The following is a 72,089-nucleotide window of genomic DNA, read 5'->3' as shown; positions in this document are numbered from 1 at the left end:
ACACACAAACACACATACTTGTTTATTTAGAAATTCATGTCTAGATTTCTATAATATACTGATGTAAAAATTCAATATTTTTGTCAGTCTAATAAAATAAGCTCATATTTTTTGAGAGTCATCATTGAGATTTGATGCTACAGGTTATTCATATTTATTACTGTATATTTTCTTATTATATAAATATACACAAAATATTTACCCATTCTAATATTAAGAAATCTTTGAGATTTTCCAATTTTGAACTTTACAAAAAATGCTGACAGACCAGTCTGCAAAAAAAAAAAGAATTAAGTGCTTCTTGGAGAAATGACTGATTCTAAGGTTGGAGCAGAAAAAATACAAGATAATTTTGGAGTAACTCCTGTGTCAGAGAGCCAGAAGTTACTTAAAACAAAACAGTGCAATGACGAGGTATGCAAAAAAAAAAAAAAAAAAAAAACAGGTGAAAGAGCTCCCAATGGCCAAAGTTGAAAAATTTTGAGATAAATTACATAAAGATTTATTGGATTTAACCAAAAGCATAAAATAAATTTTGATTGCTCCATACTTGTATAAATGAATGATTGAAAATACATATGTAACTATTACAAGCAGAAGGATTCCAAAAATTTTGTGTACATCATTCTCAAAGAAGTGAAGCTTAGTTCTGCACTGGTTACATTTCAGCAGTGCAAGATGAATTTCTCCCAGAGAGTCGTCGTCGGCAGCCGTCCGTCTCGAGAGACGATGGTGTAGCTTCTTAAGAGTCTATCTGCACCGCCAAGAATGGTTGTGCAGTCCGACTCGGGAGTGACATGGTATCTGTCTCCTCCCGTGTTGAATCGACATCTTGCGATGACGCTGGAGTGTCCTCTCCAGTGAAGCTGAAGCTACAGAGCCTGGGCAGGGTGATATGGAGGGTCTGCTGTTGCCCATGCAGCAGACACCCCCTCTCTTCGCAGCTGAAGGGTCCAAGGGAAAGACGGAGTCAATACAGCTTGGCTTCAGGTGCGCCGCAGGAGTTGCCGGTGTTGACTACAACGTCAAACCGCCTTAGGGACTCCGGCTCCGGATTTTCTGTCGGGGTTTACTCCCTTAGCCTTTCCCCTGAAGAGGTATGCCGCAAGGCAGCGGAGGTTTTTTGGAGTCAGAGTTTTCCTTCTCTGATGTGCCCTGACTGGAAGATCGAACCAGCGACACTTAGCTCGCAGGCCGACGCTCAATCCACTGAGCCAAACCAGCCAGGACTAGCACATAGTAAACACTCAGTAAACAGTTAATATTGATATACTAAGGCAAATAACATATGGCTGCAGGTCTCAAGGTGCTCACTACCTGGTCAGGAAAATAGACTTGTAAAAACATTTGTAGTATATGTGTCTCATAATAAATATGTAAAAGCAGTGCTAACGTAAAGAAGGTCTACATCAGAGGTGATGTCATACCACAGCATGTATACCCTTGATGGACGCTGACAAAATTTTTCTTTAGCTCTGTGGAACTTCCTCCCTAAAATCAATAATCATAATAAAAGACAAACCATTAGGAAGATAACAAACCAATGTTATTTGAAGGATCATTTACAAATGACTTGATCATTAGTATTCAAAACAAAGAAAGTTGGAGAAATTCTTAAAACCAGGAGGAACATATGAAGACATAATGACTAAAAATCAGGCAATATCTGAGGTGGCAGATTGGGAGGGGAAGATCCTGGAACAGAAAAATAAACTTAGGCCAAAAGTATGGAAGTCTATGTAAAGCATGGATGCTAGTTAATAATAATGTATAAATATCAATTTACTTGTTGCAACAGATAAACCTTTCTAATGTAAGATGTTAACAGGGAAAACTAGTTGTAGGTTTATAAGGGAACTCTACTATCTTGACAATATCTTTATGAATCTAAAACATTTTAAAACCATTTTCCTTCAATCTGCAATACCATTTGTGTATTATATCAAAGTGTTCATATATTTGTTTATGTGCTTCTGAGATTTGTCTGTGCCTGTTAGAGGTCAAAAACATAATTTCTTAATTGTTATGGTTTTTAATTAAGATTTGATATTGAGTTGGACAAATTCTCTCACTTTGTACTTCTTATACAGGGGGACTTGTGTGTCACGGACCTTTGCATATTCACATAAATGTGTGAGAGCCCGTATGCCAGGTCCATTAAAAGCATGTTTCAGTTTTAATTTGAATTTCATTGAATCTGTAGTTGAGTTGGTAGAGAATTCATATATTTTTAATATATTTCCAGCTGAGAACTTGGTGGATCTCTTTGTTTTTTTAGGAGGCATCGATGTATAATTTTGTTGTTTATTTATTTTTACATACTTTCTATTGTGGTTGCTGTTATAAAATGTTATTATTTCAAGTTAAGTTTTAAAATATGTTTTAATGTATATAAAAATGAAATATTTATGTTGATTGTATCCCCAGAAAATTTCTAGCACTTTTTCATATATAGTGAAAATATATGTTTTTCCATTTATTCTGTTTATATGGTGGATTACATTGATTATTTTTGTTAATGTTTAAGCAGCCTTGCCTTCTTGTAGGAAGTCACCAGATTAAGGTTTTTCTTGAACTGTACTATTTATGATTGGAGCGCAAGGACTGCGCGCAGGACTTGGAGGGCGGCGCGAGGGTCGGGGCTCAGTGAGGTGGCGCACCTGCCAGGTACCGGGGTGAGAAGAAGGGCACCGAACTAAAATGTGCGCGTGGGGGGTGGGCCGTGGAGGGGTGAGAGGGAGGAGAGGGCACTTGGGTTGGGGTAGGGTCCCAGATTTAGCAAGTAGAAATACGGGGTGCGTAAACTTGAATTTCAGATAGGTAACCAATACGGTTTTTAGCACAAGTAAGTCCTATATATTGCAAGAGCCATACTTTAGTTACTCCTGGAGTCAGGCTGAGCTAGGGAGGTGGGGCAGGGAGCACCTTTAGGAGGTAGGTGGAACTTCAATTCCTGAAGTTCTGTTTTTTAAGATATTTTCATTTTGTTCATGCATCATTTTCCTGATTTTCCTTAGTTGTCTGTTTTCTCTCGAAGTTCATTGAACTTATTTAAGATGGTCGTTTTTATTTTTGTCTCATAATTATTAGGTCTTCATTTCTTTAAGGTTGTTTCTGTGCTGGCTTAGGGGAGGGGCTCTCATGGGTGAAATAATTTTTTAACCATTTTAATGTAGCTGGTTTTGGCTTTGCACTTTCCTGGGATATTATGACTTTTTAACTGGTTTCTGGAGTTCTCTTAAAGCGTTTTTAGACAGTATATTGTTAAGTTCGTGTCTCTGTGGAAGAACAAAGTGTGGGGCTTCCTATTTTTCTAAAGGATTGGGCTGGCCTGGCAGAGGGTCCCTGGATTATTCTTTGGGTGTTCTAGAGGGAACAGGCTATGAGGCAGAAGCCTGTCATTCTTCCAAAGTTGTGTAGTTTTTGTATTTTATGCTGTTTTAGTTTGTAACTAGCCCTATAGAAATAAGGTGATTAAAACAGGGGGAAGTGATAGCAGGGCCCAGGTGTTAGAGTTTAGCCTTAATTGATAGGCTTAAGTAATTGAAGCTGTGACTGGATAGACTTTCTTTATCACCAAACCTTTGCTTCTGGAATTTTGCCTAGAGGGTGGCGGCAGGCAGCAGGACCCCAAATTGCTTTTCGGTAGCATAACTACTATTGAATCAAGATTAAAGCATTTCCATCTCCCTAAAAATTACCCTGTGTCTTGTTGTATCATCCTTTCTCTAGCCCCATAGCCCAAGGCAACCAGTGATCTACTTTCTGTCTCTATAATTTTGCATTTTCTAGAACTTCATGTAGACTTTTATGCTTTGCTTCTTTCACTTAGCGTAATGCTTTTTGAGATTCATTTGTGTTGTTTTGTGTATCAGTATTTTGATCTTTTTTATTGCTGTGGATGTCTGTGACGCGATATTCTAGCGTCCGCATCGTTTAGAGCTGCGAGTCAGAACATGGCGCGTTCCTAGAAGCCGCTTTCGGCATCAGTGGGCGGTGGCGCGTGGACTTGCAAGCGTGGGGCGCGGGACCAACCGACGCCACTGTGTTAAAGCCAGCTGAGGAGCAATTGAAACAGTGGGAAACACAGCCAGGTTTTTATTCAGTGTTGCTGGTAAGTTGCTTAAAAATAGTTATTATTTTTAATAAAATGAGACACTATTCTATTGTTTTAAAAACCTACTTGTGTTGGTGGTTTACTTAGTGAAACTGATCCAAATGTTTGGCTGCCATTGCACTGCCATTTACTAATTCGAGGCATGGCACTTGGAGGACATTTAAGAGATGTTTATTGTTGGGTGAGTATACCCAAGCAGGGTATTGGTAGTATCTGCTTAGAAGGTTACACTGCCAGTTTTCTATTTTAGCCTGTAAATGCTGCCCTCAAGACTGTAAAGGAGGAAAGAGGAAGGACATCTCTAAAATCAGAGAAGGAAAACTCTGACCCCAAAAAACCTCCGCTGCCTTGCGGCATACCTCTTCAGGGGAAAGGCTAAGGGAGTAAACCCCGACAGAAAATCCGGAGCCGGAGTCCCTAAGGCGGTTTGACATTGTAGTCAACACCGGCAACTCCTGCGGCGCACCTGAAGCCAAGCTGTATTGACTTTGTCTTTCCCTTGGACCCTTCAGCTGCGAAGAGAGGGGGGGTCTGCTGCATGGGCAACAGCAGACCTTCCATATCACCCTGCCCAGGCTCTGTAGCTTCAGTTTCACTTGAGAGGACACTCCAGCGTCATCGCAAGATGTCGACTCAACACGGGAGGAGACAGATACCGGTTATAAGCTCATCCGATTGGCGAAGGAAACGAGCGCCAGGGGTCTCCTCTGACGGTGGGAGAGGTCATCGCACCTCACTGGACAGCTACCGTCTCGCCATGGCTCGCCTGCCCCACTGGGTGCGTGGGGATCAGAGAGGCGCCTCTCGAAAAGTGGGCCACAAAACACCCGCACCAGTTAATTCCAAGCAAACAACAAGAAAGAAGCCTCCGGCTCTTCGCCTCGCTAGCTGGAACATCAGGACCATGTGCCCCGGACTTACTGCAGACCTTCCGTGGATCAAGGGTGCCAGGAAAACCGCTGTCATCGATAGGGAACTGGCACGACTAAACATCGACATTGCGGCTCTACAGGAGACCCGGTTGGCCGACAACGGAACTATCAGAGAAACCAACTACACCTTCTACTGGCAAGGGAAGTCTCCGGACCAACCAAGACAGCACGGTGTTGGGTTCGCTGTGAAGAACACGCTTGTTAACTCCATCGAGCCACCCACAGGAGGCACAGAGAGATTACTTACCCTCCGATTGTCAACAACTTTCGGCCCAGTCAGCATTCTTAGCGCGTATGCCCCAACCCTCTGCGCCACCACCGAAGAGAAAGAACAGTTCTACCATGCACTGGACGAAGCGTTATCCAAGATTCCCAGAAGTAACGCTCTCTATCTCCTTGGAGACTTCAACGCAAGAGTAGGAGCCGACCACATGGCCTGGCCCACCTGCCTCGGAAACTTTGGGAGAGGAAAGATCAATGAGAATGGTCAGCGACTGCTTGAGCTTTTGTGTCACCACGGCCTGTGCGTGACAAACACATTCTTCAAGTGCAAAGAGATCCACCAGGTGTCATGGAGGCACCCCCGCTCCCGTCATTGGCACCAGCTTGACCTCGTCATCACCAGAAGAACGGATATTGGCAGCACCCTCCTCACCCGCAGCTACCACAGTGCAGACTGCGACACGGACCATGCCCTCGTGGTAAGCAAGGTGCGCATAATGCCGAAGAGGTTGCACCACTCCAAGATGAAGGGTCGCCCACGCATCAACACCAGTTGTGCCAGCAACCCAGTTAAGACCCAGCAATTCATCAACAAGATGGAAGATGCACTCGGCGAGGGAGTGGCGGCAGATGACATTATCGAATCCAATTGGCCACGTCTCCGCGATGCCATATACAACTCCGCCATTATTGCTTACGGGAAGAAAGAGCGGAAGAACGCTGACTGGTACGAGGCTCACTGGGAAGAAATGGAACCCGTGATCGAGGCTAAGAGGAGGGCCCTGCTGGCTTACAAGGTCACGCCCACTCCCAGTACACTTCAAGCTCTACGGGCTGCCAGGAACAAAGTCCAGAAGACCGCCCGCCACTGTGCCAACACCTATTGGCTAAACCTGTGCAGAAGCATTCAGGAAGCCGCCGATATAGGCAATGCACGAGGAATGTATGAGGGTATCAAGAAGGCAACAGGCCCAATCCCCTCCAAGATCGCCCCCCTTAAGTCCAAGACAGGTGAGGTCATCACTGACCAGGAACAGCAAATGCGGCGGTGGACCGAGCACTACCTCGAGCTGTACGCAACGAGGAACACCGTAACAGACACTGCTCTTAACGCCATCCCAGACCTACCAGTCATGGAGGAGCTAGACACCCCACCTACTGCGGCAGAGCTCGGCAAAGCCATCGACCGCCTCGCTTGCGGGAAAGCACCAGGAAGCGACGGAATCCCTCCAGAAATCCTAAAGAGCGGGAAACCAGTCCTGCTACAGCCGCTCCACCATCTACTCTGTCTCTGCTGGAAGGAGGGTTACATCCCCCAGGATATGAGAGACGCCAACATTATCACCATGTACAAGAACAAAGGAGACCGCAGCGACTGCAACAACTACCGGGGCATCTCTCTCCTCAGCGTCGTCGGCAAAGTATTCGCCCGGGTCGCTCTTGCCCGCCTGCAGACCCTTGCTTCCCGCGTCTACCCAGAGTCCCAGTGTGGCTTCAGAGCTGGCCGATCAACAGTGGACATGATCTTCTCCCTACGCCAGCTGCAGGAGAAGTGTCACGAGCAGCATAAACCACTCTACCTCGCCTTTATTGACCTCACGAAGGCGTTTGATCTGGTCAGTCGAAGCGGACTCTTCAGCTTGCTACGGAAGATTGGCTGTCCACCACATCTGCTTGCTGTGGTCATGTCCTTTCACGACAACATGCACAGCACGGTGTCCTACAACGGCGCAACCTCTGAGGCCTTCCCAGTCAGCAGCGGAGTAAAGCAGGGCTGCGTCCTCGCGCCTACGCTGTTCGGAATCTTCTTCTCCATGCTCCTCCAATACGCCTTTAAGGACTGCAGCGAGGGTGTCTTCATTCACACCAGATCCGATGGCAAGCTCTACAACCTGGCCCGTCTACGAGCCAAGACCAAAGTCAAAGAGGTGCTCATCCGTGAGATGCTCTTCGCCGACGACGCAGCTTTGACATCACACTCCGAAGAGGGACTCCAACAGCTAGTCACTTGCCTTTCCCATGCATGCAAGGAGTTCGAACTAGCCATCAGCCTGACGAAGACGAATGTTATGGCTCAAGGCACGGGGACTCCCCCATGCATCACCATCGACGGATACACCCTGGAGGTTGTCAACGACTTCACTTACCTCGGGTCCACCATCTCGAGCTCTCTGTCAGTCGACTTGGAGGTCAACCGGAGAATCGCCAGGGCAGCCACAGTTATGGCCAGACTGAACCGGCGAGCGTGGAACAATTCCAGCCTCACTGAGAAAACCAGACTGCGCATCTACCAAGCCTGCGTACTCAGCACTCTCCTCTATGGCAGCGAGACGTGGACCACCTACGCAAGGCACGAAAGGAAACTCAACAGCTTCCACATGAGGTGCCTGCGACGCGTCCTGCATGTCGCCTGGCAGGATAAGGTCCCCAACACCGAGGTGCTGAAGCGAGCCAATATGTGCAGTTTGCATGCAGTTCTTAGCGAGAGACGCCTCAGGTGGCTCGGCCATGTCAAAAGAATGGATGCAGGCCGTATCCCCAAAGACCTCCTCTACGGCGAGCTAGCAGAAGGCAAGAGGATGACAGGGCGCCCAAAACTGCGGTTCAAAGACATCTGCAAAAAGGACATGACACAATGCTCCATCAATCTCAACACATGGGAAGTACAAGCAGACGACCGCCTAGCCTGGAGGCTCGCGGTCAGGCAAGGTACGTCACGCGCGGAGGCTGCGCGCAACGAGGAGGCGGTCCAGAAAAGATCGAGGCGGAAGCAGCGTCAGCAGCAGCAACAACAGCCATCTGCCTTCACCTGTAACATGTGTGGCAGGGATTGTCACTCCCGAATCGGACTGCACAGTCATTCTCGGCGGTGCAGATAGACTCTCAAGAAGCTACGCCATCGTCTCTCGAGACGGATGGCTGCCGACGACGACGACTATTTATGATTTTATATAAAGATTATAGGCATCAGAAAACGAGTTGGGTAGAATCTTCATTTTTTCCTTTTCTCTGTAATAGTGTGTGTGTATTTAGAAGTAGAATTACTGAGTTAAATGATCTATAGATACATATGTATGTATGTCTATACATACATACACACAGTCTCCGAGTTATGGCAATTTGACTTATGATTTTTTGACTTTACAATGGTACAAAAAGTAATAGACTTTTAGAAGAAACTATACTTCAAATTCTGAATTTTGGTCTCTTCCTGAGCTAGTGATATGCATACTGATACTCTCTTGTGAAGCTGGGTAGTGGCAGTGAGACACAGCTTTCAGACATCTCGAGGGTGCAAAACTAATACCATGTTAAGTGATTTAGCCTAACTGTAGGCTAGTGTAAGGTAGGCTGGCTAACATTAATGTTTGGTAGGTTAGAGGTAATAAATACATTTCTGACTTAGTATTTTCAAGTTACAATGGGTTTATCATGACATAACAACCGTCATAAGTCATCATAAGTCAAGTAATAATTTATGCTTTTGCTAATTTTATACCAATGAAATTCTTGCAATTGTCAGTTATTTTAATATTTATTAATCTGGTCTGAGTAAAATATTTTATTGTTGTTTTGTTATATGTTATCTGGATTATGTGTTACATTCAACCTCTTTTCACATAGTTAATGGGAATTCAGAATTCTACATCTTGTACTTTATTATCTCCTCTGCATGTTTTTTATTGAGTTTTAAAAATCCTTACTGCTTTGAAGAAATTTTGTATATATTTTGAGTAATAATACTTAGTTAAATAGTTTGAAATGTTTTCCCTCAGGTTGTATTTTATTTTAATGTTACTCATTTTATCTTTTGTTGTTCAAGAGAAAAAAGTTAGGTATAACAAAATATTTCAATCTTTATTTTAATTCTGTGTTTTCATTCTTTAAAACATTTTCTGTTCTGCTCAGATCATAAAGATGGTATCTTATTGTCTACATATCACTTGAGACTTAGTTTCTTTTTTTTTCTACTTCCTTTGTTTCTTTGTCTACTATTTTACCAACATCAAACCATAATTTTATAATAATTATTCCTATCTTGTAGGACAATTTCCTTGTCATATTTTTTTAGTATTCTCATATTTCTTTTTCTTGGCTTTTTACTTGACTTTATAAATGTTTAAGTACTTGTTGATTCAGGTTATTATTATTATTTTTAATTTAGTGAAGGAAATAAGCATATTTAGATTAAAATCCAATTTTCATTTCAGAAACCAAGCACCTTTAGTGACTCGAGATGACTTTGTTTTTTAAAAAGCATGGGTATGCTAGTTTGTGACATGTATTTCATCATGGTATGATTTTGTGATTAGTTCATTCTAAATAAATGTAGTGCTTCATCACACTACTGATGTATCTTCAGTAAAATGCTACTGATGAATTTCAAATGACTAAAATTTGTCCTTGTAAAAGCATCAAAAATCAGCTGCATGAAGAGGTTTGGCCTATAATTTTTAAAGGTATGATGCAGACTGCAGACTTAAAAGTCTTATCTTTAAATTCATAGCAATCCAAGGATATATATATATATATATATATATATATATATATACACATACATACATACATATGCTTTTGTTTTACAGTTTTCTTTGGTCTTTTAAAATTTTTCAGACATCATCTCCCTCACTGACTGTTGTTTCTTGCCTCTGTTGTTGTGAGCTTATTTCTGTGAGCTTTACATCTTGTTTGGTCTCTGGCTACAGCTAAAGTATTTTCCTTCTCTCTGATTTCATTAATTCCTTTGAAGATCTCAGTAATTTATCGCTTAGAATATCATTTACATACCTTTAAGACTTGTGTATTCAGATTTGTTGTTTTATCTAGTTCAAAGGAAAGTTGTCAGTGACTTTCTTTATCATTGAGAATGAATCCAAGGCCCTTAAAATACACAGGAAGGCCATCTATCCATAGTTCTCCTCCCTCTGCCTCAATATTTTCAATTTCTAAGTTTCTCCAATGATCTCACTGTACCCTAGCCACACTGTCCTTGCTGGTCCTCATCCTAGAGTGCTGCTCACAACTCCGCTGCCTGAAACTTCTTTCTGCCTGGCTTAATTCCTTATTTCAATCATGTTACATTCTCATCGGCAGCAGTCCGTCTCGAGAGATGATGGTGTAGCTTCTTAAGAGTCTATCTGCACCGCCGAGAATGGCTGTGCAGTCCGACTCGGGAGTGACACGGTATCTGTCTCCTCCCATGTTGAATCGACATCTTGCGATGACGCTGGAGTGTCCTCTCCAGTGAAGCTGAAGCTACAGAGCATGGGCAGGGTGATATGGAGGGTCTGCTGTTGCCCATGCAGCAGACACCCCCTCTCTTCGCAGCTGAAGGGTCCAAGGGAAAGACGGAATCAATACAGCTTGGCTTCAGGTGCGCCGCAGGAGTTGCCGGTGTTGACTACAATGTCAAACCGCCTTAGGGATTCCGGCTCCGGATTTTCTGTCGGGGTTTACTCCCTTAGCCTTTCTCCTGAAGAGGTATGCCGCAAGGCAGCGGAGGTTTTTTGGAGTCAGAGTTTTCCTTCTCTGATGTGCCCTGACTGGAAGATCGAACCAGCGACACTTAGCTCACAGGCCGACGCTCAATCCACTGAGCCAAGCCAGCCATGTAATCATCTTACATTACAAATGCAATATTCTCTGAACCCATATATAAATAGCACTCTGAGAAGAAGACAATAATATGTCATGATCTACAAAGCCCTATCAATGGATGGAATAATTCCCACATACCTTCAAAAAGTGTCGTGAATATTATCTTACATGGCAAAAGGTACTTTGCAGACAGAATCAAGTTAAGGGTTTTGAGGTGGGGAAAATATTTTGGATGACCTGGCGAGCTCAATGCAATCACAAGTTTCTTATAAAAGAGACACCAGAGGAGACAGATTCGGACAGAAGGAGGTGAGATAGTGGAAACAAGAGCTTGCTGTGAAGCAGAAAGTTTAAGTGAAGCAAGAAAAGGGCCATGAACCAAGGAATGCAGGCTGCTTCTAGGAATTGAAAAGCAAGGAAACTGATTCTTCCCTGAAGCTTCCAGAAGGAATTCAACCTTACTAACACCTTGATTTTAAACTGCTGACCTCCAAAACTGTAAGAGAAGAAATTTTGTGTTGTTTTATGCCCCCAATTTTGTGTTAATCTGTTATAATTGCAATAGGAAACAAATAGTCCTCGTATATCTACTTACCTCTTACTTCTGTAGAGCTTTCTACTGGCCACACTGACCCCTTGGCTTGTCTTCAAGCATTAAGGGCACGTGATCTCCTTCCACCTCACTGGTTTTCCGTTTGCATCATCCTGGTGGAAATACTCTGACTTATCTGCATGGCACGTTCCTGCACATCATTCAAGTCTTTACTCAAGTTACCTTCCAGGAAGACCCTCATGACCACCTTCCTCCCCTGTACCTCCCCCACATATATTTTCTTTTCTTTTTCTATTTCATATTTTATTTTTGCACCTACCACTATGGAAGGCTATTTATTTAACCTTCTTATTAGAATGCAAGCTTTGTGTGGCCACAGAACTCTAGCTGTGTTATTCATTGCAATATCTCAGTACTTTGCACAATTACTGATATATAATAAGTGCTTAATAAGTATTTGAATGAATGGCAAAATGAATGAATGGCAGCACCTTTCTTAACTCATCCTATTTCCATTGACTGGCATTATTTTTCCCAATGAAATTCATAGCTTTTGACATGTAATAAATATGAATTTATAATTATTCACCCTATATCTCTTCCTATACTCTATACTAAATTTCATTTTTTAATTCACTTCCATATGGCCAATATTTCTCATAATTCCTGGCAAATAGAAGGTTTTGTAAGCATTTTTTGGATGCATGCATAAATAAATACGTGAACAAAGTGCTCTATGTCTAAAATTATAATTTAAAACATCCAAATATGAAGTTTAAAATAACTTAAATATTTTAAAACACAATTGGCACTCAGATGAACTATGCCACATTTACTCTTGCACAGCTAGAATCTAGGTGAGTGTATAGATATAGTCATATTCACCAAATGTTTGCTGAATTGATTAATTAATGATGAAGATACTTTACTAAAAATGCATATTAATTTATTCTTATTTAATGCATATGTGAAAAAATTGTTGGTTATCTAAGAAAATGGGGATATTTCTTTGGACAGTCTACTGTGTGATTGTTCCTTATACCATTCAAAGAAAAAGCAAGTGGTGGGCAAGATTGATCTCATGGGTCATGTCTTGTCTATGCTTGAACAATTATTAAATAAGATCTAAAGTAAAGTACATTTATTTACCTAGATTATTAGCAACTATATAGAATTTGTAGTGTAGTTTAAAAGTGGACACTAGTCTTGGATGTTGGAATAGTGGGAGGGGGCAGTGTGTAATGAGAATGGGAACAAAAAGAGTGATTAAATTAATATCTGCTTATAGTGGAAGGGAAGAAAAGGCTAATTCATTCTGAAAGAGAACACATTTAGGAAGGTAAATCTCATCCTATTTTATTTTACTCTATAATATATTTAAGATGTTAATTGTGTCCATTGGTGCTTATTAGTCCCTTATGCAGCAGCAAAACTCTTCAGTTTATTTAGGCTGTTGATCTATTTATTTATCTTTATTCATCAGAGTATAACTTATTATGATGTTTATCAGCTACTGTATTCCTAATAAAAATATTAAGTTGTAATGTCTCACTGCACATTAACTGGAGAAGAGATGAACTTTTAAGATGGACATCATTGCTCGTTGTTTCAGTCTTACCTTTTGCCAGATAAAGAGACAGTATATTGCACCATAGTTGCAGACGTGTGTGTAACTCTTCATGCAGGTCTGAATGAAGATATTAAGAGAGATAAATGCTATACAATAATAAACAAGAAATTCTACTAATCAAATAGGCAACAATTCATATATTTGTGTTTGTATAAAACCTTAGATAATTTTTCAGCTAATTTATATATCGATTTGGAGCTAATATCTAATATTTTGCAGCTAATTTACATACCAATATTTTTTCAGCTAGTTTACTTATTCTTTTACACAAAAGCAGTACATTTTAAATTTGTAAATATGAAAAGTTTATTACCTAGTATATAACAAGGAATGAAAAATTTTGTTCAAAAAAAAAACAAACAAATTTTGAAATCACCCAACCAAATGGTAGTAACTAGTTACTATAACATATATAACTGGCTTGTACAAATTGTGGGAGAGTGATTTTCATATAGGAGACCATTATTACAATAAAAATATTGTGATTAAAATATTAAAAATTATTTCAGAAAGTCTCAAAAACCCCCACAATTTCTCATAAGAGTTGAAACACTTCCCTTGTATAAAAGCAAATACTTATGTACTAACAATAAACTCTTATTTTATTTTCATTCTCAGGGAAACTCTGAAGTTTTAATCAAAAAATCTATTAATAAATTTTAAAATCCAATTTTGTATGTAATTAATGTTATCTATATGTATGTATCATATTGGAGAAATTACAGTTTCTATTTTGTGGAATTATTGTGAAATAACAGCTTTTAAAAATTGATTCCATCAATTTTACTGTGATATATTAAATAACTTTTATACAATTTTGTATAAAATTGTATTATTGAAAATAATTTATTTTTTATTATGATACATTACTTTTACTTTTGTCATAATAATACATTATTTACTCTGAGAAATATTAATTTGAATATATTAAGTAGGTTCTCATCTACATGAACTTTTTTGAGCTATGAAGTTCTCCTGATATACATCCTATGTTGAGTCAAATAAATATCTCATTTTGTCATTCAGTTTCTTTTCTTTCTTTATTTCTTTTTTTTTTTTTTTTTGGTAACAATGTTCTTGATTTTGCAAAGCCATTCTTAAATTCCCCTTATTACCTTATAAAGGCTATAGTATATTGGGACAACAAAGTAAACAGACTTATAAATTGAAAGCAAATAACTATGAGTTAAGGCCTGAGAGAAAATTAATGATTAAAATTTGTTTTCCACATTGTATGAGTAGATCCAAATTCCAGGTTTCATTCCAATGAAGTGTTAATAAAAATGCTCAACTTTCTGATATTCAGGGTTTTGTGACGAGTAAAACACAAGATGTTTAAATTAAGTTACACAAAATTTTGTAGCTAGTAGGTACTCAATACAAAAATAATTGGAATGAATTGGCTTATTCTGTATTTTCTGTTTTTGTATTGTTCTGTTTTTGTTTTCTGTCCTCTTAGTTGTGTTAAAATGACTATAAGATGAATCATCCTCTCATTATCTAATGGCTTCTTTCTGGGAGTGCTCTTTCAGGGTTATATTCTGCTTTTAGCGTTAAGGCAAAATATGTAAAAGACAAAATCCTGATGAAACTGTCGGGAACAACGGTAGTCCTGACTTCCTCTCAGCGGTGTAAGAACAGGCCTTGGGACTGACACACTTTGTAACCTGCGCTGGGCTTAGCACCTTGTGTGAAAAAAGAACACGCTTCTCAGTTTCAGATTGTGCGTGTGCTTCTCTGTTGTGCTTAAGCAGGTGTTTTCTATTGCACTCGGCCAGCTCCACTGCTATATCTGTCCCCTGATGGGAGGGGACAGGTCCCACTGTTAAAGCACAAGAGCTGTGCTTGGCAGTCCTGTTGTCCTGGGTTGCCTGCCGGGAGGAACATGCTGGCCATAGAAAATTAATGTCCACTATTGAAGCTGATCTTGCTCTGCCCCTTCTCTGTTTGAGTAAAGTGTCGTTTTACCTAGTATTTGCACTGAGTTCCTTGATGAGTCAGACACCAAGATGTGGGGGCAACAAAAACCACTTTTTTCGCAGAAACCAAGTGCATATATTAAATAATAAAACATTTTTCACATTTAAAACTAAACTACCTGTATTTATGGACATACATTTTCTGGTTAAAATGTATAATCAATATAATTCCACATAAAGATAAATTAAGTTATTTTTTTTTACTAAATTGTAACATAATTTATGCATGTTAAATTTGAGTTCCCTTACCAGAAGCAACATACTGTATTGATTGTGAGCACTAATTGAACACTATCTTTTTCTTTTGATCTTCATATTTGAATTTCAAATACAATCATTCATAGACACATTTTTGTAAATCTTACATATTTTCACTTTTTCTGTTGTCTTAGTAATGCATTCAATATCACTATATGTATATTCTTCAAACATCTTGATTGGATTAGTAGAATTAGATGTGGATTAGGAATGCTTGAATAGGGAATGTTTGCATGTGTAATGAGTTTATTATTGATTGTTTAATCTTACTTTTCTACTATAGCATAACTACTATTGAATCAAGATTAAAGCATTTCCATCTCCCTAAAAATTATCCTGTGTCTTGTTGTATCATCCTTTCCTCTAGCCCCATAGCCCAAGGCAACCAGTGATCTGCTTTCTGTCTCTATAATTTTGCATTTTCTAGAACTTCATGTAGACTTTTGTGCTTTGCTTCTTTCACTTAGCGTAATGCTTTTTGAGATTCATTTGTGTTGTTTTGTGTATCAGTATTTTGATCTTTTTTATTGCTGTGGATGTCTGTGACGCGATATTCTAGCGTCCGCATCATTTAGAGCTGCGACTCAGAACATGGCGCGTTCCTAGAAGCCGCTTTCGGCATCAGTGGGCGGCGGCACGTGGACTTGCAAGCGTGGGGTGCGGGACCAACCGATGCCACTTCGTGTTGGACAGTGGAAGCTGGAGAGCCGGGCTATTCGGACTGAGCCAATTGGTTTCCATGGATCTCAATAGTGCCAGCACTGTTGTTCTTCAAGTCTTAACTCAGGCCACCAGTCAGGATACTGCTGTGTTAAAGCCAGCTGAGGAGCAGTTGAAACAGTGGGAAACACAGCCAGGTTTTTATTCAGTGTTGCTGGTAAGTTGCTTAAAAATAGTTATTATTTTTAATAAAATGAGACACTATTCTATTGTTTTAAAAACCTACTTGTGTTGGTGGTTTACTTAGTGAAACTGATCCAAATGTTTGACTGCCATTGCACTGCCATTTACTAATTCGAGGCATGGCACTTGGAGGACATTTAAGAGATGTTTATTGTTGGGTGAGTATACCCAAGCAGGGTATTGGTAGTATCTGCTTAGAAGGTTACACTGCCAGTTTTCTATTTTAGCCTGTAAATGCTGCCCTCAAGACTGTAAAGGAGGAAAGAGGAAGGACATCTCTAAAATCAGAGAAGGAAAACTCTGACTCCAAAAAACCTCCGCTGCCTTGTGGCATACCTCTTCAGGGGAAAGGCTAAGGGAGTAAACCCCGACAGAAAATCCGGAGCCGGAGTCCCTAAGGCGGTTTGACATTGTAGTCAACACCGGCAACTCCTGCGGCGCACCTGAAGCCAAGCTGTATTGACTTTGTCTTTCCCTTGGACCCTTCAGCTGCGAAGAGAGGGGGTGTCTGCTGCATGGGCAACAGCAGACCCTCCATATCACCCTGCCCAGGCTCTGTAGCTTCAGTTTCACTCCAGCGTCATCGCAAGATGTCGACTCAACACGGGAGGAGACAGATACCGGTTATAAGCTCATCCGATTGGCGAAGGAAGCGAGCGCCAGGGGTCTCCTCTGACGGTGGGAGAGGTCATCGCACCTCACTGGACAGCTACCGTCTCGCCATGGCTCGCCTGCCCCACTGGGTGCGTGGGGATCAGAGAGGCGCCTCTCGAAAAGTGGGCCACAAAACACCCACACCAGTTAATTCCAAGCAAACAACAAGAAAGAAGCCTCCAGCTCTTCGCCTCGCTAGCTGGAACATCAGGACCGTGTGCCCCGGACTTACTGCAGACCTTCCGTGGATCAAGGGTGCCAGGAAAACCGCTGTCATCGATAGGGAACTGGCACGACTAAACATCGACATTGCGGCTCTACAGGAGACCCTGTTGGCCGACAACGGAACTATCAGAGAAACCAACTACACCTTCTACTGGCAAGGGAAGTCTCCGGACCAACCAAGACAGCACGGTGTTGGGTTCGCTGTGAAGAACACGCTTGTTAACTCCATCGAGCCACCCACAGGAGGCACAGAGAGATTACTTACCCTCCGATTGTCAACAACTTTCGGCCCAGTCAGCATTCTTAGTGTGTATGCCCCAACCCTCTGCGCCACCACCGAAGAGAAAGAACAGTTCTACCATGCACTGGATGAAGCGTTATCCAAGATTCCCAGAAGTAACGCTCTCTATCTCCTTGGAGACTTCAACGCAAGAGTAGGAGCCGACCACATGGCCTGGCCCACCTGCCTTGGAAACTTTGGGAGAGGAAATATCAATGAGAATGGTAAGCGACTGCTTGAGCTTTTGTGTCACCACGGCCTGTGCGTGACAAACACATTCTTCAAGTGCAAAGAGATCCACCAGGTGTCATGGAGGCACCCCCGCTCCCGCCATTGGCACCAGCTTGACCTCGTCATCACCAGAAGAACGGATATTGGCAGCACCCTCCACACCCGCAGCTACCACAGTGCAGACTGCGACACGGACCATGCCCTCGTGGTAAGCAAGGTGCGCATAATGCCGAAGAGGTTGCACCACTCCAAGATGAAGGGTCGCCCACGCATCAACACCAGTTGTGCCAGCAACCCAGTTAAGACCCAGCAATTCATCAACAAGATGGAAGATGTACTCGGCGAGGGAGTGGTGGCAGACGACATTATCGAATCCAATTGGCCACGTCTCCGCGACGCCATATACAACTCCGCCATTATTGCTTATGGGAAGAAAGAGCGGAAGAACGCTGACTGGTACGAGGCTCACTGGGAAGAAATGGAACCCGTGATCGAGGCTAAGAGGAAGGCCCTACTGGCTTACAAGGTCACGCCCACTCCCAGTACACTTCAAGCTCTACAGGCTGCCAGGAACAAAGTCCAGAAGACCGCCCGCCACTGTGCCAACACCTATTGGCTAAACCTGTGCAGAAGCATTCAGGAAGCCGCCGATATAGGCAACGCACGAGGAATGTATGAGGGTATCAAGAAGGCAACAGGCCCAATCCCCTCCAAGATCGCCCCCCTTAAGTCCAAGACAGGTGAGGTCATCACTGACCAGGAACAGCAAATGCGGCGGTGGACCGAGCACTACCTCGAGCTGTACGCGACGAGGAACACCGTAACAGACACTGCTCTTAACGCCATCCCAGACCTACCAGTCATGGAGGAGCTAGACACCCCACCTACTGCGGCAGAGCTCGGCAAAGCCATCGACCGCCTCGCTTGCGGGAAAGCACCAGGAAGCGACGGAATCCCTCCAGAAATCCTAAAGAGCGGGAAACCAGTCCTGCTACAGCCGCTCCACCATCTACTCTGTCTCTGCTGGAAGGAGGGCTACATCCCCCAGGATATGAGAGACGCCAACATTATCACCATGTACAAGAACAAAGGAGACCACAGCGACTGCAACAACTACTGGGGCATCTCTCTCCTCAGCGTCGTCGGCAAAGTATTCGCCCGGGTCGCTCTTGCCCGCCTGCAGACCCTTGCTTCCCGCGTCTACCCAGAGTCCCAGTGTGGCTTCAGAGCTGGCCGCTCAACAGTGGACATGATCTTCTCCCTACGCCAGCTGCAGGAGAAGTGTCACGAGCAGCATAAACCACTCTACCTCGCCTTTATTGACCTCACGAAGGCGTTTGATCTGGTCAGTCGAAGCGGACTCTTCAGCTTGCTACGGAAGATTGGCTGTCCACCACATCTGCTTGCTGTGGTCATGTTCTTTCACGACAACATGCACAGCACGGTGTCCTACAACGGCGCAACCTCTGAGGCCTTCCCAGTCAGCAGCGGAGTAAAGCAGGGCTGCGTCCTCGCGCCTACGCTGTTCGGAATCTTCTTCTCCATGCTCCTCCAATACGCCTTTAAGGACTGCAGCGAGGGTGTCTTCATTCACACCAGATCCGATGGCAAGCTCTACAACCTGGCCCGTCTACGAGCCAAGACCAAAGTCAAAGAGGTGCTCATCCGTGAGATGCTCTTCGCCGACGACGCAGCTTTGACATCACACTCCGAAGAGGGACTCCAGCAGCTAGTCACTTGCCTTTCCCACGCATGCAAGGAGTTCGGACTAGCCATCAGCCTGACGAAGACGAATGTTATGGCTCAAGGCACGGGGACTCCCCCATGCATCACCATCGACGGATACACCCTGGAGGTTGTCAACGACTTCACTTACCTCGGGTCCACCATCTCGAGCTCTCTGTCAGTCGACTTGGAGGTCAACCGGAGAATCGCCAGGGCAGCCACAGTTATGGCCAGACTGAACCGGCGAGCGTGGAACAATTCCAGCCTCACTGAGAAAACCAGACTGCGCATCTACCGAGCCTGCGTACTCAGCACTCTCCTCTATGGCAGCGAGACGTGGACCACCTATGCAAGGCACGAAAGGAAACTCAACAGCTTCCACATGAGGTGCCTGCGACGCGTCCTGCATGTCGCCTGGCAGGATAAGGTCCCCAACACCGAGGTGCTGAAGCGAGCCAACATGAGCAGTTTGCATGCAGTTCTTAGCGAGAGACGCCTCAGGTGGCTCGGCCATGTCAAAAGAATGGATGCAGGCCGTATCCCCAAAGACCTCCTCTACGGCGAGCTAGCAGAAGGCCAGAGGATGACAGGGCGCCCAAAACTGCGGTTCAAAGACATCTGCAAAAAGGACATGACACAATGCTCCATCAATCTCAACACATGGGAAGTTCAAGCAGACGACCGCCTAGCCTGGAGGCTCGCGGTCAGGCAAGGTACGTCACGCACGGAGGCTGCGCGCAACGAGGAGGCGGTCCAGAAAAGATCGAGGCGGAAGCAGCGTCAGCAGCAGCAACAACAGCCATCTGCCTTCACCTGTACCAAGTGCGGCAGGGATTGTCACTCCCGAGTCGGACTGCACAGCCATTCTCGGCGGTGCAGATAGACTCTCGGGAAGCTACGCCATCGTCTCTCGAGACGGACGGCTGCCGACGACGAATCTTACTTTTCTAAGCAGCCTCATTTTTCCAAGACTGGAATAATGTTTTATAAGATAAAAAAAGGAATTTAAAGAACACTTTTATATAATTGATAATGTATCAAAAATAGGTGGGTGAAAAGTATTTTCCGGAGGAAAATTAATAGAAAAAATAAGTTAAATCTATATGAAATATAAAATACCATAATAAATTCTGTATGAATTTAGGATTTATATATCATAATAATAAAATACTGTATGTATATAATATATATTTAGATACACAAGGAAAGATATTGATGTTTGATTCTATAGAATTCTAACTTAAAAAAGAAACAAACAGCATAAATACAACAAATATTTATTTAAAAGCAAAAGCTGAGCTGGTTAAATATTTTCACTTTCAAACACCTAAACATAACACATACACCCAAACACTCACACTAACAAAAAAATAGAGATCTTAAAAATACAACATACAATGTAAAATTTCAAAAAGGCCTGCTACCAGGGTTGCGCATGGGTGTCATCTGGGCATTTTAAACACTATTGCTGCCCGGATGAACCTGCAGAGTACCGAGGCCTCTAAGTGACAACTGCATGCTGCTGCGCTGCCACTCATGAGAACCACTAGTGTGGAGCCAAAACAGTTTGAGTTAGAGGCAAGCAGGATGAATCCCTTTGCAATTTCTGAATTGTGGACTAGGTATTTGTATATTTAAAACTACAATTATTAAAGTAAAAGTATAAAACATTTTACCCAGGAATAGTAACTTACCCAGGAATAATAAACATAAAAAGAGATGTGAACTTCTGGATTGGAAATAAAGTTCATGATCTTGATGTTTATTACTATGTTGTACTTAATTGTTGGGGCTGGTGATGTGTTTTGTGTAAATGTTCAATCTATATGTCATACATTGTAAGAGTTATCAGTTTATCTTAGAATATTCTCTTTATGTGCAGTATTGTAATCTTCACAGGGAGTACTCAATTCTTACACAATTTACACTCCATTCAAAGTTGCCAGATTTCTATTAATGTAAAACAATTTTAGAACACTACTAACAACTCTGATTTAATTTCAACTCATCAACTAGACATGAACTGTTCTAAATAGTATCATCCATTCTCTCAGCCATCACATGGTTTTAATGCATCCGATTTAAATGACTCTAATGACTTGTCATGATTTATCATCCAGAGAATGAATAAATCTATACTTTCCATTATTAAGCTCATTACTCTCATGCATGACTTGACATTATAAATTATCTTGAAAAGAAACATGTTCTGCTCATTTTTCTTTAGCATAATGCATTAAAATATAACTCTCATGTTGAGGGAAATTGTACACACGATTACCAATAAAATTTATATTTTACATCTAACCTTACCATTTAAGATTTTCTTGAAAACTTATTAATATTGTAAGTCAATTTTTAATTGAACAAGTGTCAAAAAGTATCAATATGTAAATGATGAATCAGATTATGGATTTTCATAATTCATAAGTAAATAGTGTGTCAGTATAGAAAAAAATAATTAATACTATCATACTAGAGTTTTTTCAAAAGAATTATGCTATTAAAATATGATATTAAGTTTATTTCAGTTTTGATTGTGTGGTTAAAGCAATATAAACATGGGTATTGTTGGTTTAATATTTTTCAACTTTTTTGCTACTTTACATTAGTTCTTAGCAGAAATATTATACATAGTTAGAATCTTATAATATTTATAAGTTACTTTCAGCAAGGCCACTATTTAATTAACATCAAAGGCAAAAGCTTGCATTGTTTACTAGAAACTTTAAATTTACATTATTTTCTAACTTGTAATAATAAATATCCCTTTCTATGTATGTGTTTGTGTTCTAAAGAAACTATACATTTATAAATTATAGTTCAATAAAAATCACAATAGAGGCAGAACAATGTGTAAAAACACTGAGCCTTTATTTGTCAGCAGGCTTTTGAATCCCACCTACACTATATATTCCTGTGATTGTAGAAAATTAATTAGGCTCTAGACTGGTCATATTTTTCTTCGACAGATTAAGGATTTTTGACTAAATCCATACAGATCCTTACAGATGAACAATTTTACATTATTCAATTTCCTTAAATCAAATATATTCTATGTTTATTCATCCTGAAATATTATAAATTTATGCTGAAAATTGATTTTGTGTCTAAACTTTTTTATCCTTTCTCTGGGTAAAAGTAAGGCATTGTATTCCCACTCCCTGCAGCATTTTATCTGGTATTAAAGATTCTCAGAAAACATGTTGGGAGAATCAAGTACTAGTCACTTAGCATAATTAGGTGTCAGTGTGGTGTTAAAGTTGAGAACATGTTCTGGAGCAAGACTCCCAGGCTTTGAGCTCAGTTCTATTAGCCTCATGACCTTGAACACGTTACTTAATCTCCCTATACTTCAAATTTTCATTTACAGAGTAGAAATAAATCAAAATACCTGTCTCCTAGTTTTTATGGAAGCACTAAGTTATATGTAAAACACTTATGACATTACTTGGCACGTATCAAGCAGTATGAAATTGTTAGCTATTTTTATTTCAATGATTGTCATCATCATTATCACTGAAATCATCACAAATAATTGTAAATTTACTTTGTTCATGAATGTATTCCAAGCAACAGAAAAATAATTTGCATGGAGTAGTTACTCAATAAATTATTGTTTAATGAGTGACTATATAAGTGAGTGCTTGACACTGTCCTTTACCACATATACCATCATTCATTTTCCACAAACCTGTGAGTTGATATTATCCTAATGTAGCGGTGAGAGTGAAGTTGTGAAGTAAAAACTCAACCAAGAAGTATATAGGTATATGCTTACAAGGATTTAATCTTAGTTCAAGAATTCATACACTCATTCCTTTAGTTATAATTGAGTGTCTTCAACCTCTCAGGTACAGAATTCCCCACATTTCCTTGTAAAACAGAGAAATAAAAATAGACTAAAAGAGTTTGGCATGAAGAGTGTCCATTTACTTGAAACGCTATCCATGGTCATAATAGCCAGGTCATCCACGTACTATGCTCCCACACATATTATTTCTGAAGTAATTTTCTGCAAATTTAAAACCACATTTCTTCTTTTATCCTTTCTCCTTTAAAAAGCTTGGTAAATGTCAGAATAAGTATAGTAGGTCTCTGCCTTTGAGACACTGTAATTACATTATCTAATAAGAAAGAGGTTTTGGCTTACGATTTCTTCACTTCTATTCACATCCACACCTTAGCACACTGCAATTCTAGTATTCATTGCTTGGCTCCTAGAAATCATCATTCACACAGAAACGGATCAAGCATGCTTAAAATACTAACTCAGCAAGCCAGCACTGGTAAGTGGAATATTTAAATCTAAGTAAATACAATTTAAAAGAAATATATAAAATAATACCATTATATTTAGATAGAATTACTGCACTGAACTGCACTACCTTAAATAATATATCTTCTAAATAATTTGAGGTGGAACAAAACATCACACTTTTGATGTTACAGAGGTATATCAAATATCCTGAGCCATCTCTATTGATCCGATTATGTGATTTTGGAAAATACATTCTACAGCTGATGAAAATAAATGGATTCAATGTAGTGAGACAATGAATTAGTTGTCAGCTACTATGCAAATGTGTTTTATTTAAAAATATACACTCTGTCCCTGCTGTGTGACTCTGTTGGTTGGAGTACCATCCTATAAAATGAAAGGTTGTGGGTTCAATTCCCACTGAGGGCACATGCCTGAGCTGTGGGTTTGGTCCCCAGTCCAGGATGTGCGAGAGGCAACTGATCAATACTTCTCTCTCATTGATGTTTCTTTTTGTCTCTGTCTTCCTTCTTTTCCCTCTCTCTAAATACAATAAGTATGCCCTTGGGCGATGATTAAAATTACCAAGTAAACAAATGATCAGATAAATAAATAAGCATTCTTAAATTTACAAATAATTAAACATTCAGTTTTTGACTGCAGTTTTTAATATCTTGATTTCTTTAGAAGTGAACAGACAAGCTGGACTGAAATGATACTAAGTCAATAATATATTGAACGCGTGAAATATCAGACTGTTGATGAGAGCAACCAATTTTATTTTATTATTATAACAACCCTATAAGGTAGAAATATATATTAAGTGAACTTTACCTAACTCAGATAGGTAAAATGAATTTCCATTTTTCAGAGGACAGACGGCGGTTTTAGAATTGAATCATTTGCATCTCCAAGGCTTTCTGTCATTTCTCAGCAGGTCTTACAAACTAAAAATATTTGCAAAAATATGTATGTAATTTTGAAAAAAAAGATATATATATATATATATATATATATAACTTAATGTATATTTCATACTTTAGTGGAGGATACTAAGTATTTTATTTGATTAGTAAAGGGATAAAATACGCTTTAATGAGAACAAAAAAATTTTTGACTACAAAATAACTTTCTTCATGTCAATGGTAAAATTCTGAAATAAGTTACCAGGAGAACTTGTGAATTATTATGTGGCAGTGCCTTCAAAAGTAGAGAAATAAATTTATTTTCTGAATTATTTTAGACTTTCTCTGAAAATTAAAAAAAAAAAAAGCCAAAGCCTTATCAGTTTTTAAGTTTTCTTCATGAACCTGAGTTTTCTTCATCCCAATATGGACAGAAGAAAAGTTATATAAATTGAAATATGAAGGAAATTACTCAAGGTTGATAATTATTGAGCTGGCAAAAAAAGTTCACTTTTTTTCTGTAACATTTAGCAGCTCTTAGTTGTCTTTAACTTCATTTGAAACAATTTTGTTAGGTGTCATAGAAGCATACATTAAAAAAAAACATCAAAAATAATGAACATTGTGTAGCTATTTTAATATCGAAGATTGAAGAAAATACACATTTTTAGCATATTATGCTTTATTATTTCAAGAAAGGAAGCCCTGGCTGGTTTAGCTCAGTGGATTGAGTGTCGGCCTGCGAGCTAAGTGTCGCTGGTTCGATCTTCCAGTCAGGGCACATCAGAGAAGGAAAACTCTGACTCCAAAAACCTCCGCTGCCTTGCGGCATACCTCTTCAGGGGAAAGGCTAAGGGAGTAAACCCCGACAGAAAATCCGGAGCCGGAGTCCCTAAGGCGGTTTGACGTTGTAGTCAACACTGGCAACTCCTGCGGCGCACCTGAACCCAAGCTGTATCGACTCCGTCTTTCCCTTGGACCCTTCAGCTGCGAAGAGAGGGGGTGTCTGCTGCATGGGCAACAGCAGACCCTCCATATTACCTTGCCCAGGCTCTGTAGCTTCAGCGTCATCGCAAGATGTCGATTCAACACGGGAGGAGACAGATACCATGTCACTCCCGAGTCGGACTGCACAGCCATTCTCGGCGGTGCAGATGGACTCTTGGGAAGCTACACCATCGTCTCTCGAGACGGACGGCTGCCGACGACGATTTCAAGAAAGGTAAAAAATGCAACTGAAACACAAGAAAAGATTTGTGCTGTGTATGGAGAAGGTGCTGTGACTGATAGAATGCGTAAAAAATGTTTTGCGAAGTTTCATGCTAGAGACTTCTCACTAGACAATGATGCTCCCTCCATGTTTGGGTAGACCAGTTGAAGTTCATAGTGACCAAATTAAGACATTAATTGAAAACAATCAATTTTATATCACACTGTGGGTAGCTGACATACTCAAAATATTCAAATCAATAAAATTATTGGTGAATATAAAAAATGTATCTTTTATTTTATGAAAAAAAACTAAATAAACTTTTTGGCCAATCAAATATTAATAAAAAGAGAATTTGAAACTGGGAAAAAAAGACACAGTGCTCTGGCTGAATAGCTCAGTTGGTTGGAGATTGATCCATACACCAAAAAGTTGCAGGTTTGGTCCTCGGTCAGGGCACATACCTAGATTGCAGTTTTGATCCCTGGTCAGGGTGTGTAAGGGAGCCAACTGATCAATGTTTCTCTCTTAAAACAATCTCTCTCTCTCTCTTTCTCTTTCTCTCTCTCTCTCTCTCTCTCTCTCTCTCTCTCTCTCTCTCTCTCTCTCTCTCTCTCTCTCTCTTTCTCTCTCTCTCTCTGTCTCCCTTCTATCTCTCAAAAGTCAAAACTGTGAGTCAGGTGCTGGTAAGAAGGAAAGTGACAGGTTAATGCCTTCAAACCCGTCTTAAAATCTCAGTGCAGGGAGAGCTGTTTGTAAGGAAGGAGAAGGAAAACAGAACAAAGAGATCCAGGGGAAAGGTCTGAAAAGTTTTCTTCGTGCAAGCCAGCACAATCCATTCTGATAAAAACCTTTAAATTGGTCAAGCAATGATCTGGTGTGTGTCATCCTGGTTTTTGTCATCCTGATTTTACTTCATTCTGGTTTTACCGTTAAGTTCAGCAAATATCCAAGAGCTGAAATGACTGAAGGTTGGAGTCTGTGTCTTTTGAACTCAGTTCCTAGGATTCTTATTTTTAAAATGTTTATCTACAAACTACCTATTAGTCAGAATCATCGTTTACAAAAATTATGTCAAATGAATGGTGAGGTTGGTTAAATTACCCATCTTTGCAATCCCCCACTGTCAATTCTGGCTCCATTTTTATGATTCATTAAGGAGTAGATTCTTTCAATTTATTAAAAAATAGAAGTTTCTGAACATAAGCAAAGCTCTTAGCATTGAACAAAGTCATTTCTGGAGCTTTAGACAATGTCTTGCAAAATTTGCTAAAACAGCAGGTGATTCTTTTAAACATACATTATATATTTAAAAACAATAACAAATATGATTTACCCAAGCTTTAAAGCATCCCTAAAATAGATCTGATCCCATCTGGTATCTATAAAAACAAAGAAGAAAACTAATCTACAGTTCCTTTTCCCATTTTCTCAGTTGGAGAGGTGTGCTGATCTAATGTTTGTTTCAACCACGGAGTCTGTTGGCAAACCTGAGCAATGCTAGTTTCACTTGCTTGTAGATCTCAAGAGAGAACAGTTCTTCTCTGGGTTCCCCTGAACAGATTAAAAATATATGGAGTTGGATCACATTTTCCAGTGGAACCTGCAGGTGAAATACTAACTTTCAGGAAAGAAAGTTATTTGGACATGTAACTTACAGAATAAGCCCTGTCCAAGCAGAATGAGGGGATGTTTAGGCATGTAGAGTAAGTTGTATAACAACTCAAGATCTCTGAGTTGTCATTCTAAGGGCTGGAGAATAGCCTTGTGTAGCTCTGTTTGGTAACTCCCAGCACCTAGATGATTTCCTGACTTCTATTATTCATTCTTATATTTAAAATCAAGTAGGTGGCTCCAACATCTAATAAAAAGTCAATTGTACCTGAGAACCTTGTAGGGAAATAATGATGGGTCAGAAGGTGTCCAGAGGAGCCTGTTGGCCTCCTTATTTAATATTCGAGTCAATAATTTTCTTTATTATTTGCCTATGCATTTTTTTTTTTTTTTACTCTTTTTCTCCATGCCTGTTGCTAGGCACCCAAGGACTTCTGCCTTGGTGAACTTCTGTACCTAGTCTTTTGTTCTTGCTGCAATCTTGTCTGTATAACTACCTACCTTGTTTGCCCTTCAAGAATCTTGACTATTAGTTCTTTCAGGGAAAATGGGGGTAGGATCTCTTCTGTAACTGCCACCTGCTGAAGAGTGGCAATGTTTTCTTTCTGGGCCAAAAGATTATTGTTCTGTCAGAGAGGCAACAAAGCCTGGTGGCAATGGTGTCTGGAGGTGGCATTCTCAGACTACCATGAACTACGTGACTAAGTAAGGTATCAGACCATTTCTCCAAAGGGGTTTTATCAGCTTCAAAGTCAATCTTTATTCCTTAAAGCTTTCTGGTGACATCAAAAGTCTAGGCATGTCTCTCTCAGACGCGACATTCCATCAAAATCTTGGTTAATAAAATTGGCTTTATGTGTCCTGTTATGAATAAGTTAGATTCTTGTTGTATTTATGCAAACAAATAAATAGCCATGAAAGTAACAATATGCATTAAGACTTTGCAAATATTGGAGAGATCAAGAAGGGAGAAGAATAAGAATGTCTCAATATCGCTTATGAAAATATAGTTTATTAAATTGCTTTAAGAAAAAAACTTTCCTTATTTACTGAAACAAAAAGATACAAAAATAACAAATTTCAATAAGAAGTTACAAAATTTATAATTATCTTTAGGTCATTTAGTCACATAATCAATTTTTATTTATCTTAACTATTGACCAGTATTTTCAAGAATCCAGTTATTCCATAAAGTTCAATAAATCTTTGTCCAGTTTAAAGATGTGATTTGAAAAATTATTCTCAGAAATTAGTATTTTCAAATAAGTCAAAATAAAGTAGAAGATGCATTCATTAAGACATCTAAATCTATTCTCTAGATTCTCTGCAATAAAAAGCCAAAGTAAGCAAACTCAGATCAATTAATATTTCAGTGTCTGTTATTTTAGAGATCCAGATATTTAATATTTTTTAAATTTCTTTTTTTATTCTTCTATTAGACTTGTTCCGATTTTTATCTCTTGCTCTCCACTGCCCCCTACCCCACCTCTCCCACAGTCAATCCCCGCCCTAATTTTTACTATTTAACCCAGAAAAACTACAAATTTTAAGTTACCAATGACTTTGGAAAACTATGTTTAGGTATATATAATTATTCCTGAAAAGCTTTATCAAAAGCTCTTTATTTTAGTTATATTTATTTATTAGTTCTTAACAACTTTATGAGATTTTTAAAGTCAGTTATTAGCCAAGCGATTTTCCAGAGAAATTTTGTAACAAATAAATTATACAAACTTATTTCTGCAAGCCCAGGCAAAAACAAAACAAAACATATTTTATGTTGATAACCCTAAAAGGCATTAATTAAACTTATATCTATTCGTATTCTTGGTGATTATTGTATTCCTTTAGTGTGCTCAGAAGTGAGCTGTTTAATTACCTAGCATCCTTGACAACTTTTAAGGAAGCTGTAAAAGAGGTGGGGGTAGATATCAGGCTTAGGTGGAAAGCAGCTGGAGTTTAAGTGACGTTTTTTCCTTCACATTGAAGTGGGACAGTTGCCTATGCTATTTCTTCAGTGGGTGACATTGAGTCCACGATTGTTCCCAGAACTTCAGCAATTTCCAGGCTTCCAGGAGGAGGATTTAGAGTGTTTAAAGGATTCATTTCTTCATTTTTCATCTTCCTGAGTTTTCTAGTTTCTAGTTTTCTCATTTCCCTGCCCTCTGTACCATTAGCATGTTTTCTTTTTTTTTTTTTTCCTTCATTCTGTTTATGTAGAGACGTAAAGGCTTGTACATGTGGGATTCCATCCCATTTCCCTAGACCTCTGACAAAACAGTTCAAGCTGTAATATAGTGCAATAATTTAAAAAACTATTTAGGGATCATTTCCCCCATGAATAAGTACAGATATAGGCAAGACAGTATTGCAATAAAAAAAAAAAAAAAAAGATTGTCTTCTTTGTCATAGGCTTATACCCATAGGTAGGCCATTCACCTGAAATGTGGTTGAAGGGATGGTCTTTTGGGATAGATGCCTCTGCTCCCATGGTTACTAGCCAAAGACAGAATGAAAGAAGATTCAATTTTACAAAATAGTGTTATATTGGTGTTAAAAACACCAAAAAGTAACACAGAAAACCCATAAAAAATTAATACGACCAAAAATCAGAAGTCCAGAAGTCCATATACAACCAGAACAGAGCTAGAACTTAATAGGTCCCTGCATAGGGGCTGGGATTTTTGTGTCACAAAGATTTGTCACGCACCAAACAACACCAAAAGAACCCAGGCAGCAGGGTAAAGGGTTTCTGGTCATGTACACCAGGGACTTACCCAGTCACAATCTTGCCAGCCCACCAAATACCCGTTTCCTTCCCCAGTGGGGTATAGCACACAACTAGCACTGAGAGCGAGTGAGCAATAGTACCCAAGTAAACTTACTAGGCAGCTTCTAGGGACTCCCAAGGTCTCTCCAGGGCTCAGTGAGCCACAGGCAGCCTAGGGAGCTCCCACTAAAGTCCAAGGATTTACCAGGGGCTCCCATTTGCTCCTGACTGGGTTGCCAAGTCTGAAACCAGGAAAAACAACCTGCAGGTTTCCTGACCTGGTCCACAAAATCCAAACTCTTGAGACTGGTGCTGGTAAGAAGGAAAGTGGTTTTATTTCAGGTTCCAGCAACCTGAGAAGACATCAGGCTCATGCCTCAACAACCACCTTAACATCTCAGTCAGTGTAGGCAGAAGTTTTTATAAGGAGAGAGACAAGAAGTAGAACAAAGAGATCAAGGGGAGGAATTTAAAACATCCTCTTTGTGCAGACCAGCACAGTCCATTTTCATAAGGACCTCTAAGTAGGTCAAGCAAGGTCTGGTGTATACCACCCTTGTTTCTTTCATACTAGTTTTAAAGTTGAAGGTCAGCAAATCTCCCAGAGAGACTTTGGCTGAAGGTCAGAGTCTATATCTTTTGAAGTTAGTTCTTAGAATTCTTATGCAAACATGCTGTTTATCTACAAGCTACATATTAGCCAGAGTCAGCATTTATAGAAATATTGTCAAATAAATGGTGGCGTGGGTTACAAATAGAAAGTTCACAAACATAATTTTAATTTTAGCTGTTCAGCCAGCAAAATGTTAATGAAATTAAGTTTTGATCATCCAGGCAAAGAGAAGCATGCACTGGCATACTATGGCAATATAACCAGCTCCAGTTATATTTTACTATTCTCTCTCTTAAAACTGTTCCTGGGCAATGCTCTGCAGAATATTATTTTATTCTATACAAAAATAAATGATGTGTTAGAATGAGATCTATAAGATTGACCTGCACTCAGTTACCACTGGCTTGTGAAAGGTAACAAAGACAAAGATCCTGTCTAAACTGTTTTATTTGCAGTAATTAGATAACCTCTTTGACTTGGCATGCAAACTCTTCCAAAACAGAGTGTCAGCTTGTTAAATCCAGGTACAGATCTGTTCATTAAACACATTATAAATCTAAAGTGAAACATCTGAAATTCTTTCAATTTTCAGCAAGATGATTTTAGTTTATATTTTGAATATTTTTTGTTTCTTATTTTTCAAGAATCTTTTATTATGGTAAAAAATACATAAAATTTACCATTTTAACCATTTTTAGGTATACAGTTCAGTGACATTAAGTGCATTCGCAGTGTTGTGCATCTCTGTGAGTATTCTTGATTATTTTCCTCTGCACTAGGAAATTACTCTTTCAATACGGCTTGCATCAAATGTATTGTGGTTATAATTTCTATGAGGATACACAGTAAAATACTTCTTTACATTCACTGTCTAATAAACAGACTAAACACATTTATTTAAAAATTATTTATTGTATGTTTCCTATTACAATTGAGTCCCCTTGTACCCAACCCTGTCCCTGCAACCACCACACTGTTGTCCATTTAATGATGAGTAAAAATTAGCCAAGCTAGAAAGACAAAAGATTTTTAATTAAGGAAACAAATGGTTTTATACAAAAGTCTTTATAAATATGTACATGTAAGCTTGTATTTCTCCTTTAGTTTCTGAATGGGTTAGATGTCATTATTTTGTAATGTGCATAAAACACAGTGCACAGTGTGTACATTACAGTAGAAACACATGAGATAAAAGGAAGAAAAATAAGAAACTTACTCATTATTGAAATTAAAATACTCATTTTTTCAAAATTATTATTTTTATATGAGGTACTATTAAAACCATTTATAGCTTGAAGCAGCTAGAAGAGCTCGAGACCTTCGCCCATTGTCCTTTATAAGATTATAAAGGGTCTTAAGTCTGAGAGGGAGGGACTGTGATTTTTTATTGTTAAAATAAATAAATAAATAAATAAATAAATAAATAAATAATTTTTAAAAATAATAAGAAGAATATATGAAAGGGTGAGGCAGGAGAGCTTGTATGTACGACCCATGGGCATGACCTGGGGGGGCATTGTTGGGAGAGGGGGGTGCTGGGTGGAGGGGAGCAAAGGAAAATAAAAAGGAACTATTGTAACAATATAATCAATAAAATATACTTAAAAAAATAAAAACATTTATTAGAAGAAAAACTCAGTATTAAAAATTTTGATTACTTATTCTGGGTTTTCCCCTTGATTATTTTCTATGTATTCTATAAATTTATTTGTGTCTTTGTTTTAGAACAACCATGAATTGTGCGATATATGCAAGATTTCCATATAATTTGGGTTCCAATGGCATCTACTAGAGTTCATGATAGTTGAATTTGTTTCTCTTTTTATTGTTGTTCTGTTACAGTTGCCCCAAATTCTCCCCTGTTGCTCTCCCCTGCCCTCCACAGCCCACCCTGCTGGCCATGTCCATGGGTCCTTTATACACATGTTTTGACTAGACCAGTCCCCTTCTTTTCCCCTTCCTCCATCTCCCCTCTGGTCACTGTCAGTCTGGTTATAAAAGCTCTAAGTTTAGCTGATTTTACACACACACAACACACAGACACACACACAATGCTTTAGATTATTTGTTTTTATTGAATTAAACTGAAACAATGACTTGTTATAAATTAAATTATTAAATATGAAATTAACTTTAAGATAAAAAGATTACTGGAATTATATGTTTTTAATGAAAATATGTAATCAGTTTTTGATGGATTATAAAATAAAGCTGACTGGAGGAGAGGGCTTTCAGATTTGACACCAGAAATCAACTTAAGTTTTAACCATAAAAAATGAGTTCTCAGAAATATAAAACTATTATATAAGAAAAAGTGTTCTGGGCCCGAGTATTAAAAGTAAAACTTCCTTTCATAAAAAAAGATAAATCATTGTGGCAGACAGACTCTAAGGTGGATACCATAATATTCACTTCTCCACATTTTAGTGCAATTTTTTTTTTCTTAAATGTGGATAAGACTCATTCGTTTCTACTAACAGAATTGACAAATGTGATGGGGTGTCACTCTTATGATTACATTTTATAAAACTGTCCTGCTAGCAGGCTCACTCTAAGGTCATGGTATTCTGCTCTCTTGAAATTAGCAAGCTGAAAAATAAAATTAGCAAGCTGGAATTTTGTGAACTATGTATTGCTTTAAGCCACTACGTTTTTGATGATTTGTTACACAGTGATAGATAACTAACACAAATAAAACAGGCAAAGATAAAGTAAGAAATATATCCAGAAATATAGGAATATATAGAAGTTCTATACAAAAATGATTTCTTAAAGTGAAAAAATCCAAATAACTGGTTATAACACAGGGCATTGACCCTTAAATATAAAAGAATATAGAAGAAATTTTATTAAGATAACTTTAAAAAACATAATTTAATTTTCATATGAGAGTCCTTGTGACAAATATCCACAATTTTATTCAATTATTTTAATATAGGAAATGCCAAACTCACACATGTGCAGATTTTCTTTCTTTATTTTTTCTCCTTTTATTTTCCATACTCATACACTCACAAATATTTACAAACTACTTTCGACACTAGTTTTGGGGGGATGTTTTTTAGCCTTTACATTCTAGAGATTGTTTTGCTATTACAAAAGTTTGTATTTTAAACTTAAAATTGTAATGGTAAATCTTTAGTGTTTTAGTTTTTTGAAGAAAATTCCTAAGAATTTACAAAAAATAACTTAGCTAAATGGGTTTAATGATTCATGATTTATTTATGCTTTGGTTCTTTATTAGACAATATTATTTAGTATAGAGCTTAGAACAGGGAATATGCTTGGCAATGGATGGATGGATGGATGGATGGATGGATATTAGATGTTTAGATAGATGGAAGGATGGATTGGTGGATGAGTAGAGAGACAGAGATAGATAGGTAGACTCACAGAAAGATAAACAGATTTGCGTATCAATCATTTGAGCAACAGTTATGTGGTACTTTCTTTGCATAGAGGACATCACTATCTAAAGAGGTAGAAATAAAAATTAATAAAAAATTTAATCCTTATTTTATATGATAATCTGTTTTCCATTCTCTCTCTCTCTCTCTCTCTCTCTCTCTCTCTCTCTCTCTCTCTCTCTCCCCCCTTCTCTCTCTCTCAAATGGCATGACACAAATTAACCAGAGAAAATAAAATGTAGTTTTAGGCACACAGGAACTCACATATATTAGAGTCAGATCACCCATATAAATGAGGGGTTCAGAGACAGAAAGTTAAAATGAGGTAAATATGGCATTCTGAACTAAGGATAAGGTGAGGCACTATGGGGCTTCAGAGGGTCATCAAAGATTACAAGAATAGCATAGACTAAAGCTGGGTGCAAGTCTATAAAATCCCTGTGGAGTGCCACAAAAGGCAGTGGGAAGCTAGGAGGACTTCTTGGAGGGGCATGGGTTTCTCCCAGAAGTCTGGTATCATTTACAAGTAGTACACTAGAAAGTAAGTGGATGTCAGGGCTAAACCAATTGTCTTTTAGTTTCTTAACTTTTCCCTGTTACACATCTGCCCAATTGGGTGGGATATAAGTGTAAGCCAAAAAAGTTAAAAGAAAAAGAGCAACAGGAAGTCCATTCTGTTCAATGCATAATCCGTCAGACAAGTGTCTGGCATCCTTTTGTATCCATTTGTCTTTTTCAGATTATGGGGAATTTGCTTGGTAGTTAATAATATCAATCAGGGATAAAGGCAGGTTTAAAAATTGAGTTGGGAAAGGATTAGGAGGTCCATTTTGAGCTGCATATTTATCAGCTCTGTCAGCCCTGTCATTTCCCAAAGATATAGTATCAGTCTCATTAGTATGGGCTGAAAAATGAACAGTAGCAATTATAGAAGGGAGGTGAATAGCTCATAATAGGGCAACAATTATATTCTCATTAGAAGTAGGAGTGCCTGCAGATGTTAAGAATTCACATGATTCCCAAATCGTGTCAACAGCACGACAGACTGCAAAGGCGTATCTAGAATGTGAATAAATAGTGGCCTTTTTCTTGTTGCCAATGTGCAAGCTCTAGTACGAGCTAGGAGCTCAGCAAGCTTGGGCTGATTTTATAGTGGACGAAGGGTATGCCTCAGGTGTTCGGTGTGAGGGAGCTATGGCAGCCAGCACAAAATACAAGTGAGTTTGGGTTGTCTAAAGGGATGTCTGAGAGATCCTCTCGTGGCTTTGAGACCATTTCTGTAGTTGTCATACCATCATGGGGAACAGAGTGAGGCTCTCTCTCAAAGAAGAGTGACAATAAGGTGTCTGGATTTGAAGTGTTACAATGATGTAAGATGATGGAAAGATTGGTCAAAAGGGTATATTTATAGGTGGTCTGTTGCCATGTGCAGAGGTGCTACATTCTATAAGCTTGTAAAATAGCAGGCACAGCATGGGGGATGTAGAGAAGAATGGAGGAAGCAAATGTCAATCAAGGTGGCCATTGAGGCTACCACACAAAGGCGTGGGGCACTCCTGATGCCACGGAGTCTAATTGACATGAGAAATGTGCCATAGGACAGAACTGAGAGACAGTAGGCCCTCCTAGAATGCCTGCAGCAATCTCATTATTTTGATGACCCTGTGTATGAAAAGGTCTGTCAAAATTAGGTAAGCCAAGAGCCAGGGGTGTGGACAAATCTTAAGGCTTCAAAATTGTTTAATGCCTCTGAAGACAGGGAATCGGCTGGGGGATACTCTCTGGGAGAAGAGCCGGGAGTGGTTTAGGAAAGGCTACAAAACCAGGAATCCATTGGTGGCAGGAGTCAGCTGTCTCTGGAAGCTGACTTAACTTTTTGTTGTTGTTATTTTGGGGAGAAGGATAGACAGAATTTATTCAATGTATTCTGTGATTAGCTTTTGAATAGCCTGATATTTCCCGTGTCCTAGGCAGGTAACAGTCATTTTTAGCCACTGGAGTTTAGATTATGGCCTCATTCAGCTAGTGCCTTTAGGAGAAAGTGGGAGATTATAAGAGCTCCCTCTTAGTTTAATTACAGAATAAGAGGTCATCTACACACTGAACAAGAGTTGGAACTTGGCTAGAGTCTAAGCCTGCTTTCAGATCTGAGGAAATATTAAGAGGTGGAGGGTGGGCACAATATTCTTAAGGTATGTGAGTCTGTGTTAATTGTCTCAATTTAAATGTAATCACAAAAAGAGTTAGTTTAAAGACTGAAAAGTAAACTCAGCAAGTCAACTACAGTAAACCAGGCTTCATCCGCTGGAAGTGAGGTAAGAATAGGAGCTGGATTACGGACCACTGGGTGACGAGAAACTCCACAGGAGTTTATAGGGCTCTTTGGTCCTATATAATCCACACATTTGATTCCCATCCTTATCACATCTGTCTTCTCTCTTTACTGGTAAGATAGGAGTATTACAGGATGAAGAATAGAAAACTAAGGACATTCTGCCAGAAAAGGGAGTCAATTATAGATTCATTTCCCCACCCTACACCTCTGGTCTCTGGTCTCTGATCTCTGGAGAAGGTGTTAGGCTAGTGATGGAAGCAGTTTATTATTTTTAGAAAAAATGTGCACTGGCTCTGCACTACCTATCAATTCTACTTCATATATGTGTGTGGCCCAGAGGCTAGTTAAGGCATCTTTTAAAATCTCATCCTCTTCAGTGGAACTTAAATCAAGATGAATTTCCATTAAAGAAAGTAAGAGATCTGGTGCTTGGTCTGAGGGCAGAGAAATAAAAACAGCCTTTTCATTACACTTAAGGAGCATTTTCCTCTCACATGTGTCGAAGAAATAAAGGGGTTCATTTGCCTGCACACGAACAGGAGTTTGCAGCAAAGTAAAAGTTTCTTTTAGAAACAGCCCACTACTGGAGACAGGGGAGCTAATGCTCAAAGTCCTGGCTCCCTGATGGGCCCTCTGGGATGAGTTATATAAGGGGGGGGGGGAATCACTAATCATGGTGAACGAAGGGAGTTAGGGTCATAGTCAGGGTCATGGTCTCTACTAATTGGTTGGCACTAAGGTAGGAGTCATTGTTCTTTGCATTTGGTCCTGATGTCAATCGCAGCGTCCCTTCCTCTGGTTTTGTTGATGATTTGCTGGGCCTGCAGCTGAAACACAATTAAGGCATAGATTTTATTTCTAGTTGGACCAAAAACTGTCTCTGGGGCCAACAGACCTGAGGCTTTGTTCCCAAAATTATCTGATGCTGCTTGAAACCTAAAGCTCCTGAGGACTTAATGATTCAGGGAGGGGTTCCTGCCGGGGAGAACAAGGCAGGTGACTGAGGCGGATGGATAAGGCTGGTTTGAATCAAAAGGAAAGAGGAGATGGGGTGATATTAAAGAAAAGAAGTTTCAACATGGTCATGGGGGAAAAATAAGTTTTGTGAGGGTTCTGGGGTCTAGGGGCATTGTTTCTCAAACTTCCCTTCGTCTTCAGTGCAGGACACTTTCTCTTCCAATGTCCTGGTTTCTTGCAATATCTGCAGTTGTCTGGAGATAAATAGTGAGAACTCTGGGTGGGCTTTGATTTATTCTCATAGTTTTGCTTCTCTAAAGATTCAAGTTGCATAGCAAGAATTGCTGCCTTTAACTATTTTTTCCTCCTCAAAGACTCATGTGGCAGCTTCTGTTATCAGTTAGCAGTTGTCTCGACCATCCACACTATTTTGAATCTGTATGCATATATATATATATATATATATATATATATATATATATATATATATATTATGTATGTATATATGTATGTATTTTTAATCAGGGAGAGCATTTCCTACTATGGCCAATATTAAGACAGTCCTGTGCTCTGGGGCTTCTGAATTTAATGCTCTGTGTCTCTGAAAAGTTTGTATAAAATATTCAGTGAATGCCTTTGGAAGTTCTCCCTCTGAGTGCATTCAATCTTTGACCAATTAACTTTAGGAGGAAAGGTTTCTAGAGTCACTCATATTAAACCTTGACTATCAGCCTGTTATGGCTAAGCCATTTTCAGAACATTTGCAAGTGCCCCGGGGGAGAGTCTGGCTATTCGTTATATGAGGGAAGAACCCTAAGAAAACTGGAATTTATTTATAAAAATTGTGTATTTATTTGTATATGTTTAAACTTAAGTCACCTTCAATGTACTCTCTATTTGATGCCTTACACTTATCAAGAATTTTTTTCTACTGCTCAAAACAGCTTTTGAACTCGTCAATTTTGATGCCTTTTAGGGCTTCTGCCGTTTTTTGTTTCACCTCTTCCATATTGGCAAAATGTTTCCCTTTGAGGACTTTTTCACTCAGGGAAACAAACAAAAAAAGTCATTTGGGGCAAGATTGGGTGAATAGGGAGGGTGGGGCAAAGGGGTCATGCCATTATGGTTACAACTGTTGAACACTCAGCATGGTGTGGACAGGTGCACTCATAAATCACCCATCATGAAATGGGCAAATGTGTTGAAAGAGTCTTCAAAAAAATTCACCGAAGCTAAACACAGCCTGTCACAACAACACCAGCTGGTACACTGGAAAACTCACCTAGTGAGTGAAGCCTGGATTATAAGGGGCCCACCCTTCAGAAGATAATTCTAGGTTTTAGAAGTCCCCCCACCTTGTATGTCTATCTCTGTCAGTGCACTTGGGATAAGGTTGTAGTGGTCTCTATTCTTCAAGATTTAAAATTTTAACTGGAATAAGTGTTATGTTTTATGACAGAGAACATGCGACTATATGTTATATATATATATATATATATATATATATATATAATGTCAATAGCTGTAAAATGAATATTTAGAATCAAAATCAGAAGTTCATTATTCAGTATAATATTGTTCTTGTTACCATTGGCATTTAACTAGATATTAAAAAGGAGATCAGAGGAACTAGACATTAAACTTAATAAACTGGGAAGCATAAATCTGTTTGCTTCACCGGGAAGCTACTGCTTTTTATACTTCAGGGGACCTTGGCATTGTGCTCTTCCAGGGAGATTAACCCTCCTCCCTTTCCCTCTCAGGTACCTGATAGTTGTGGGATACTGGGGAAGGTGATTGACCATAGAGGCCTGTCACTCTAACTATGGGGTATAAACCCATCCAAAGCCTACAAATGCTTGGGAAGTTGATTGGTTCTTTAGAAAAAGCACCTGGCCCATCCCAAGCCCAAGCTAATATAACCCCCATTTATTTGTGGCCTCCCTTGCCCAGGAGCATGCTGTTATGAGGGTCTAGCTACTATTGAGGCCTGCAGCAAGTGGTGTGGACTTCAAAAAGACTGAGCTCTCTCTCTCCCTTTCTGGCTCAGGATCTACACTCACCCCATGCACTCACACATCCTCTCTCCATAGTCAAAGGCGCCTGAACACCACAGCGCAGTGATGGACTGCAGCTGGAAACACGCACTTGGCCAGCTGGATGTTGGACTGGACTGTACCTTAATATAAAGCAGAAACTCTGGACACTGGCTTTTGTACTGGCCTTCCTGAGTACTGCCGGACATTTTCCAGCGTGCGATGGAGGGAGATGGGACACTGGGGAGTCAGGAGGGGAACTCTCTTAAGTTTACAACATCAATAAACCATACCACAGAGCTCCATTCTCATGTGTGGATGTCAGAAACTCCGTTTCCTCTCGACACTGCAAGAACTCTGTTTCTACTGATAAAAGTTTATGTTGTAGTTCATTTTTCCAGTATTTTACTTAATTTCCAAAATTACTGGCAAATGATCTAATGATAGTTACTTAATTTGATAAGACTATAATTTATACTTATAAGATAAAGCAAATGTATTCATTAAATGAGAAACTAAGCAGAGATATTTCTTTTCAATATATTTGAGTAGGACAAAAATTACCCATATCAAGAAGGAGAAACGTTTAAATTCTAAATGTTATTCTTTAAAATGGAGAAATTGTTCACTTTGTGATTTTTTTTTGACACTGTAAAAAAATGATGGTTTCTTTCCACTATCCACTAGTCTCAAGACTCATAACTATCTGAATGCCTAGTTGAGAGTGTATTTATATATAATTCAAAGAAATATAAATTGACATAATATGCTATTTCAGTTATTTAAATATATTTTACTTTTAGTAACAAAGCTATGGATTTGCACTTTATTTTTTAACATTACATAGATTATTCAATTTAGCCAGATACATTTTTTTAAATGCCAACTGAGAGAAAACCAAGAGCACTGAAGAACTGAAGACAAAGAAGTTGGCTAATAGCTATCCTAGATAATCAGTTTGCATTTTATTCTATAAGTTTTCTATGAAGACATTGTCATGGCAACCTCTCTATGGATTTGCTAACCTATTATTTCATTAGAATAAAATCCCATAGAAAGTGTGAAATAAGTTTAGTGTGCATAACTCATTAAACTTGTAAATTTTAGGTCAGGTGTGCGTTGAGATCTGAGAGAACAATGTTTTCTACTATTTCAAAGCACTCAAAGCTTAATCAAAGACAAATTTAAAATGTTCCAAAAGAAGATGATACTTATTGCATAAAAATTATCATTAATCTAAAATGCATTTTTTGCAATTTCACCTAGTAATTAGCAGTATGAGAAAAATTAGGTCCAAGGTTAATGCAGAATCAAAGTTGTATTTCTATTCCCTTTCAGACAATTTATTTAAAATGTTGAATGCAAGGTTTGAATGTTACATCAAGGAAACATCAAGGGCCACTTAAAGGAGCTAATAATTTTAAGGAAATTTTATTCTTTTACCATAAAGCCTCTTCAGTTGACTTTATGAGAATGGCCTCCTCTATTTAGATCTTGCTTTATGCCTCATTAGGTTGAGCGGAAAGAACTAATTGAAACAATTTGTAAGACAGGTTCAAGTTCAAATACCTCTGATTTTATATAATTTATTCTACTTTTAACACTTAATAGTAAAATATCTCAAAGCAACATATTGTTTTATTTTTAATAATTGATTTTTATTGTATTTTTTCTAGTACTATGTATCCCCTTTATTCCCTCTTCAGCCTCAACCCACCCCTCCCCCGGAACAATCATCACACTGTTGTTAAAAAGACTGTAAATCTACTCTGAAATGGTGATCCAAATATTTTTCACAAGTAGAGTTTTCACGTTTTCTAAGCTAGTACACTGAAGCCCGGTAATAGCAAACATATCTGTGTCAAATGTGTTATGGGAAAATGACTGAGTATGTCTTATTATATAATCAGATAGCTATATCTTCAGACATATTTATTAAAGAATTTTAAATAAATTAAAATATTAAAATGATCAGATTCTAAGAGAAGTTCATTTTGAGTAACAATGATCATTTTTAATGTTATTTTATGAAGTAATATAAAATAACTAAATGAGTATAGAATATGAAATATTATATATAAAATGTGCATCAAACACTGTAAAATGACATGTTCATATATTGTAACATTAGTATACATGTGAGGACAATTATAAACGTGGTGTAAATTAATTATGTATTTCAAATTATATTAAAATTTAATTTTGTAATTCAAGAAGGAAATATTGATATAATGACCTTTCTTCTTAGAGATATTAATAAAATTATACAATCCAAATACAGTCATGTGCCACATACCATGTTTCAATCAATGAGAGACTACATATATGGCAGTGATCTCATTGAAATTACAATAGAGATGAAAAATTCCTACCCCCTAGGGAAGTAATAACAATCATAAGGTCATAGCACAACGCATTGCACAGATTGTACCACTGCGCTGCAACTGCCTAAAATAGTACAACTAAAATGCTCTTACAGGTTTGTAGACTAGGAGCTATAGGGGAACAGCATTTGTCATCCTAAAATATGCATCTTTGGCATAAAAATTATTTTAAGCAGTTTAATTTTAAGAAACAGCAGACGTGGGAGAAGCTCTGCAAACCAAGAAGTTACTGTTTGTAAAAGATAAATTTGTTGCAGGAATCTTCATCTGTAAAGACATCTTCCTCAGACTGTACCAGGCACAGGGCAATGACCTTATCTCTAGAAACTAATCAATGTGAAGTCAACAACTTAAATCTGCATAACAACCTTATCCTTGTTTACTGTGCTTTTCCTGGTCACCTCCCATAATTGACTTCCCCATCCTCAACCTCTTCTTTGTCATCAGCTGAAGATGATATTTAACCTGGTACTTCACCCATTTGAGAAAGTTACTTAGCTTTCCTAGATTTCTCAGATGTATATTAGAAGTATACATGTTCTTAAACTTTTGTTTATTTTTATCCTGTTAATCTTTGGTACAAGGACCTCTCATCCAAGATTCCAGAAAGATAAAGAAAAAGAAATTTTTTCTCTCCTACAAAGCAATAGGCTATACCATATAGCCTAGTGTGAATGCCTTATACTGTCCAGGCTCCTGTGAGTGGACTCTAGGAAATTTCTACTACAATTGTTACACAGTGAAAGGGGTTCTTTCACATGGCACCTTGGTATAAAACCCAACAACTAGTATTGAGGAAAACAGGTTTTTATTTACAATATTCCAACCTGGGAAGGGGAGTGAGCACTTCAGCTCAGAGCCCTGTTCTCCCACAGCACCCAGCACTTCCCTTGCTCCCCAAAAGACTATAAACCAAAAACATGCCCAAAAGTTCCCCATCTCTTATCTGTCAGCTGTCTCCTTCAGGATTTGGGGTACGATGTCATCAGCCTCCATATAACAGTCCAGGAAAACATGTTGTGTTGCGCTGGATCACACATGGTTCTCTCTCTGTCCTTTCAAAGCTGCACGGATCTCTGCTTCTGCTTCCTTGCAAACCACGTAAATTTCCCCCCTCAAAGCTGCTTGGTTCTCTGCAAAAATGGCTGCCACCTTATTTTTAAATCTCTGACTGTGGCCTGTGATACAGTGGGTAGGGTAACCTGTTCTGACCATTCACAGAACCTTGTGAAGGCTCTGTATGCTTTTTCCACATCATTCCATAGTCAAGCCCCTCCCCCCCATCTCCTTGGGCCCTTGAAAGAACCAAAGCCATTTCCATAACTAAGATGTTAGCTACCCGCTATTTATAGGCAAAGGCATCTTGAAAGCCACCCCCTTCCTCTATACCCCAATCACAGGCTCTGGGGGTTTTTGAGGACCTGCTCTGTAACACAATGAAATCATCTAATGACACATTTCTCAGAAGGCATCCCCATTATTAAGTGGCACAAGACTGCATGTAAATGTAAAATATGAAATTGCAAATACTGCTAAGTTTCCCTTAGTAATAATAATAGTAATAACTCTGGCTGATAAACATTCTTAAAGTCATTGTGTAATTTATATTTTTTCTTCTTAAATGTACAGTACAATATAGCCTCAGTGCGAAGAAATACATAAAATGCACTCTTTGATGAATAAGAATAGTGCAATTGTAACCAAAAGCAGGGCCATCTGCCTGCTGCAATGAAGGTGCTGGTGAGAAAGGAAAGTGATTTATTTCAGATGCTGGCAATGCGGAAGACAGGGGACTCTCGTCCCAAAGCCCATCTTGCCATCTCTGGTCAAGCCAGCAATTATTATAGGGAGTTGACTGCAATTTGGGAGGGAAAAACTTCCCAGAGTGGAGTGTAGATGTGAGAGTGCTGGTAAAAGAGAGAAACAGGAGTAAGGGGACGGGCCGTGGAAATGTAGGCAGTGTTCTTGCTGGTTTCTGTATGGATATTCATGGACAATATCCTTGGGTTGGCGGCCATCTATTTTTTTTTTTTTTTGTCTGTTGAATTCCTGACCTGGGACCTCCATCAGGCTGCTCCTCAGGTTCACACAGAAACTGTTAACCGCTGAACTGTAAAATACACTTAGATAAGAAACTGTTAACATGCAAGCTGTACTGCTGAGAGAAAAGTCAGGTTAGCATAACAAGCTGGGTTTAATAGTTACTAACAGTGATGAGTAGCTTTATATAAATATAGTGTATTAGTTTCCCGTTACACAATCACCCATGTCATCACTACCTAGGTCAAAAATTAGAAAATCCCATTATCTATAAAAGTTCTTATGCTATTCTTTTGCTTCTAGAGTTAACTAGTATCTTGACTTGTATAATTATTTTGTTGCTTATTTATTGATTTATGATTATTATGAACAATAGAATTTAATTTTACCTGATATTAAGCTACATACATAAAATACAGTTCTATATAAGTTATGCTGTTGCTTAATATGCATCCCAACAAATAAAAACAATAAATAGTTTTTATTATGCAAATCTAGAACGTTATTTTAATGCTCTTTCCTGTATTTTTTAAAAGAATTAAGTGTATTGAATTCTAGAATTCACTAGAAATACCTAAGTTTGGATATATTAAATATTGTAGCAACTTTATATAAAACTTTAAAAGGGACATGTACTGCTATTAATTTATAAAGCTATGTAATAAGCAGTAAAGCCTAGCAATTTTCCTGATAAATCAAGATTCATGCTACAATGCAGTGATTAATGAAAACTAATAAGCAAGCTAAACTACATAACATTTGACTTCCTTATAAAGTACATCAACCAGAAGCACATGTAGCAATACAAATGAGTCCAGAAAAATCAATAAAATATATATATATAAATCCCATGTAGATAGACACCATAGAGGTAGACCATTTCTTAAAAAAAAAAAAGCCCAAGAAACAGAAGATTTTAAATTGAAGAAATCTGTTGTCATAACAGTGAAATTATTTTATTGCATATCAGTAAATTATAATACAAGAAAATGGCTGAATTCAAATAGAATAATTTTTAATATTATAAATGTATAAGTGGAAAACATATTTTTGTCAGTGAATCTCATACAATGTGGAATCCATATCTTCAATTCTTCAAAACTTGTCATCACTTCTATAATATACATGAATCTATTCATGAGGCAATTATCTTTCATAAAATCAAAAATACGCTAATAATTTCTACAAAAGATGAAACAATGTCCCAAAAGTCAATTGATTTTCTTACCATGATGCTCATTTTGGTTCTAGATGGGACACACTCTCCTTTCGATATTGAAGCATAAATAAAAGTTACCAGATATGAACTATTCTTATATGTCAGATGGTAAAACTATGGGTGAATAGAAACAAAAAAAGAAATAATTAGTTATTATATTTATTATATTTATAATATATACCTATCAAAATAAGGCAGAAATGCTTACAGCTATTAAAGTCCTCATTTCTTCTACTTGTCACATGATCATAATTTATTCATTATTATAACTGCTCATTCCCTTTCTTCTGAACTTTTTACCAATTGAGCCTGGTTCCTTGCCTTATTGGGTGACCTAAGTATTTTTCAGAATTGGTCTTGGCCATTTACAAAACTGCTTATCAAGATAGATTTTTATTAAATATTATAACTCCTGAATACAAATAATATACCCAGATTATCTCCTGCATTCCAAACAAATTTATTATCCCCAATGCATAATAGCAATATAATTTCCCCTGGTAGTCAGAACCAAGTACCTTGTCCAGTAATTTGTTTCTTTGCCAATTGGTTGACTGGCATGAGGAGTTCAAAGTGTCCAAATGACAAGCAAATGTTTCACCGGTGCAACATAAAAGGTAACAATGAGAGAAATTATTTCAATTACACCCTTTGATTTCACCTCTTGCCAATCCCAGCTTTGCTACAGACTGTGCTATATATTGGTTACTGAATCTTGGAATAAACCATACCGGAGAGGGCTTTTCCTCAGTAGGGTAAAACATCACCCTCATTCGGACAGTATAACTCAATCTTCAAAGGCCATGTCATATTTCTTCAGGCCAGCTGCTACAGCTTGATTAGGACTATAGGAAAAATCACATAAATTTATGATCATGAGCCCAATCTTGACTTTCATTTACTGCAAAATGAGTTCTTTAGAAATAATGCTGTGTGGCGGAAGTGTTACCGGCAGAAAACAGAAACACATAGCCATGCAAAGTGTCTGTTTGAGAAAAAGTGCTGCCCCATCCATGATGAAGGTTCTCCAATGTGCTCTCTGTACAACTTGGTATCTGGCTGATACCCAAGGAAATGATGTCCTATTGTGTGTTCATTGCTGATATTTGTTTTGGACATGTTCACACTCAACACCAGCCTCGGCCAGAGAAAGTCTGTTTTACTGAGCTCATGAATAACTTCCATCCCGGGCAACAAAGTCCTTTTGTTCTTAAGCTCAATTGACAAAGTTGAAATGTGAAATGGGTGGCTAGGGAAACAGGCTGTCTGACATCCACACAGTGGATTGTTTTATATGTCTGATTTTTAAGCTCTACTTCAGCATTCAGTTGTCTGACCCTCTTTTGAGCAACTTCAATAGTATAAATCTAAATTGTCTGAGAAATGAAAATTTGGTCTCTGTAAGAACTTAAAGCCAGTCCTTGGGGAATTTTCAGTACATTCTCAAAATTATTCTTTTATCATTTATTCAATCTTGCAAATGTACAGAGACTTAAATTCTATATGAGTTTTATCCATTTTCTTTATTAAAAACTAAGCAGGTTGGCAGCTGTGACAGTAACACAATGTGCTATTTTTAGCAAATTGTTTATTACCTAATGTTCATGATTTTGATTTAGAGAGACTACAGACTTTACTTTTAGATTTTACTTTTATTTTCAGGTACCTTAGAACTTATCATGATATTTAGACTTTAAATATCACCTTGGTGTTCAGTGGTGTATCTAGTTAAAATAATACTAATTTTACTGTCTGTGAAAGTCCAGAATTTCTTGGATTTAGAACCAATCAACTGTGTGAAAGTTGATAGTTTTATCTCCGAACACATCTAGGGCTTTTGTGCTATTTTTTGTAATACCTGAGTGCATAGAAATTTTCTTGTAATAAATTTAGAGTATCATGAAATTAATCTTCTGAAATAATTATTTGTTGCTATCAACTGGTGATTAGTGGATTATGTTATTAAATTGTATGTATTTACTAACTTTCTGCTTTTGAAGAAATAATATCAAAAATTTATATATTGCTGCTAAAGCAGAATTATTTTATTATTATATTTTATTGATTATACTATTACAGTTGTCCCAATTTTTCCCCCTCTGTCCCTCTCCACCCAGCAGCCCCCAATCTCTCAGGCAATCCTTACACCATTGTTCATGTCCATGAGTCATGCATATAAGTTCTTTAGCTTTGCCATTTCCTATACAGTACTTTACATCCCCATGGCTATTCTGTAATTACCTATTTGTACTTTTTAATCCCCTCATCTCTTCACTGACTCCCCCACACCCCACCTAGCAACCATCAAATTATTCTCTGTATACATAGTCCTGTCTCTGTTCTTGTTTGCTTAGTTTGGTTTTTAGATTCATTTGTTGATAAATATGTATTTATTACCATTTTATTGTTAATAGTTTTGAAAGACAAAGTTTTCAACAGTGACAATATTTGAACTTATATGTAAATGTGAAGACAACAGCTAGAACTAAAGTATGTAAAAGTTACAGGAATTGCTAAAATACATAGATGAAGAATGAAATCATTGACTAAAGCCACTTGCATTTATTGATATGATGGCAACTGTATTCATTTGTTTATAGTGTTCATGGCTTGCAGGTGTTGGTTAAGTAACTTCCTCAAAGTTATATCTGTAAAGCCTAGATTAAAGCCTAGGCTATCTGACAGTTGAGCCATAATATTAATTAATACATTGGACTGATTTAGCTTCAAGATCCAAAACAAATTCCTACTCCCATTCACAATATAATCTGATAAGCAACAGGGTGAATGGGACCTTGTCTGTACACCAAGTTGCATTCAAGGGAACTAAAATATGACTTAAAGACATGCTTCATTAAATGTTGAGTCATTAATGTAGATTTTCTTAAAAGGTGTAGAGTTCCATGTAATATAATCACATATAGTAGATTTCCCATAAAATCCAAATTCTACATCTTTCCCAAATGGTGTATTTATTGACTCAGTTGTGTCTCTCCAGCTCTGTGCTATCTGTTTTTCTCTGCAGTACTTGCAGCCCTTGTTCATTTTCTTCCTTATTACATCAAGTAGTATTCCTAAAAGGCCTTTCTGATTGTATTTCCAATTTGCTGGCCATCTGTGGTCACATTAAATTGCTAGAAATGAACACATTTGTGGGACCATATTGTTTTCTTGAGAAAGGTCTATTGATCCTCTGGAACAAGCATTTTTTCTTGTTCCAATTCCTTTGCTATGAATAATTCTTAAGGAGAATTTCTGACTAAAATATTCTATAGCCAGTTGTAGATTATATTCTTACATTTTAAATTTATTGCTGATATTTAATTCTTTATTAATCTCCACCATCTTAGTTCTTTCCCCATAGGTAAGAGCTATCTTCAGTAAGACTATGGCCTCCTAAATACTTTCTCTAAATCTCCAGATATATACACGTGTTATTCCAATACCTGTTACAGTGTTAGAATGTGTATGTATGTGAATTTGTACATAACTCCTATAACACCATGGGACTATCTTTAAATTTGTTTGTGACTCTTAAGATACTATTAAAGATCTCTTTCTCTAGATATGTATAAGTCCATTCCTTTTGTATAACAGCAATAGTGTTTTATAGTATGAATGGTATTTATATAAAGTTATTTATTTATATAATTATTTAATTTTTTTAAAGAAAATTGATTCAATTAAAACTTCTGTAAATCACCTAAAGGTAATGTTTTACGGCCAAAATAGTTGTAGTTGAAAAGGTTATATTAATTCACACACACATGAGGTCCATTTATCCTTTCAGACTGCCCATGGAAAAACTTGAAATATTCATGCACATTTAGCTCCCAAGGACAAGGATTAATTTGCCAAGCCTATACAATCTAAATCACTGAAGAAGAAGATGTTTTCCTAATTGTTTTATACTTTCCAATACCCTTCTTCTATTACCAGAAGAGGAAAGAGACCAGCACTCATCTTCCCCAGGCACGTTCTTAAAATAAACTTTTTCTCCAGTGCCATAGGAAAGGGATTTTGGGAACACGTGTATGAGGATTTTAAGTGATAGTGGCAAGATTTATTAGAGTGAAAAGAGATTGCACACCCTCCTTGGAGAGGCAGAGAGCAGGCAGGCTATAGTAGCAGCTGTGTAGACCCAGAAATGGAAGTTACAGAGGCAAAAAGTAGAGTCCTCTGCCACTGCTTGCTGCTCCCTGGGCAGCAAGTCTCATGGGGACCTTCAGACTTTTGGAGAAATGAAGTCAAAAAGGATGTGCTAAAGAGAAAGGCATGGGTGCTTGCTGGGTCCTTTGTTTAGTGCTCATATATTTCCTTTAGTGTAGGAAAGAACAGGCTTTCTTTCAGGCTACTCAATCTCTTCCCTGGCTTTGCCTGGGGCTGTGCCGATCCCCTCCCCTATCTCATCTCTTTCCTGGATTTTCTGTAGGTCTTATTCCTGCCCTTCTCCAATCTGATCCTTTCCCCAGGTTTCCCCAGGCTGGCCACTGCCCACTTTATGGAGCCATTTTGGCTCCTACTGTGCACACCTCAGTTTAATGTCATCACCTGGCTTCTAATGTGCATGCAGCCACCAGAGGGAGTCCGCTTTACAGTATTCCCTTCTCCATTCTGATTAATCTGGTGGAAGGATGCTGATTACTCGCTGAGGGGACTGCCGAGCATTTTTCTGAACACTCCATAGCCTGGAGTGGCTGTGAAACTGTCTTATTCTAGTTAATCTGGCTAGATCAGGTGTCTGGTTCCATGTGCTTCCTTCCTTTATGTTAATATCTAACTAACTGCTTCCTGTGACACTTCCACAATAGAGTTAACATTTCACACTATAATGAAGAATAACACTACTTTTATTTTTTGTCATTTATAGGAATATGTTTTTAAAGTTATTTTTGTGGAATGTTTATCTCCTAATGGTCATGATTTTATTAAAGACTGCAAGTATTAGTTATGAGTATTATAATACAGGAAGCAAAGTTTCTGCTGGTATCAGTTTTTTTTTTCTTTATTATAATTAACAATAGCTATCAGGTTTCCATAGGTCATATCATAGTCTCTAGGTAAATATCTGTTGTTAAATACACATACATCATTTTAAAACTCACAGCACAGTGATTTTTTTTGTGGGTCCTTTTATTGTCCTGTGGGTGCTAAAAATAATAATTTCCTCCCACCTTTTACGTTTTTCTGGCTGAATCAATAGCCAAATTAGCAGAGACAGATTAACAGTAGAAAATCAAAGTGTATACATGTACATGGGGCATTCACATAGACATGATAAACCCATTAAAATTCCAAAGACCGTGAAACAACATTGGACATATGAGCCACATTGAACAAGGGAGCAAAGGGTGGTAATGGCGTGTTCGATTTCAGAAGTAGAAATGGGTGATTTACAGGTAGGTGAGGAAGAGCTGAACAGACATAGCGGGACAATCGGTGATTCAGAAACAACGGGACACTCGGAGTATCTGGCTAACAGGCAATTGCCTAAAGTCCTCGAGTTTACCACACTTAATTCAGATTAGGCTAAGGTAGCATCCAATGGTCTCCTTTCCAAAGCAGTTTTTCTGCTTGATGCTCTTGGACAGGAGAGGAGAAAGGGCCAAAGGTTCTTTCTGCATCTTTTGTTTCTTAATAAACAGCATAAAATCAATATCCCCCAAAACAGCTTCAGGGTGGTAGAATTTTGGTGTCTTCAATCCTATATTACAAATGACTCAACTGAGGTAAAGAGGCTAATTGGACTTTTCTAAGGTCATTTATTTAGATGACAAGTGGTGGACCTGACTGCTGAACTGAACTTTTAAACAGCAAGTTAAATATACTATATGCTAATATATGGAAGACACCTTGATATGTGTTAGTTTACTTCTACTTTGACATTAAAAGCAGGATTTGGAGAAATTGATAAATAAAGATCACAGATTAGTAGAAAAACTTTGGGTTAATAGAACATATTTGTTTTTTTAAACATATTAAAATCAGGATGGTGTTGCTACGGTGTTCTCCCAACAAGAAAAAAGAAAACTCTTAATCTACTATTTCAAATAATTTTAAATAAGTTTTTTGGTAGCAGATTAAATTACATTTATTATAAAGGTAAAATAATTTATACAATAAACATGAATTATGTTATTATAATTATGCCTATATATTTCCTCATTCTGTTTGGATAAATTAAATATAGTTTGGACAGTATCAGCAAAATGGCCTTCAGAATTTCAGAATCATTTATACTCTCTGATTCTATCATCCAATACAGTTCTTTCCGGATTCTACATTAGTTCATTTTTGTTTTTTAATTGCAAACAAACAGAAACCATGGTATTGAATTTCCACATGCTTCAATTTTTATTTTTTTAACTTCAAAGCTTTTTATGATTGGTGTTAATTTTGTGTATGTGTTGTGTGAAGAATAATAAATGCAATTCTATGATTATTTTTTAATCTATACTTCTTCCATATCATAGAGGTGGCTGGTAGTGTCAACTTGATTGGTAAATTGAATACCAACCACTTAAAATGTTTTAAAACAGAAAAGTCAATAAATCTTTATTAAAAGATGCTGCTTGGAAATTATTCTGTTCAGTTTTCACCTTTTGAAATAGATTCAAGACAGGCATAGAGTATGTTATAATATATGTCTGAATTTACGTTGTTTATGATTCGTACCTTTCTGTAAGGATAAAAACAGTTGTACAGGCTCATTTTACTGTCAAAATACTCATGAATCTCTTATCTTCCAAGATCTACAAAACAAGATGTGCACATCCCCATTGTCCCTGATCATTAAACTGAGTGAACCATGCATATCATTGAAATACCTCTGAGGAGAGAAAGAGGTGGCATTAAACCTTGATGCCCTTAGGAGATATAACTTAGCAAGCCTCAAAAATTACTCAGTGACATAACTTATCATAGCAAGGAGAAAATTGCAAAGGAACACATACTGAATCCATGTATAAGAAAATGCAATCATTATATTATTTTTAAAATGTAATCAATTTCTCATCAGAGTCTGAATCTTGCTTTCTATGCATATTAGATTTAGGATGTTTGCAATTGACTCATAAAAATGATGTGATTATTTTAATTGAGAAATGTTTGACTTATTTTTATACTTCTTATTGTTATAAAACAGATATAACATTAAATTGATTATTTTTACCAATTTAAGTATTCAATGCAATGATATCAATTACATTCACAGTTGTTGTGCAACCATTAGATTTGTTTATGTCCAAATTTTTTTTCATCAAACCAAACAGAAATTAGTACCCAATAAGATACATGGGGCATGATTTGTGAAGCCTTCCATGAGACTAATGAAGTAGAAAACAGATCTGGGTAGAATAATTATGGCTTTATAGCAAACATTGGAGAAAATAGACTAGGAGAAAGTAAGATAATTATTGATTTTCTTATGATAATGGAATAACCATTCTATTTTACTTTCTCAAGTTTTGGTAATTATTTTTTAGTAGCTTACTTGAGACAAAATTAATGTATAACATTGTGTAAGTTTAAGACTTGAATGTGTTGATTTGATACACATATATTGCAACAAAATTACCACCAAACCCTTAATGAAAAATCTCCATAATGTAATGTAAATACCATTTATTTTTTGTAGTGAAATAATTTAGATTATATTCTCTCAGCAAGTTTCAAGTATATATTATAGTATAATGAACTATAAACACCATACAATATATTAGAGTCTCTGAACTTAATCATCTTTTATCTGGAAGTTTGGACCCTCTGACCAACATCTCACTATTTCCCCACCCTCCAGTCCCAAGTAACCATAATTTTATTACCACCTTCTACGACTGTAAGTTCAGCTTTTTATTTTAGATTTCACATATAAGTAATACTGTACAGTGTTTGTCTTTCTTTTACCAATTTCACCTCACATAATGCCCTTCAGAGTCACCCATGTTGTTGCAAATGGCAGAATTTCTTTCTTTCTTTTGACCAAATAATATACAGTGTGTCTTTATTTGTTCATCCTTTGACAGACACTTAGGTGTTTTTCCTTTCTGGGCTATGGCGAATAGTGCTGAAATGAACATGACAGTGCAGACATCTCTGTAAGATCCTGTTTGGTTTCCTTTTTTAGTTTTATACAGCTTATTTTTATTTGTTTTTAAGCTTTATACAAGTGGTGTTATATTGTATACAGTGTTCTGACACTTTTTTTTTCAGCTTAACGTTATTTTCAAGACTCATACTTTTATGTGCATGGTCTATTATTGACTTATTCACATGTGTGCGTTTTCTGTTGTGCAGATTTGGATTGGTCCCTGGTTTTCTTTTGGAACTATGAACCATTTTATTTAGGAAAAAAAAATAGCGTAGTGATAGATTTTAACTAGACTAAATTGCTGATTATTTTGCATTATATACATATGTTAAATCATTATATTGTACACCTGAAGCTACTATAAAGTTATCTGTCAATGACATCTCTTTATATCTTTCTCTATATGTCAATAGTGTATCTCTATCTCTCTATAGTGTCTCTTTATATATTGCATATATTATATGTCAAGTATATCTCTATATATCTTTATATCACCATGTTAGTTGCTTCATTCCCACTCCAATAAATTTTATCTCCTGCTTGATCTCATAAATATGTTAGTAAATAAATACTAAAATAGTAAGAGTAAAATAGCTTAATTTATGATGTTGATATTTTCCTGAAAAGTTGTGTATAAATTAACACTAGAGTTTGTCAGTGCTTTAAGGTATCTGAACATAAAAAAATATATATATATTTGACTTGTAAATATCAAGAGCACAATTATAGATTTTATATTTATATGTAATATATATAATATATATTGAGTATTCTATCTGCATAATCACATGGATACCAACAAATATGTACCTTCTTTACTTATTAGACTGTATATTTCAAACAAGTAATCAGTCATTTTTTCTCACAATTCAATAGTATCTGTTGAGTGCACTCTAACAAATGAATAAATACATCAATGCACAAATAAAATCAGGTGACTGCTTGCCTATGCATATGGTTTAAATGAAAAATATTATTTTTCTTCTTCATATTTTGCCTCCAGATTCTCTGTCATAAAACATCCTTGCTTTGAAAATAAAATAAAATAATCAAATGTTAATATATGTTTTACAGGTAGATAAGTTTTCTAGTGACTAAATTATTTTCGTTTATTTCCCAGATCTATAAGTATTCCTAAATAGATGATAGAACCCAAGTGAGCATGCTCTTCTGAAAAATTTAGCAAAGACTATTGAATTTTAATATCTTTTTTATATCATAATATAGGCTGTGTTGTATACTATTTTTATTTTTTTCCCTTCTCAGGAGAAACTAAACAGTATTCTGTTTTTATTTTCTTCTAAGAAATGATAAAAAGTATTATAATGAAATTTATACATTGAATACATTTAATTAATACATATGAATTTCTCCCCATCTCCCCTTAAATCAATTGCTATGTGTCTTTCTTCAAAAGTTAACTTAAGTAAATGAGAACACATGCATCACTTAGAATAAAACATCATTGACTGGTGGCAACTTTCTCAATTTGTTTCACAACACGAGAAACTAATACTAGAAGTGGAAGCCGTGTATGGCTTAGAACAAATCCTTGCCAGGATGGAAAGACTTGAAAGTCTTCCATTTACACAAAAAAAGGACTGTTTAAACTGAAGATGCATTTTTAAACTGAGAATAATTTAGCTAGAGTTGTCAATTTTGAATTCCTCTACCAGAGAGAATTGGGGACTTACACAATTATGAAGTGAGTTTGTAAACAAAAAAAGCCCTACTTCTCTGAATATTGAAATACATTGTGTATTTCTCCACAGTGCTATAGAGCCTTAATATCTCATTATTTAAATTTAATCTGACATAACCTAAAATATGTAAACATCGTCAAGTTATTCTTAAAGACAGAAAGTTATATAATCTTAAACATTTGTCACTTTTTCCCTTCGACACGGTTGATGTGTCACCCCTGCACATTTTAGGTTTGTTCCACCTGAAGGATGTCTTAATAATATCAATTTCAGTACACTCAGCTGCTCCTCCTTTTCTGACAGAGATCTAAAAGTGTTTAAATACCCTGACAGCCTCCTGCCAGGAATTAACTGCAGGTAGAAAGGTAGCCGGAATCAAACAGTAAACAAAAATTCAACCCTCTGAGAGAGTTGCTCCAAGCTGGATAATAAAGACAGCAGGTGTACATACTGGTTTTTCTTCAGGGAAAGAATGTTGGAAAGTTTCCTGTTGATTGATTCTCTAAATTTTTCCCTTTTATGTTCAATCTTTTCATAGTCTTTGCTACTGTGTCTACTGTTCTTTCAAGTAGGAAATTTGTTTCCCAGCACTACTGATATTGGTTTCTTCTTGGACAAAGAAAGTTATGAAAATCTTAAAGCCAATCGAATGAAATTTTACATCCTTCATTCATGTGACAAGTTTATTACTGTATTTGAAAATTATTTTCAAATAATTACAATTCCATTGTAGTTATTCTTGTAGTAGCAGACAATGAAAAATACAGCTTAACAATTTTTTTTGTATTAAAAAAGACATATAAGAACATTTTATGTGGGTTCTCAAGTCTATGCCAAAGAGAAAAAACTTATATGAGGAATTCATGAGAGCTTGGATTCAACTTTCTTAGAATGACTGCTTCTCCATCTTCTATGAATATAAGCCAGCAATGAACATATGAGTTATTATGGATAAAGAGATTTGTCTGAGCCCAATAGGGTAGCTTCTTTCACTTCAATTCATATAATCAGTTGTCCTTTCATTCTTTCCAGGTTCCTGGGAAGCTCCTTCCCTACAGATTGAAAGCTCTTTCTGTTAATGGAAATGTGAAAACTACTTGTCAGTTTTCAATGGGTTTGCATTCATATAACTGTCTGGTTAAAGGACACAATTATGATCATAATTTTCTATCTCAATAAATACAGTTTTATTGTCCCTGAAAATGCCGTATACTTTTTAATATCACTTCTCATGAGGATCGGGAAAACCACCTGAAAAGATACTCTTGTTTCTATTCCATGGAGAAAGAGCATGCAGGATAAGATAAGAAGCCAAGGAGAGGATTTGGTTTAATATTTACTTTCATGACAATATTTAATTTTAGAAACCCCTTCTTCGCTTGTGTAATTAATGAGAAAACTAAGCAGACCACAGTAGAATCAGATAACTGTAACTTATGTTAACTTTCTAATGTTTAACTTTAAAATAAATGTTAATATAATGCATTTAAATGTGTAAAAATACTTTTTCTGGTTGCTTGAAATAAAGGGCACTGGAGAAAAGTGCTTCCAAGTTATATTAAAATACAGACTCATACCAGTTAACATTATCCAGCCTATCCCCCCCAAAATACCAGCCTATATAACATAAAAATAGTTTGTCAGAAAAGAGAGGTGTGGGGTTGTAAGGCTAGAAATAACCGTGTTATTTCTCTTACCCACCATGCCCCTCACCTTTACACTAAGCCAACTACTCCCAAGGGGAAATAAGTGAGAGCGTATCACTGGAACACTGGCTGCCTCTACTCTTGGAGTATGAAGGTCAAGGCATTTTAAGAGTTGCCTGTAGGTCAAGTGGCTCCCTCGGGAGATAGTCATGCTCAAATAATAATGGTTGGATTCTTCCCAAAAAAACAACAAGCCAGTGTGAGGGACTCCATTGATTCAACACTCTGCCCTGGGATGACCTGAAAGAATGTGGTCAAGAAGTTTCTACCTAATAGTGAAGCAGGGCAAGGAACTCTGAAACACAAATCGTTGAGGGCTCTGAAGACTCACAGATTCATGCTAAGCTAATTTAGAATGTGGACGCCTGCTACAGAAAGCAGTGGCAGCTGAAAAGGAATTATAAGCATCATGAACTGTATTAGTTTTCCCTCCTATTAGAGTTCCATTGTTGTTGTCACAAACTACTTCATATTCAGAGGCTTAAAACAGCACATTTATTATCTTACCATTATGTAGGTAAAATCCTAAGAATGTTACCAGACTAAAATCAAGTTGTCAACAGACTGCATTTTATTCTGGAAGGGCTAAGAGAGAAGCTGTTCCTTTGTCATTCAGACAGTGGCAAAACCCAATTCCATTCAGTCCTAGGACTGAGGTCTATGTTTCCTTGCCAGCAGTCAGTGGGAGACAGCCCGTATACCCTAGAGGGTATACCCTACATCTCAGAACCAAAAACTGGACATAAATATTTCTTACATTTCCATCTCTCTGAGTTTCTTCCTTCAGGGCATCTCTGAGCACAGCTGGGAAAGGTTCTTCACCTTTAAGGACTCCCATGAGTGGATGGTGCCCAATCAAACAATCTAGGGTATAATGTCCCTATCTCAGTCCGTACCCTCGATCACACCTGCACACTGCCTTTTGTGTTGTAAGGCCTGTCTTCACAGGTTCTGATAATTTCTAGGTGGACACCTCGGGGGCCCATTATTCTGCTTACCACATATATCTTTTGCTATTTTCCTTCCCCTCAACTCTGGAAGACCAGAATTTGGAAAGAGTAACAATGAAAGAATAAGTACTCACTATTCTGGCACTGCCAGTCCCAGAAACTCTGTGGCCTAAATTGGAGGGACTGAGGGAAATATAAATTGCATGTGAGTTGAAAGTTTAACTTTGGGCTGGAAAGTTTCCAATACCTTCGATGGCCAGAAAGCTGTAAGACTTGGCTAAGATGACATCAGGATTGGAAAAGAGGATTTGAGCTACACTAACTGAAAGCCAAAGCTGGAGAAAAAGACATTTTCTACGTGCATATGCACAGTGAGTTCAGTGAATTCAGCCTTTTTTTAATAAATCATCACTTAAGGACATGCGTATTGATTTCAGAGAGACTGAAAGGAAGGGAGTAAAAGAGGGAGTGAAGCATCAGTGTGAGAGAGAAACATTCATTAGTTGCCTTCCATATGCACCTCAACCAGATACTGAACTCCTAACCTAAGCATGTGGCTGGACCGGGAATTGAACCTGCAACCTTTTTGTTTGCAAGACAACACCAAACCAACCGAGCCACATCAACCAGGGTTTAAAATAATAATAATAATAAATTAATTAATTAATTAATTAATTTAGTTTTTTCCACAGCAAATTAGGCCATTTAAAAATATGTTAATGTTTTGATATTTTATGTTATTTTCAACCTCATATTTTGATGAAAACTTAAAAGAAAAACAAAACAAAACAAAAACAACCATAAAATAGCCCTATTTAATATGGTTCATTGAACTGAGGGCTAGTCTGCAAACCAAAGCGTCAATAGTTCAATTCCCAGTCAGGGCAAATGCTTGGGTTGCAGGCCAGGTCCCCAGTTGGAGGTTCACAAGAGGCAACCACACTTTGATACTTCTATCCCTCTCTTTCTACTTCCCTTCTCCTCTCTCTAAAAATAAAAAATAATAATAATAATAAATAGAAGCCTAAGTTTAAAAAAAATATAACAATAATGAACATTAATTTCCTACTTATACGGAATTATACAAAGTACTTTAGAGTTATCATGTTTTGTTTCATAAAAAAATAATTGTTTCATCATTATTTCTGTTGGACATATGAAGGACCCGGGTCGAATAATTTTCCTTAGACCACGAAGTCAGTAAACGAGAGAGGCCACCCACATCTGCATTTGTCTTATTTCAAAGGGGTCTTAACAAGAACTCTCTTGCTCCTCTTATGTTTTCCAAAAGTATATCTTTGTGGATACACAAGCAGCTACAGAAAAGTTCGTATTCCATTAGGAGGTTTATGGCAGGGCCTTCTACAGCTGACCTCGTTACTTGACAAAAGTGAGAATGTAGTGAATCTAACAAGAACTCTCTTGCTCCTCTTATGTTTTCCAAAACTATATCTTTGTGGATACACAAGCAGCTACAGAAAAGTTCGTATTCCATTAGGAGGTTTATGGCAGGGCCTTCTACAGCTGACCTCGTTACTTGACAAAAGTGAGAATGTAGTGAATCTAGACAACTATATTCTATTTAAAAATTATAACTTCAGATATCACTTTTAGAGGATGGCATTTATCAATTCATCAAGGAATGATGAATATAGTGATATTTTAAAAAATACTTTACATGCCTAATGGCAAAAATTCACTTTTTTTTTCAGTTTTGTAAGAAAATTGTTGAAACAAGATAATAAATTATACTATGTATTTAAAAACGGAAGAATCTGTGAAAATCTTCAACACAAGACAGCAGTGTTTATACCTTGTGTCACTTTAAAATACCACTAATTATACATAATAGTTGTAAAAATATTATGTTCCCAAATGGTTGACATACTTGAAAGTGAGGATACTTAAATTTTTAAAGCTATATTTAGAGAGAAAATTAAAACACATCTTCATGTAAACTTCAAGGATAAAAAGGAAATAGGCTTTTGGGCACTTGGGCTTAGGTACAAGCTAGATGGGGACAGAAAAAATACTCTGAAGTCACCTCCAAGGGGATAACATTTTTAAAGTAGGTATATTTATAATGTGGTTGGTAATGCATTAGGGAAAACAATGCCATATTTCATAACAAATAACCCCCAAATCTCAGTGTCTTAACAGTCACCAAAGACATTCTTACTCACATGAATTTCAGTTTAATTTTTTCTTGATCCAGTGACTCTTTCAAGTGGTGATTCAAAGACCCTTTCTCTTTTATAATATTTGCGGTAACAAAAGGAAGCCCTCTGATGGATACTCCATGGAGCAGAAAGATGAGAAAGCACTGGTGGAAATAGTGAAGGTATTAAGGATCAAGTGTTGTGTAACTTTCTCCATAGTTAAAAAAAAAAAAAAAAAAGTAAGGCTTCTAGAACATATGACATATAGAATAAACTTGAATACAGTCGTATTAATAATTACATGTATATATGAACTGTTATGGTAGAGAAATCTACATCAACTATTATGGTATAAAACACAGAAATTATCAGAGAGGATTATAAGCATAATCTGACTGCTGTCTAAGAAAGTATAGATTAACTACAAAAATACAGAGTTTAATAACAAAAAAAAATTGAAACAAAATCTATCAAATTATAAGCATAAGCAAACAGGAATGGAAGTGTTAATGTCAAAAAACTGAGTTTCAAGAAAATGAGTATTAGCATAGAGTAAGAAGGATAGTTTACAATGGCAAAAGAGTGATTTGTCTAGAAAATGTAACCAGTCAAATGTGCATTTATTTAATAATAATTAATAACAGAGCTAAAAAAAATTGAAGCAAATTCAATTGAACTAAGTATAGAAGTTAACAGATTCACATTAAGAGATGGAGATTTTATCTTTACCTCTCAGAAATGGTAAAACATGTAGACAAAAAATTAAAATACTGGTTTAAACATTATTATCAACCAATTTTAACTGATTGATATTTTTAACACTACAGCTAAAACTACAGGTGAAATCATTTCTACTACTGTAAAAGGAAAATTCCAAAATTCCATCCAAAAATAGTATAATAGACTTTAAAATAATTACTCATTAAGTTAAAATACAGGGGTGAACAAAAGTAGTTTTACATTTGTATGTATGTGAAGCACAGATTTCATTCTTGTATTATTATATATATATATATATATATATATATATTATTTAACCAAAAAACATATTCAATTAGAAATCATTAAAAAAAAAATCTTGAACCCCTCCCCTCCCCCAAAAAAGAATATTAAATGGGTCATACAATCATGAGCATAATTAGAAAATATGTCAAATTACTAAAGGAAAGAAAAATCAAAACTAGTGAGCTATAGCTAACGCAGTGTCGAGGAGGAACTGCAGCTGTAACTAACCATACTAAAGCATAGCTTAAATGAAGAATTGTAAGTGAAACTGTGAAAGACAAATATAGAAAAAAATTAATGTCAAAATTGATTCTTTGAAATGTTAATATGATTTATAAGCATATGAAAAGGTGAACAATTTTTGGAAAAGAGTACAACATGGACAAATAATATTAGAAATGAAAAAGTATGTACTACAAATTCTATATACGAGGCACTAGGTAATCTAAGTAGTTAAACTTTATTTAAAAATTATTCTGTAATGAAAAATATTGGACCAGAAAATCAATTAAAAAGAAAACCATTTCGCCTATGAGTCTTCACTGGTGATTCTATTAAACATTTAAGATTATAAAACTATGAACCCTACAGAAACTTTCAAAAATAGAGAATGAATCACTTCTCATCTCATTTTATGAGACTAGATCCAAGATAACCATGTTATCAAAATCTGAAGAAAAATTTACAAGAACAGAAAATTACATTTCCTAAAAAAATTTACTATAAAACTAAATGGAAACATTCTTAACAAAATATTATTAAATTAAATACAGCAATATATTAAGAGTCTAATGCATCTTGATTAAATGAGATTTAACCTAGGAAATCAAGCTGCTTTAACATTTGAAATTAAGTTAATAACCTTCAATATATAAAGAAAATACAGATGAAAAATTACATGATCATTTCAATATATGAACAAAAAGCTTTTGATGAAATTTAACACCCATGCATGATTAGAGAAACAATTTGAATATGTTAAATGAAAAGAAATATATATTTCATTTGTTAACAGGCACCTGCAAAATTATCTACAGCTAATTGAGAACACAGAGTTTGGAACAGATCTTCAAGAATGATCAATTGATTTTCAAAAATAGCACTAAGGAGGCTGAATGTACAAAGGAAAGTCTTTTCAACAAGTGATTTTGGAACAAAGAGAGAAAAATAGTGAACCTTGACCTCTATCTCACACTATCCTCAAAAATTAACTGAAAAACAGATTAAAGACAAACATAAAAGCTTTAATATTTTAGCTTAGTAAATATAGGAAGAAACCTTCACACCTTGGAAAGAAAAGATTTATTAGACAACCCAACACTAAATGAATAAGCAGTGCTAAAGTAGACATAATGAAATGAAAATCTGTTCACATAAAAACACCACTAATAAATTGATTAAGAAAGATGTAGATAAGGAGAAAGTATTGTTAATATCTCTGATATAGAATTTTTCAGAATATATAATAATTTAATTCAAAACATTAATTAAATACAATTTAATAGGAGAATGCATAAAAGACTTGAACTGATACTTTTATAGTTGTTAAGGTTGATAAGAAATTCAGCATCTTCATTGCTTATTAAATGTAAATTAAAATCATAATGATAAATTATTTCATACCTACTACCCTGGTTTTAACAATATTGAATATTGTGAAAGACATATATAAAACTCTCATACTTTACTACACAGAATGTAAAATAATATTTTTATAAAACTGTGTAGCAGTTTTGTATAAAGTTAAAAATACAACTACTTTATGCCTCAGCAATTTTACCTCTATATATTTACCCAAGATGATTAAAAACATGCCAACAATAACACCTGTACAAAATGTTCATAGCAATTTTTCTCATAAGACTCCAAACTGTAAATAACTCAAATGCCCATCAACATGAAAATGGATAGGCAATTTAATTATAGTCATACAATGGCACCCTCCTTTAGAAGTGAAGAGAAAAATGAACTACTTACAATAAAAGCAATAACATAGATGAATACCCATTTTGTTCTTTTTTATATGTAAATGAGATCAGATGGTAGTTGTCTGTCTCTGTGTGACTTATTTCACTTAGCATAATGCCTTCACAGTTCATCCATGCTGAGGCAAATGGCAAAAGTTTCTTCCCCTATATGATTGAATAACAGTCCATTGTATTTTGATGCCACATTTTCTTCGTCCATTCACCTGGATGGACACTTAGGTTGCTTCATTGTCTGGCTACTATAAATACTGCTAAATTAATCATGGGTGTGCAGCTATCTTTTTGAGATAGTGTTTTCCTTTCCTTTAAATAAATACTGATGAGTGGAAGTATTTGATCATATGGTAGTTCTATTTTTATTTTTTTGAGGAGTTCCCATACTTTTTTCCAGCATGGCTGCACCAATTTACACTGCCACCAACAAAGTACATGGTTCCCTTTTCTCCTCAACCTTACCAGAGCTTGTTATTTCTTGATTTCACTTATATGTGGAATCTAAACAAGCAAACACCTGAACTCATTGGTATAGAACATAGACAGGTGGTTTGGGGGCATGGGAGTGGGGTGTGGGGGAATAGGCAAAGGTGGTCAAAGGGTGCAAACTTAGAGTTATAAAAAATGCATGGCGATGCAATGTATAACATGATAACTATAATGAATAACACTGTATTGTGTATTTGAAATGTGCTGTGATAGTAGATCTTTAAAGTTCTCATCACAAGAAAAGAAAGTAACTATGTTGGGTGATGGATGTCAACTAGATTCACTGTGATGATTATTTCTTAAAACATGCACATATTGAAATCTTTATGTTGTACACTTGAATAAATAGTAATATGATGTTGCATGTTGATTATATTTAAATTTTAAAAAATGATTTTTTAGCAAAAGAAGCCAGTAAAACAATAAGTCAGTATTTATGATTCTGCTTATATCAAGTTAAAAAAGTCAAATGAATTCTACAGTGAATGCAATCAGCATTTGATTTCTTATATGGTGAGGTTTGACCAGAAAGAGGTTTTGTTTCTGGAGAAAATTAGCTATGTTTAAAAACACAAGATAAACAGATTTACAAGTGAGATAATAAATAATATTCTGGAAACAGAATTGTGATACTTCCAACCTGTTCTCTTACAAGCACCAGAACTCCAGTAACCAGCACTGAAGTTCATATCTAGTAGGGATCAAAGATGTGATTTAGTGTACACACAAATGGTGTACAGAAACTGCGTATTGCTCAGCCAAAGGACACCAGCAGCAAATCTAGAGAAGAGCCAGTACAGACGGAGGGAGGAAAAGGAGGGCCAGAGGAAATTATATTAATTAATTAATTGTCGGGTATGACCCAGGGTGGGAGGCTGCAGGTGGTGAGAAAAGATCATTAAAAACAAAATCTCCTCTCAGTCCAGAAAACCTCTCTACAAGTGTAGAAGAGAAGGTAAATCAGTTTAATATTGAATGAGCCTTGAACTAGAATGTGATACACATCACAGTCTGCTAAGAGGCTGCAAGGACAGAAGGAAATCTCACCCCTTTATATAGTTCAGAAGATACAACTCCTTACATACATATCTTCAAGTGAGAGGACCTGAGAGTGCATTTGTCACAGATAGTTGATCCTAGATTCACTTTGTAGTTGGAGTTACCAGCTGTTAGCTAATCAGCTTTATTAAAAAGGAAAAATAATCTCCTTCATCTTTACAAGAAAATCTATTTTTGCAACTTGGAACAAGGCCTCTCTGCCCAAGTTAGGTCCTTGCTCTCTTATGTGAACTGGGAGAGAAGGGCTCTCTCATTGCTGATGATTACATTTCAAATGGATGGTTCCCAGTTCCTTGAGAAAGACATCCTTGGGTAGAAAAAAAGCTGTTAAGAGGTTTATTTAGCTTAAAAAAAGATTATATAAATTTCAGAGGGATAAAGATTTTATAACTATAAGGTTTCTAGCATAAATGATGTAAGACAAAAGAGGGCAAAGTGAAATGTCTTTCTTTATTTTCAACAGGGAGAATTAAACCTCTTATAAATTTGCATTTAACATTACAAAAGGCTTCTTTGCTCCCCTTCCCCCAATAACTTATTTTACAAGTATTACAAGGTAACAATCATAATAAAAATCATATTTTCCCATTTCTTACTCATTAACTTTTAAATACACTTAAAAAATGTTAACACATCATTCTTTCTCCCAACCTTTCTCCATATGGAATTCTCTCTTCCCACTCATCTGGGAAGCTCATATCCGTACTCAGGCTATAGCTTTCTCTGGCTTCAATAACTTACGTCACTTTGCTCCACTTGTTCAGGCTACCTGTGTTTTTCTTGCTTTGTCCTCATCACCTAAACAGAGTGTGTGGGTTATCGAGGGTACTCAATCAATATTTGTTTAATGTAAATACTTTTGAAACAAATGGTCACACCAATTATGACTCCAGTCAGAAAACCTAAACCTCCATAAGCTCACCACTAGAAAAATATAAAAAATAATATATTACAACACGTTTAAAGTATTAACTACTTTAATTTAACATCTGTCTAAGATACAACACCAGAACCTGAATAATTGATCAGGTTCTGTAATGTTTAAAGGTACACAGAATGTAAACTATAATTAAATTTTAATATGGATTTTTAAATGAAGTTGTTAAGCAGACAGTTGATTGTATGCAACTGATGGGCATATCAAAATTATTTTAATAGATTTGTCAAATCAGTCATTGGATCAGCCAGTCTATCCAAATAACTATTTAAAATTACTTTGTGATTGGATTTTATTCAGGTAAAATTGTCACATTTTCAAACTTCACAAAAGTCTCCTCAAAATTCTAAAACAAATGAAACTTCAGTAAACAACACTGATGTTTTAGTAGCATAAAGGGAAGCTTGGAATGGAGCAAAGATGTAAGGAAAACAGCCATCCCCTGTGACCTCACATTAGCCTCCTCCCAATGAGCAATAAAATGTAGCAGCAAAAAGACTTGTCATTTAGGGAAGAAATGAACAGAAGTCTGAAATTCTAGAAAGAAACTAAAATAAGTATAGCTGATATGTTTGAATACTTGTTAACTATAAGATACTGTGATCAAGATCAAGAAACAGAGAAGGAGTGTAAGTTCTTCATTCATCCTAATTTTCTGGATGGAATAAAGCAAGTCTTTTCATCAAGTTAAAAATTAATAACGGAAGTCATCTCCTACAAAATCTTTTCAAAATATATTGTACTTCGAATTAAGAAAACTATTATCCCCATCCACAAAATGTTTTTAACTATTGTTATAATTATTATAGTCATTGTTAACATATACCTCAGTGGAGTATTTGTTAATATAGCTACATACAATAATAAGAAAGCTAACATTTATTTGACTTCTACAAAATGCTGGGGCACTTTATTAATTATATGTAAGCAGATAGATGATAAATAGATGAGAGATGTCTAGCTAGCTGAAGATGGATGGATTTACAAAACCATTTACCCCATTTTAAAAATGGTGAAACTGAAGTGCAGAAATACTATATAGTATTTCTATATAACTAGGAAGCAGAATAAGATGACTGGAACTCAAAACTCTGATTCTAAACTCAATTGTTTCCCCTTTTCCATTCTATTCCCTCACATATATGCACAGGGAGTAAAACAATCAAAACCACCGCTTTTAAAAAGGCAGCTACATCGTGAAAATGGACCTTAAACACTACAGTTTTTCTAATATATAATAATGTTGCTTTTTAGTATATTTTACTGATTATGTTGTTACAGTACTTTCAGTTTTTTTCCCTTTGCTCCCCTCTGCCCAGTACCCCACCTTCCCTCCAGCAATCTCACCCCCCCTTAGTTCAAGTCCACGGGTCGTGCATATAAGTTCTTTGGCTTCACCCTTTCCTAAATTATTCTTAACTTTCCCCTTTCTATTGTGCACCAATCAATTATGCTTCTAAGTCCCTGCACCATTTCCCCATTTCTCCCCTTTCCCCCTCCCAGATGATAACCCTCCAAATAATCCCCATACTTATGAGTCTGTTCCAATTCTGGTTTGCTTAGTTGGATTTTATTTTTACTTTTTAGATTCAGGTGTTGATAGTTGTGAGTTTGTTGTCATTTTAGTGTTTATAGTGTTGATCTTCTTTTTCTTAAATAAGTCCCTTTAACATTTCATATAATAATGGCTTGGTGATAATGAACTCCTTTAGCTTTACCTTGTCTGGAAAGCACTTCATCTGCCCTTCCATTCTAAATGACAGCTTTGCTGGATAGAGTATTCTTGGTTGTAAGTTCTGGTTTTTCATCACATTGAATACTTCTTGCCAGTCCCTTCATGCTTGCAAGGTTTTTTTGAGAAATCAGCTGACAGTCTTATAGGCACCCCTTTGTAGGTAATTCTCCACTTTTCTCTTATTGCTTTTATATTCTCTCCTTATCTTGAACCTTTGGCATTTAAATTATGATGTGTCTTGGTTGTGTTCCTCTTTGAATCTAGCTTGTTTGGGACTCTCTGTGCTTCCTGGACTTGTATGTCTATTTCCTTCACTAAATTTGGGAAGTTTTCCTTCATTATTTTTTCACATAAGCTTTCAATTTTTTGCTCTTCCTCTTCTCCTTCTGGAACCCCTATGATTTGGATGTTGACATGTTTAAAGTTGTTCCAGAGGCTCCTAAGCCTCTCCTCACTTTTTTTTCAATTCTTGTTTCCTCATTCTGTATTGGTTGACTGTTTTTTTCTTTCCTATGTTCCAAATAATTGATTTGAACCCTGGTTTTCTTCCCTTCACCATTGGTTTTGTGTGGATTTTCCTTTGTTTCATTTAGCATAGCCTTCACTTCTTCCCTTATGCATTTGCCATACTGTCAAGCCTATGAGCATCTTTATCACCAGTGTTTTGAACTCTTCATCTGTTAGGTTAGCTATCTCCTCGTTTGTTAGGTTGGCTATCTCCTTGTCGCTTCGTTCTCCCACTGGAACCTTGATCTGTTCTCCCTTTTGGGCCATATTTCTTTGTCTCCTCATCTTGACAGGCTCCTGTGTTTGTTTGCTTCTGTGTCCTAGGTAGAGCTGTCACACCTGTTATGTTTTAAGGGGCGGAGCCTTAGGGATTGGTCAGTACAGGGCAACCTGCTTCACCATACTGTGGCACTGTATGTGGGGGAGGGCTTTGAAAGGAAACAACGCTGCTTGCTCAGCACTCGCTGCTTTTCCAGGCACTTCTCCCACTTTGTATGGGATTGGCACCTCTCTAGTTGTTGCCTGGCTGTCATTTTCAGAGTGGATGGGTCTGCAGATGTTCTAGGACTGTGGGGGCTCTCTAAACAAGTAAACTCTGCTGAGGTACCAGCTGTTTCTTCCTCCACCCCAACCCCCACTGATCTGCATAGTCAGAAGCAATGAGGCTGGGGCCATGAGCTGTGTGGCCTGGTCTGGTGCTGGGAGCACTCCCCAAGTGTCCCGTCCCTCCTGACTTTTTAAAACATGTGAGTACACTTTCCACAGGCCTGCTGCTGCTGCTACCAGCACACCGTGTCCTCTCCACCCTGGCTCCGCCCCTTCTACCTGTCTGAATGAGTATTTCTTCTTTATGTCTTTGTTTGTTGGACTTCTGAAACTTCTGGTTGTTTCTAGTTTTGAAGTGGTTGTATTTCTTCTTAGTTGTGGAGGGAGATGAAGCATGTCTGTCTAGGTCTCCCTCTTGGCCAGAAGTCCTATAATAATGTTTTGATGTTATATCACTGGTATATATATATGAGATGTTTGAAAAAAGAAAATCTAACTATTGTCAATACAATGAGAATGGTTTGTGCAACATAGATGTACTGTAACCTGACGGCTAAGGAGAGTGGACTGGATTGTACATATGTGAACACTGATGACTTCAGTGCACTGGTCAGTGGGAATGTTAGACGCTGTTGAGTGAGCATGTATACTGTGGAGCCATTACATTCAAAGTGACTGAGCAAGTAGAGCAACAGATGCGCATCAATTTTTTTTTTAAATATTTCATTTAATTATTTTTAGAGAGAGGGTAAGGGAGGGAGAAAGAGAAGGACAGAAACATCAATGTGTAGTTGTCTTTCACACACCTTCATTGTGGCGCTGGACTTCAACCCAGGCATATGCCCCATCTGGGAATCAAATCTGCAACCCCCTGGTTTGCAGGCTGGTGCTCAATCCACTGAGCCACATCAGCCAAGGCTGCATCAAATTTTGTGTTAAGTTTGAACATTCCTCTGAGGAAACTATTTGGATGATTCAGAAGGCTCCAGCTATGGGCAACTGGTGATTGGCAGCTTCATCATGACAACGTGCCTGCTCATGTGTCATGTCTCATACAGAGATTTTTGGCAAAACATTAAGTCATTCAGGTGAATCAGCCCCACTATAGGACAGATCTGGCACCCTGTGACTTCTGGCCTTTCCCAAAACTAAAATCACCTTTGAAAAGAAAGAGATTTCAGACCATTGATGAATTCAGGAAAATACAATGGTGCGACTGATGATGATCAGAACTGTGTGAGGTCCCAAGGTGCTTACTTTCAAGTGGACTGAGGCATCATTGTCCTATGTACAATGTTTCTTGCATCTTGTATCTTCTTCTATAAATGTCTCTATTTTTCATAGTACATGGCTGGATATCTTCTGGACAGACTATATATATCAAGATTCAGTGCTCAGAGTGAAAGCATGAGAATATAGATTTTAAAAGTTGGTTACAAATTAAGTTGTACATTGAACTGTTTTGATAGTTATTCCAGGAATTTTTATAGCTTACTTATTTATATTCAAAGATGGCAGAGTTAAGGTTAATGAATATCTACTTGACTCTAAACTCAGAACTCAAACTGTCACTATCCTACATTGTCAATAAGTAGCATGGAATAAACATTGTAAAACTAATAGCAATGTTGGTTCTATGTTTATCAAGACCTCCTCTTTTAATTTTTATTCATAATACCATACCATTATCTTTACTAAATTCCCCCCTATCCAGATTTGCTACTGCTTGATGGGCTATTGAATGATTCTATTAACAAGTGGGCCCTGGTCAAATCTTTAAAACAAATATAATTGTCTGTATTTTCCCACAGGTTGGGTTCTATACTGGTCAGTCAGGGAGCTCTCATCTTCCCAAGTTTGTCAGACACTGCAGGCTAACTGCCCAGTGCATTTACTCACACTCCCCAAAAGGCAGCCTCGTGTTGGTTTTAGGGCCAGTGCGACCAGATCCACAGAAGACTCGTGAGTCACCTAACCCAGCCTGAGGACCTCATCTCATTCTGCAATGTTTGGTCTAGCTGTCAGTTTGGCTCTATCTCTTACAATGGAAATATTTACATTCTAGAAATAAGATTAAACGTGAGAAAAAAAGTCTTACATGCAGCCACCTTGGGACCCTAAACGTGGACATTTGCATGCATTGAAAATGGCAGAACAGGCAGGCGGAGCTTGTATCCCCGTGTATTCAATCCGCACACCACCGGCTTCCTCAGTGCTATATAAGTTAATCAGGTGTGGCGAACAACAGAACAAACTTCTTACCACTACCAGAGATCATTAATTTAAATTGCAGTTTCTCCTCAAAATTGATTTTTAATGATCTGTTGTTGTTTCTGGGAATACAGCAGCTAACAATACAGACAGATTCCTTCCCTTGTGGTTTTACATTTTTGGAGATGTCAGACCATATACAGTCCCATAAGTCGAATGCTTCATACTGCTATGACTAAAAGAAAGCGAGTATGTGCAAAGGAGTGTTGAGAGAGGGTAATGTAAACAGAGACTTTAGGGGAAGCCTCACTGAAAAGATAATACTTAGACAAATAATTGGGGGCGTATGGGAGCAAAATGTGTAAATAACTGGATGAAGGACATTCTAGTAGACAAGGTCATCAAGTGCAAAAGTCCTGAGGCAGAAGAATACCTAACATATTTGCAGAAGCCTAGGCACCTAGTATGGATGAGGAAGAGAGCGAAGGAAAGTAGTAAGCTATAAGGTCAGGTATTGTGCAGATAGCAGTGACAGAGTACAAATAAGACATTTAAAGAAGGTGGTATTAATTCTGAATAATGAAGGAAGATTCTGGAGGATTTTGAATAAAGCAAAAAATCTGTGATATTTTAACAGAATGATTTTACTGAATTAAGAACAGAATTGGAGTGGTGAAGGCAAAAGCCAACATGGCAGGTTGGATACGATTGCAGTAAAAAAAGGGGAGAGATGGAAGTAGTTGGGTCCACCAATCTGTGCATCTAATGCCTGAAGAGGTATAAATATTCCTCTACATGAATTTTAAACTAAGAAGAAATAGAGAGAGAGAAAGGAACAGGCAAAAAAATTTTAGGCTAAGAAACAGTGAAAAGCCCAGTGCCACAAATAATCGTGAGTTAGTTGAATGAGAAAGAGGAGAATGCTTGGTAGCCTATGTGCTAGGCTGGGCTGCCATAACAAAATACCACAGACTACGTGGCTCCGACAACTGACATTTATATCTCTTAGTTCTGGAGGCTGGAAGACCACTTCAAGGTGCCAGAAAATTCCTTGTCTGCTGAGAGTCTGCCGCGACCTGCACACCTCGATGCCGAAACCTAAGGTTCCAGAGAGAGGGGCGAGCAGGAGATGAAAAGAAAAACACAGACACAAGACACAAGATTAATGCAAAATGGGGGTCAGGAGATCCATTGCCCCTGGATGGAGAGACAATGACCCCGGCCTGAGCCACCAAGTTTATTTATGATGTTCCATTGCATCAGCTACTGACATCAGCAGTCAGGAGGTAAAACTAACAAGTGTAACTTCTAAGAAACGAAACTGATGAAAAATCCCGAGAAAGCTGGAGGCAGAGTGTTCACAGTTATCTTGCAAGTAGCTCCTGCTCTAATCTGATAGGACGGTCCATGCTCCTGCTTTGTTTCCAGCCCCCACGGCTCCAGCTTTAGTTATCAAAAGGCTACAAGTCGCAGACGTATTCAGTCAGGCAAGACCTTGCAAATACCTGATCCCAGCCAAGCAAGTTGGCTTCCTTTTGTAACTTCAGCTTTTACCCACCCCTACAGGGTCCTCTTCCTGTGTCTTCACATGGTGGAGAGAAAGAGAGAGTTCCAGTCTCTCTTCCTCTTCTTAGAAGGACACAAATCTCATATTGGGAGTGACACCCTCTCATCATCATCTAAACCTAATTACCTCCCGCGGGCTCCACCTCAGATACCATCACGTTGCAGGTTAGGGCTTCAAAATATTGTATAAAGTTTTAAGGTGAGGGCATCAGCTTTCAGTGTATAACAGGCTGTTTTTGAGACATTGCAACGTGCACTATAGACAATAGCCATCTTCTTCACTGTCAACACGTTGCTTAGTCAAACCTTTAATTTAGATGTTAGACCCACCATGCATTTCTGTTTTTAAAAAAATATTATTTAATGAAATGAATCCCTTTTCTTTGC

This window comes from Furipterus horrens, unplaced genomic scaffold (assembly GCF_987537825.1).
Source record: "Furipterus horrens unplaced genomic scaffold, mFurHor1.1.pri manual_scaffold_5, whole genome shotgun sequence".
Lineage (NCBI taxonomy): Eukaryota > Metazoa > Chordata > Mammalia > Chiroptera > Furipteridae > Furipterus > Furipterus horrens.
The sequence above is the reverse complement of the archived record's forward strand: the minus strand, read 5'-3'. Positions refer to the sequence as shown.